Source organism: Aquarana catesbeiana, linkage group LG02 (assembly GCF_042186555.1).
Source record: "Aquarana catesbeiana isolate 2022-GZ linkage group LG02, ASM4218655v1, whole genome shotgun sequence".
Taxonomy (NCBI): Eukaryota; Metazoa; Chordata; class Amphibia; order Anura; family Ranidae; genus Aquarana; species Aquarana catesbeiana.
Window position 1 is genome coordinate 391518444 of NC_133325.1, and position 52202 is coordinate 391570645.

At 42.2% G+C, this 52202-nt stretch overlaps 1 protein-coding gene across 1 annotated transcript; it reads left to right on the plus strand.

Annotated features, from left to right (window-relative positions):
* The first annotated feature begins 252 nt into the window (after window positions 1–252).
* TMEM120A (transmembrane protein 120A) lies at window positions 253–51040 on the plus strand. Its single transcript, XM_073615208.1, has 12 exons — window positions 253–483; window positions 19548–19666; window positions 22500–22613; window positions 24410–24469; window positions 27998–28093; window positions 30645–30734; window positions 31798–31863; window positions 35150–35211; window positions 35358–35450; window positions 37678–37742; window positions 38794–38862; window positions 50127–51040. The coding sequence occupies exons 1-12, from the start codon at window positions 412–414 to the stop codon at window positions 50238–50240; spliced, it is 1020 nt and encodes a 339-aa protein (XP_073471309.1). The 5' UTR covers window positions 253–411; the 3' UTR covers window positions 50241–51040.
* Window positions 51041–52202: the final 1162 nt, after the last annotated feature.

Below are 52202 nucleotides of genomic sequence, written 5' to 3' on the forward strand. Positions count from 1 at the left end.
CAGTTCTGTACACAGTTATCCTGCCTTGATATCTCCAACGTATGTTATCTTGCATTCTGTGCTGTATAAAGTAATAACATAAACAATAAATGATCATAAATGTCAGGAGCAATAGAAATGTCAGCCCTGCCCAGTATGATAGGCTATCGATCCCCCTGATGTGATAACACATCGCTGTGTGCAATGCATTGTGTACACACAGCCCCGCCTCCACTGACAAGAGGGGGAGGGGGAGGAGACCTTTGAACTTCCTCACAGCACGTGACCTCACCGGCCTCCTTCGCTGGGCGCTGCGATTAGCTGCCGGTGAAGGGGGGGCGTGTCGGCTGGCCGCAATTGGTGGGGGGGGGAGAGTAATCAGGAAGTGGTGCTGGGTTGCACACAAGTGAGCTGTTCCCCGCTCGGGGTGAGATGACGTCCTCAGGGCTCCGCGATTGTTTGCGAGAATGGGAAGAGCTGCAGAAGCATTACAATGAGAGCCAGGTGAGTGATCGCCTGTCATCTACGGATGATGTACACTACGTGTGACTCTGGCTCCGCCCCCGCTTTTTAGTGATTGGCGGAGCCGACTATGCCGTATGGCGAGAAAGGGTCAGAGGAGGAAGTCGCCATGGCAACTGTGGCGTGCAGATAAGTGTGTCATTATACAGGGGCAGATTCATTATCTCTACACGTATGTAGGCTTTCATGGGTCGCATTGATCTCTATGTGATTCTGTTCAAGTGTATTTCAAGAGAAAAATCCTATATAGTACATTTCTACAATCTATGTTCGTATCCTTGCAAGCAGGGGCAAATACCTGTTTATGCCCCCCCCCCCCCCAAAAAAAAAATCTATTCCACTGATAAAACCTGTGGGTGGGCTTCACTGAAATGTAATCAGGAAGGTGTCAGCCCTGCCTGGTTGTCTTTTGCTGGACTGCAGAATACCCCTCTCTCTTCACCACAACCTGGGGGAAAGTGTTTTGTAGTTCAAGAAAGCATGCTAGAAAAGGTTATAAGACTGAAGACTGCACAGGACAGTTCTGGATTTCTGGCAGGATCCATAGATTTTTTATTTTTATTTTGCATGTATAAAATAGATATAACAGAATATTTTCAATACTATATTTAAAGGGGTAGTTCCTCTTTACAGCAAAATAAAAAGTTGGACTAACCGTGTACACCCTCCCAGCCCCCCTGGTCTGGAGTTGCCGAGCAGTCAGCCTCCACGCACCCATTTCAGCGGTCTAGGGATTTGAGATCCCCGCAAATCTCTTTCTTCTCTGTGCCGCACATCCAGGACAGATCAGATTGATTCTGACTGGCCAGCACCGTCATCCCCCACCCATGGCAATTATATTTTCAAATTAAAACCTTTCCATTTTCATTAACCACTTGCTAACTACCAACAGTACATTTACTGCTGGCAGACAGGTCCCCCTAGGCACTGTGACATATCCGTACCTCTTGGTGCTCATGCACACTGTGCCACTCCCTTGGGGCACGCTCTGCAACCTGGGCGCAGCGGATTTTGGTATCGGTCCATTGTGAATGGCCCAGATACCATGTGATCACAAAACACATCGTAAACAATTAGCAATGGGCTCAGGCATGACCGGATCGAGCCCGCCAGGAAGCTGACACTGCACACCGCCAATCATAGGCAGCGTGTGTATGTGCAGCTGCCGGTCGGGAAATACCTTGGCGGTGTGCAGTGATGGCTTCCTGGCAGGCTCGATCCGAACACGCCCGAGCCCGTCACTACAAACAATAGTCAAGAATAGAATCCATTCATGATGTTAGAGCTGCACGATTCTGGCCAAAATGAGAATCACAATTTTTTTTTGCTTAGAATAAAAAGATCATATTTCTTTCACGATTCTCGCAACATAATTTTTTTTTTTTTTTTTTGGTAGAGAGATATTGGTAGAGATAGAGAGAGAATAAAAAACATTTGCTGATTCTTAAAAAAAAAAAAAAAAAAAAAAAAAAAAAAAAAAAAGAAGCAGTATAGCAAGCAGCTCACATTTCACCAGTGCCACTTAGTGCTGCAGTCACGCTTGTGATGGTGCGCTGTCCCCGAGACCTCTGGGAAGAAGAAACATACTGACCAATCACATTCTTTGCTGACGTCAGTTCCGGAATCCCCTGCTATTAGCATTTCACGCTGGCTCCGACGGCTTCCCTTCCGCTCCGTAACAGGTAACCTCACGCCACAGCCACAATAGTGATGCCAGCTTCCCGGCGACACCATCGATTACGGCGCACGCTTTTCAGCTGACAATACTGACAATTTATTTAATGGTCAGAATCCGGGGTTGCGATCGTGGCTGGCGGAGAATCGCGATAACGATTCTCGGCGATTAATCGTGCAGCTCTACATGACGTCATTGTTTACCACTGTGGGTTTGATCTATAATTGGTCACCAGTGATCACAAGGTACCTGGGGCAATCACAGCACCATGTGATAGCTGTGGGACAATCACAGCATTCACAGTAGTAAACAGTGAGCGATGAATGAAAGCCGTTCATGACCGTTCATAAAAATTGTTGTTACAGTGATGATCACTGCAAGCAATTAGTGTAAAAAAAAAATACTAAACTACTCTTGATAGCAGTATGTAAAAAATAAAAAAAAAATTGAACAAAAATGATTTTGTTTAGTGTTGTGTTTTTTTGTTTTTTTTTTCTACATACTGTCACCAGTCAGTGTCCCTGATCACCGCTACACCAGTCATATGATGATGCTGTACTGCACTGGCGACAGCATGTAAAAAATAAAATTTATTTCAATTCTTATTTGTCCAAAAAAGTGTGACAAAAAATTACAACTTCAAAAAACTTGCAATGCATCTTACTAAATACCTTGGCCTGCCTACTTTCCAAAAAGGGGTCATTTGGGGGGGGGATATTTGTGCCGTACTGGCATTTTCGGGCCTCAAGATATGAAATTGGTCATCGGTACATCAGGATTGATTTTTAGATATACATATGTATACCATAGTTTGTGGACTCTATACTTTCACACAGACTAATATACACTGATTTATTTTGTTTTGTTTTTTTTCTCCGGAGAAACGTAGCAGAATACATCTTGGCCTAAATTTATAAAGAAAGATTGATTTGTTTGCAAAATTGTATAACAGAAGTTAAGAATTTTTTTTTTTCCAAAATATTCTGTATCTTGTAAAAATGCTTAATTTGTGTACAGTATTGCATGACTGAGCAAGTTAAAGTAGCACAGTGCTACTTTCAGAAGTCAAGTGGTTAAATACCATATTTTAGATCTAGGAACTCCCTGGGTCTCTGTTTCTCAATGTAGTGTAGGTGGATCATGTCTGTACACAGCTTCCTGAAAACATCCCACCACTCTGCCTAAGTACCATTCCCATGAGATCATTTTGATCTATCAACTTGATACATTCAGCCTGCCCATACACGGTTTGAATCACTTCGAACTGTGTATGGCCTGCCTTGGTCTTTAAGCAGAGAGCTGGTTCTTGGGAGGATTTATGGAAATACCACAATGGCTTGATGGTTGGATATCAGTCTGGAGGATTGGGTGGGCAGACCACCCTAGGGTAACATCTACATAGTTACATAGTAGGTGAGGTTGAAAAAAGACACAAGTCCATCAAGTCCAACCTATGTGTGTGATTATGTGTCAGTATTACATTACATATCCCTGTATATTGCGGTCATTCAGGTGATTATCTAATAGTTTCTTGAAGCTATCAATGCTCCTCGCTGAGACCACCACCTGTGAAGGGAATTCCACATCCTTGCCGCTCTTACAGTAAAGAACCCTCTACGTAGTTTAAGGTTAAACCTCTTTTCTTCTAATTGTAATGAGTGGCCACGAGTCTTATTAAACTCTCTTCTGCGAAAAGGTGTGGTGCTGAACCTCCATGATTGAAAGAACTGAAATCCAATGAATAAAAGGGAGGTGGAGGAAAAGGCTAGATGGTGCTGGATGTCCTCCAGCCCAGAAATTATGTGACCATTATGGGGAGATTTACTAAAACTGGTGGACACAGAATCTGGTGCAGCTCTGCATAGAAACCAATCGGCTTCTAGGTTTTATTGTCAAAGCTAAGGCTGGCCATAGGGCAGTTTCAATCTCAGCTGGTTCAGGAGGAACTGGCCGAGATTCGAACCATGTATGGGCAGGCTGAAAGTACCCAAGTCGATAAATTGATCCTCAAAAGAGCCTCAAAGTAGATATAAAACCTAACTGAATGACATCTCGCTTGAGAAAGCACCGTGTATCATATACAATTGCCCCTTTTTTTTTTTTTTTTTTTTTTTTTTAACATGCTCTTTTTTTGTCCTTTGTTGCCTCTTATTGCTGCTGATTTTCTGCAGCATCTTACTGCTTACATATGCTCCAGTGGTGGCTGCATAGCATTTCTCAGGGTGGACCGATGGCCACTTGTGGTCTGAAACTCAAACTCTGCTCTGTACCGGCTCCACCCACATCAGGTTCCACCATTATAGCACGTGCACAGATAGCCTTCGGGTCCTGGCAGAGCCCTTCAGCACGCACACGCTGGTGTTTTCTGATGCATGTGCAAAGAAGGTGAAGTCTTCTGGTTCTCCTAATAGGCACCTTTGCATGTGCATGGAAGTGCTTCAAGGCTTGCTCAGGACCAAAAGCTCTGCGACACATCTGCGCACACACAGGAGTTTGGAGGTAAAAACGCAATTCTTGCCTAGGTGAGAAATGAGGAACTGCTGCCTTGCTGCACAAATAAACGTCACCAGTTAAAAAAAAACATTTATGCCCAAGAGGGGGAGGAGGCAGGGCAACATGATTTGGGCTACATTCACACCAGTGATTAGAGCCGGTGCAAGAAGTAGCGGCAGGAATCATAAATTCATGCTGTGGCTAGGTGTGGCCTCTGGCCCTGTTCACTGGAACGACAGGTCGCTGGCCGTCACAGCCATATATATATAGTCTTCTACATGTTTTTGGTATTAAAAAAAAAAAAAAAAAATCGCAATAGGCGTATATTGACTGGTTTGCATAAAAGTTTTTGCGTCTACAAAATAGGGGATAGATTTAGGATATATATATATATATATATATATATATATATATATATATATATATATATATATATATATTGTGTTTTTTCTTGTACAAAAGTTTTTATTGAACATAAAGCGTATTAATAGTTCACAGGGGGTAACATATAACTGAACATAATGCGAATACGTGTTTACATAGTCTTAATATAAAAATAAAGAAAATGAAAACTAGAATCTTATTACATGACCATGAAATAATACATAAAGCACTAAGGAGGCAAAATATGTTCGTATACCATTGTCAGCCTGTATATTATCTCCGTCAGGCGTAAATCTGCGGATTTAAAAAAAAAAAATTATGAAAAGTAGCCGAATATAAGGGTGGAAAAAGGGAGTACTAAGAAACTGACTTAATAATTAAGAAGACAAAAGAGAAATAGAGAAGAAGGAATGGGGTGAGAGGAGAGATGAGGGGGGGGGGGGAGAGGTCCGCGGGATGGGGAGCCTATGAATTCATTACATAGAGAGTAGTGTTTTTAATTGTTTTTTAGCGGGACTGTGACATTGCGACGGACAAGTCTGACCCCAAATGACACTTTTTGGGGACCAGTGACATTATTACATTGATCAGTGCTAAAAAAAAATGTAAAAATGACACTGACAGGAAAGGGGTTAACACTAGGGGGCGATCAAGGGATTAAGTGTGTTCCCTGGGTGTGTTCTAACTGTAGGGGGGATGGGCTACCAGGGACATGATAGAGATCACTGTTCCCTATCACTTGGGACAATAGATCTGACATGTCACTAGGCAAAACAGGGAAATGCCTTGTTTACATAGGCAGTTCCCCGTTCTGCCTGTGTACAAGGCAATCGCGGGTTGCCGGCAGAGATGCAGTCCGCCAACCCGCTGGCACGCTCCCGCATCGTGCAGCAGGAGCAAGTGCCCGCCCACAACAATGCCTGCGCGAGCCGCCATACAGCTACGGCAATTCACGCAGGAGTGCCATTCTGTGGCCATATAACGACAGTGGTCGGGAAGAGGTTAATATGTCTTCGGTTTTAAAGGGATGAGGTGGCAACCCTATGCTGATCACATGTAAGCAGACTTGCCGAGTGGTGATAACTGGCAAGGCTGTCGGCACACTTTTTACACTGATAATCAGGGCAGCTTATCTGTGCTACCCATCAGTGGCTATCAGTGTAGTCTAATCAGAACCCATTAGTGCAGCCTCATCAGCGCACATCAGTGAGAAGAAATATTACTTATTTGCAAAATCTTATATCTAGGGCTGAAACAACTAATCGATTAATCGACAACTAATCGATTATGAAACTAATCGATTACTATTTTCATAATCGATTAATCGGCCAGTAACCTAATGGGGTTAAAAAAAACTAAAACGAGCCCTTTATAGTACAAAAAGAGCAAATAATCGCTACTGTAGATGTTACTTTCACAGTTCTACAGTAATAAAATGAACCCCTTACAGTAGTGATTATCTGCTTTTTTTTTTTTTTGTACTATAAAGGGCTAATTTTAGTTTTTTTAACCCCATTATGTTACCAAACGTCTTAGACCTGGTTCACATCTATGTGTTTTTTTGGTGCTTTTTTGCAGAAGCGCACTACAGTTCATTTACATGGTTTCCTATGGGACACGTTCACATCCTATGCTTTTTTCAGCCGCTGCGTATTTGGAAAGGGTCAGGGACTTTTTTTTTTTTTAATGCAAAAACTGTGCTTTTTTGGTTCAATATACTTCAATGGAGAAGCTGCAGAAAAGCATTTAATGCGTTTTTGCAGCAATTTGTGTTTTTTAATGTGCCCAACAAAATATTGGCTAAAAAAAAATGCAAAAACGCAAATCGCAGCAAAATCACGTGCGCAAAAATCAAAACGCACTGCAGAAACAGATCAAAAGAAAACTGCCTAGGTGTGTAGCGAGCCTTATTCTGGCCACACGGATCAATTTTCAGATGAGAATATTCAGACGAAAAATCTTTGTACATTCGCTGAATTAAAGAATGTTGTTTGAAATTTTCACTTGTTTTTAACATTCTGTTTTTCAAATGAATGTAATTTCTGAATGAAAACCACATATACTGAAAACTCCTTTGACCAAGAAGTTTTCTATTTCCAAATTTTCCCGTCACTGTGGTTGAAAATGAATGTCGACTTGACCCCACTAACGATTAGAAAATCGAACGAACGTTCTTAAAATGAATTTTTTTTTTTTTTTTTTGAAGGAAGACATTTGATCTGTGAGTCTGATAATATTTATCAGATTCACCCTTTAATAGTATGTACAGTATATCTCTTCTCTAATAGTATATACAGTATATCTCTTCTGTCTGTTATGCTCAGGTGGATTAGATATTTTGCTCCCTAACCATATAGTTGGTTATTTATATTTACCACTACATAGAGATATTTAAGAATAAATTGCCTTTTTTTAGAACTTTACATATTAACTAAATTATACGCCACACTTTTTTTTTGTTTTTTTAAGGTTATTAACCGATTAATCGATTATGAAAATAATCGTTAGTTGCAGCCCTACTTATATCAGAAACTTTACCCGCCCCCTGCTTAGCAAGCAGCTTTATATAGTGTGTTTTACAGTGCGCTTTAAAGAGAACAAATTAAAAAAAATAATAAAATGCATGAAAACTGCATGCAAAACGCAAAAACACGCTGGTTTCATAATGCACTGAAAAACTTCCCTGAAAAACGCATCAAACGCAGCCGCATAGATGTGAACCTAGACTGAAAGCGCCACAAAACGGGTCTTTTTTCTTTTTGGGTCAAAATCACCCCGCTAGCTCCCGAAAAGTGTCACAAAAGCCCTGCTAAAACGCTGCTAAAGAACAGGGGCTGCATGCTATTTTACCATCGCAAAATCTGGCAACTTGCCATGAACAAAACCAATGGGGCGGTTAAGTCATTCCATGAGCTAAAGAGGAATTTGGAGTACCCATATGTTTTTCTGGTACCTCCAACTCCGGCACACTCTCTCAATGCTCAGTTCCATGACTCCATCCCTAACCTGGAACCTCTCCATTTTGTGGAGATAATTACCAGGCAAGATTCTAAGAAACTTATCTCGTTTTATTTTATAACCATCTCCTTCTGCCCACTGCAACCGAATTAGCCTACCAACTGAAGTCTTGCTGGTCGGTGGATGATGACGGATGAGGAGTGGGATCGGATCTTGAGAATGTGCAAATCTGTTTCCCCTAAACTAATAGATATATCTCTATCTATCTCCCTATCTCTCTATCTCTCCAATTCGTCTCAAGTATAGACCAGGCTACAACCCGGCATGTCCTAAGTGTGGTAACCCCAAGGGCACCTTTTATCATTTTACTATGGTCCTGCCCTTCAGGGATATTAGGCACAGGTGGTCATATTTCTCCACGACCAAAAGGGTTCCCTCTTGTCACTATACCCAAGACAGTGTATACTGGGCCTCCTCTCTACCTCCGAGGAGGACAAATATCTGAATACCTTCTTGCAGGAAACACTTTTTACAGCTGGACAGCAGGTTGCCAAGACCTGGATTGGGGAGTCCCCTCCTACCCTCAATCAATGAATCAGGGCTGTTAACATCACTCTTTTACCTACAAAAAAGGTGCTATACATGCATATGGGTTGTCCTAATAAATACAACAAAATATGGAACAGATGGCTGGAGGAGGCCTCTACCTGTGTTGATGCATAAAGAATCTATATTAAGCAACACTGCACCCTAAGGTTGTGGGATGCGTACACTTTGATTGTGTTCCCAGCCTAACATTTCATTCAAATATGTGTACACTTGGTCACATATACTAGCAGATGTGGAGTGCTTCATTTTTCTATTTTCTTTCTTTTTTTGCATTTTTTTAGAACTTTCTTATGCCTTGTTAATCTCATAAGGTACATGTCAATCACTTGAAATGCATACCGGTTTAGGCTCGATTCACATCTATGCATGTTGCTTTTAAGCGTTTCTGCAGTGCTGTTTGCGGTGTTTTTACAGCGTTTTTGCCGCGTTTTGCTCCTTTTTTTTTTTTTTTTTTTTTTTTTTTTTTTTTTTATACTGTAAATTCCCATGCATTTCTGCAAAATGCATCAAAAAACGCATTAGTGTGAATGGAGCCTTACACTGGTCTTATGTTACTCGTTTCTTTATGATTACAGTGCATGTTGCACTTACTGTTTGCACGAATTTTTATGCACAAGCTCAATAAAACTATGCTTTCTTGATCAAAAAAAAAGACTGGTGCTGTTTTAGTGGCGTTTCAGTGTGAAAGGGGTCTAAATATAATTTGACACCAACGATGGGGCACTATTCCCCCAATACCAATGACAGGACACTATTCTCAACTGACCAAAAAGTGCTATGTCCTTCCCTTTTTTTTTTTTTTTCACTGACCACCAAGTCATCAGATGCATGGTTTACTCCTGCGGACTCTGGGCATTTTCTACTCCCGGGGAACCACAGTTCATACCCCCTGATGCCTGAAGGACAATAATTTGGCCTTTTGTTTATAATCTTTGGAGACCCCTGGTCTAGTACAACACTTAGGCCTCTTTCACACTGGGGCGGTAGGGGGCGTCGGCGGTAAAACAGCGCTATTTTTAGCGCTGTTTTACCGCGGTATTCGACCGCTAGCGGTGCGGCCGAAAAAGGGTTAAAACCACTCGTATAGCGCGGCTATAGCCGCGGTATTGCCGCGGTATAGCCGCGCTGTCCCATTGATTTCAATGGGCAGGAGCGGTTTAGGAGCGGTGAATACACCGCTCCAAAGATGCGGCTGACAGGAGATTTTTTTCTTCTCCTGCCAGCGCACCGCTTCAGTGTGAAAGCCCTCGGGCTTTCACATTAAACAAACAGCGGAGGCTGTTTTGGGGCGGTTTGCAGGCGGTATTTTTAGCGCAATAACACCTGCAAACCGCCCCAGTGTGAAAGGGGCCTAAATGTGTACAAATCTAGAACTAAAATGGATTAAGTAACCATTACTCTCTAATTCAGTGATTCTCAACCAGGGTTCCTCCAGAGGTTGCTAGGGGTTCCTTCAGCATTGGGCAATTTCTGCCTCTCAGATAAGTTCCCACTGACACCATTGATCTTTTTAACTATCTGTAAGAATGTAATTCTTCCCAATGACCACAAGTGTAAGGACCATTCTTCCCACTGACCATCACACTAATGTATCATGAGTTGTAGATTTCTAATTTTTAGCAGGGGTTCTTCGAGACCGCAGAACTATTTCAAGGGTTCTTCTGTGTTGAAAAGGTTGAGAAAGGCTGCTCTAATTGATAGGATTTAGGCCCCTTACACATGGGGCGGGCTCCATTGGAGTCTGCCTGCTCAACGGGGAATCTGTCCACTAATCCCCGCTGAGCAGGCGGATGTCTGGTCCATGTCCGCTCTGCTTATGCAGAGCGGACATAAACATAGCCCACTCTGCTCTATGGGTGGTCAGATGTAAACAGACCATCTGTCTGGCCACACCTGTCTTCCATCTGATCTGATCCACCAGACGGATGGGGAACCGATCCCCATCCGTCCGCTTTTAGCGGACAGGATCAGATCGGATGTCTGGAGACACATGTCCGTTGACACCTGCCGCTCCATAGAGGACACTGGAGGGTCTGATTGGGTCCACCTGAAGCACTGACAGGTGGACCCAATCTGGACCTGATCGGTCCGCCAGTATGAAAGGACCCTAACTGCACTTTTGTATTGTTGGACTAGTAAAACTGTAAAAAAGTCCTAACTTAGAAATACAAAGAATAAAAGATATGCTGTTGATCTCTGCCCATGGAATGTGGATAGTGCCCCATCATTGGTGTCAGTGGGAGGAATAGTGCCCCATCATTGGTGTCAGTGGGAGGAATAGTGCCCCATCATTGGTGTCAGTGGGAGGAATAGTGCCCTGTCATTGGTGTCAGTGGGAGGAATAGTGCCCCGTCATTGGTGTCAGTGGGAGGAATAGTGCCCCGTCAGTGGGAGGAATAGTGCCCCGTCATTGGTGTCAGTGGGAGGAATAGTGCCCCGTCATTGGTGTCAGTGGGAGGAATAGTGCCCCGTTATTGGTGTCAGTGGGAGTAGTAGTGCCCCGTCATTGGTGTCAGTGGGAGTAGTAGTGCCCCGTCATTGGTGTCAGTGGGAGGAATAGTGCCCAGTCATTGGTGTCAGTGGGAGGAATAGTGCCCCGTCATTGGTGTCAGTGGGAGGAATAGTGCCCCGTCATTGGTGTCAGTGGGAGGAATAGTGCCCCGTCATTGGTGTCAGTGGGAGGAATAGTGCCCCGTCATTGGTGTCAGTGGGAGGAATAGTGCCCCGTCATTGGTGTCAGTGGGAGGAATAGTGCCCCGTCATTGGTGTCAGTGGGAGGAATAGTGCCCTGTCATTGGTGTCAGTGGAAGTAGTAGTGCCCCATCATTGGTGTCAGTGGGAGGAATAGTGCCCCACTGTTGCTGACAATGGGGGGGAAATAATGCCCCAATGGCCGGATAAAAGCAAACAAGTGTCCACATCCAGCCCCCAGAGCACAGTTTGAAGACCACCGCTCTAGACCTTAGCATAATATGTCTGCATTATACAAACATGGATGATTAAAACCCATTCAAACATACTTTAGTCCTGTAAAAAAGATCTTCTGGAAAAGTGATAACAGACTGTGCATATGTCATGTCTTGTACGTCTCCCACTGAATGAGACCTGAGTGCTTCTCATATTAGGATTCGTTACTGGCATAAAGGTCACTCTTTCAGCAAGCACCCATTGCGCCACGATTTGCCAAACTATATTGTTCAGTCTAGTCATCCGTTTAACGAAACAAGTCGTTTTAAATATTAACAATAATTTTAGAATGTATTCTACGTCTAATGGGATCAGCGCTATATTTCCCACAATTCAAATGCTGTAACCTTTGCACTTTTTGCAAGAACATAATCTTTTGCTTTTCTAATTCTTATCTTCAACAGAAAAGGCAAAAATGAACTACTGCACTGTCTGTAAAGTTCTAGCTGATTGGTGAGCCAATTATCCTTGGAAGACGGAGGTCACTTAGTGATACAGCCAGGCACTGACATACATGTCTGCCACACATGCACTTTGGCCTCAATATTCCTCTCTTATGCCGTTGCACAAGGACATGGCAATAATATCTTCACAAAGGGCACCAGGGCTGTGAGAATGCCATCTACTAATCTCTGCTGCAGCCATTGGGCAGAAGTATTCCGCTCTTGTGATGGGGCTCGTCTTACACCTCGCCTTTATATAGCACAGTGCTAGTATTTAGAATGCCATTTAAATATATTCTCTTCAAGGGTCACTTTGCAAGATCGTGTACAGAGCTTTTTTTTTTTTTTCTGTGCTCAATTTAAACATATACAAGATTGCTATTCTCTATACCTTGCAAAGTAGTAAAATGTACATTAACCACATCAGCTCCAGGAAGGTTTTACCCCACCTTCCTGACCAGGCCATTTTTTGCAATACGGCACAGCTGTGCTTTAACTGACAATAGCGCGGTCATGCAACGCTGTACCCAAAAAAAAAATTGATGTCCTTTTTTTTTCCCCCACAAATAGAGCTTTCTTTTGGTGGTATTTGATCACCTCTACGGTTTTTATTTTTTGCGCTATAAACTTAAAAAAAACCCGACAATTTTGGGAAAAAAAACAAACAATTTTTACTTTCTGCTATAAAACCCATCCAATAAAAAAAATTTATTTCTTCATCAGCTTAAGCCAATTTGTATTCTGCTACATATCTTTGGTAAAAAAATTCCAAAAAGCGTATATTGATTGGTTTGCGCAAAACTTATAGCGTCTACAAATTTATGGGATAGATTTATTAACTTTTTATTGTTTTTATTAGTAATGTTGGCGATCTGATTTTTTTTTTTTTTTTTTTTTTTTTCTTTTGTGGGACTGCGACATTGCGGCGGACAAAGGGGTTAACATCAGGGGTGATCAAAGGTTTAAGTGTGCTCCTAGGGAGTGCTTTCTAACTGTGTGGGGGGGTGGACTGACTGGAGGAAGAGACAGATCTGTGTTCCTGATTAGCAGGAAGCTGAGATCTCTCTCTAAGGCTGGGGTCACACTGGTCCGACAACCGCTCCGACATTGGGAGCTCATGTCACATGACGTGTGAAATTCAGTGTTTCCCTATGGGAGCCGTCCTAACTGGTCCGGCACAAGTCATTCCGACTTTAGAAATGCTCTCTGTACTACTTTGGTCCAACTTTGATCCTACTTCAGCCCATTGACTATCATTGAAGTCGGATCAAAGTCGGACCGCCGTCTTGCATGATCCGACTTCGGCATGCGACTTGTGCTCAGATGATCTTGAGGGGGTACTCCGCGCCAAATTTTAAATAAAAAACCGGGATGGGTTCCCCCTCCATGAGCATACCAAGCCCTTGGGTCTGGTATGGACCTTAAGGGGGACCCCCTACGCCGAAAAAATGGCGTGGGGGTCCCCCTCAAATTCATACCAGACCCTTATCCGAGCACGCAGCCCGGCCGGTCAGGAATGGGGGTGGGGACGAGCGAGCGCCCCCCCTCCTAAACCGTACCAGGCCGCATGCCCTCAACATGGGGGTGGGTGCCCTGCGGGCCCCCCCACCCCAAAGCACCTTGTCCCCATGTTGATGAGGACAAGGGCCTCTTCCCGACAAACCTGGCCGTTGGTTGTCGGGGTCTGCGGGCGGAGGGCTTATCGGAATCCGGGAGCCCCCTCTAATAAGAAGGCCCCCAGATCCCGGCCCCCACCCTATGTGAATGAGTATGGGGTACATGGTACCCCTACCCATTCACCTAGGGAAAAAGTGTCAAAAAAAAACAACACACTACACAGGTTTTTGAAGTCATTTATTAGACAGCTCCAGGGGTCTTCTTCCGGCTTCGGGGGTCATCTCCAGGCTTTGGGGGTCTTCTTCCGACTTCGAGGGTCTCTCCGGTTCTTCTCCGCGCTCTCCGGGTCTTCTACCGGGCTCCTCCGCTATCTTCTGCTCTTTTGCTATAGCGGTGGCCCGGACTTCTGCCTTCTTGTCTTCTTCTGATGTTGACACGACGCTCTCTCCAGCTGGAATGCTCTCTGAGCGCTCAGCAATGGACTTATATAGGCGGTAACCCCGTCCCCTTATGAGATCGCTGTCCCAGAGCATGCTGGGACTGTCGTCATAAGGGGGCGTGGTCAACATCACCTGGTGACCACGCCCCCTAAAACATCACAGTCCCTGGGCATGCTGGGACTGTGACGTTTTGGGGACGTGGTCACCGCCTATATAAGTCACATCGGAGCGCTCAGAGAGCATTCCAGCCAGAGAGAGCGTCGTGTCAACATCGGAAGAAGACAAGAAGGCAGAAGACCGGGCCACCGCTATAGCAAAAGAGCGCAAAAGAGTAGAAGATAGCAGAGGAGCCCGGCAGAAGACCCGGAGAGCGCGGAGAAGAACCGGAGAGACCCCCGAGGTCGGAAGAAGACACCCGAAGCCTGGAGAACACCCCCGAAGCCGGAAGAAGACCCCTGGAGCTGTCTAATAAATGACTTCAAAAACCTGTGTAGTGTGTTTGTTTTTTTTTTTGTTTTTTTTTGTTTTTTGACACTTTTTCCGTAGGTGAATGGGTAGGGGTACCATGTACCCCATACTCATTCACATAGGGTGGGGGCCCGGGATCTGGGGGCCTTCTTATTAAAGGGGGCTCCCGAATTCCGATAAGACCTCTGCCCGCAGACCCCGACAACCAAAGGCCAGGGTTGTTGGGAAGAGGCCCTTGTCCTCATCAACATGGGGACAAGGTGCTTTGGGGTGGGGGGGCCCGCAGGGTGCCCCCCTGCCCTAAAGCACCCACCCCCATGTTGAGGGCATGCGGCCTGGTACGGTTCAGGGGGGGCGCTCGCTCGTCCCCACCCCCATTCCTGACCGGCCGGGCTGCGTGCTCGGATAAGGGTCCGGTATGGATTTGGGGGGGACCCCCATGCCGTTTTTTCGGCGTAGAGGGTTCCCCTTAAGGTCCATACCAGACCCAAGGGCCTGGTATGCTCCTGGAGGGGGAACCCATGCCGTTTTTTTTATTTAAAATTTGGCGCGGAGTTCCCCCTCAAGATTCATACCAAACACAGTGCCTGACATTGGCGGGGATCCAAGTCGGATCCCTGTTCATTGAAAGTCGGACGCATGCTGGCTTCATGTCACAGGGCAAAGTCGGATCCAAAGTAGGACGGCTGTCATGTCGCACCAGTGTGAACCCAGCCTAAAGCCCCATACACACTATTAGATTTTCTGCAGATTTTTGTCTTCAGATTTACCAAAACCATATAATATGAGGTCAAACCTTAGGAGTTACAATTTGTATGCAATCAGGCAGGGCCTTGCACTACATGGTTTTGGTAAATCTGAAGACAAAAATCTGCAGAAAATCTAATAGTGTGTATGGGGCTTTACTCTGTGACAGAACGACAGTCTGCCTTGTTTACATAGGCAGAGCGCCGTTCTGGCTCTCCTGTAAACGGTCACGGGTGGCCGCCGGACCCGCTTATTGATTCCCGATGTGTCCAACCACAGCGGGAGTGGGGATCCGGCGGCGTGCACCCCCCAGAGCCGTTCTGAGGAATCATGTACAGGTACTCGATTTTGCGCTTAAGAGCTGCCCTGCCACGGTATATGTACGTGGGGTGGTTCTTAAGTGGTTAAAAAAATGTACTTAAAAGATGCTGAACTGAGGTGGACACATTGTGAGATCAGTTACTACTGATGTTATTAGCACACAATGAAGTTGTGTAGACCTAAAACACATTTCTATGAGCTGCTAGACTAATGGCTATTTGTCCAGCTCAAGAAATGGGTCTACTTTTTTTTTCCATTTGTTTAGAAGTCAAACAATGGAATATTCTAATTGAAATCATGTTTTTGAACTTCTAAAACATGAGCTATCATAAAATACGCAATGTACTGGCATGATATTCTGTAAATCAAAATCTATTCTGATTACAGTCAGAAGGGGTGGAAACTCTTTTGGTCTTTCAAACAAATTGTTCTGTATGTGAATGATTTAAGAATCCTAGTATCCAGTGAGCGGCAGTTGTGTGGACGAAAATACCCAGAGGTCAGAGGAGAATGGGCAGACTGATTCAAGATGATAGAAAGGTAACAGTAACTCAAATAACCACTCGTTACAAACAAGGTATGCAGAACACCATCTCTGAATGCACAATACATTGAACCTTGAAGCAGATGAACTACAACAGCAGAAGACCACACCTTTCCTGTCAGATAAGAACAGGAAACTGAGGCTACAATTCGCACAGACTCGCCAAATTCGGACAATAGAAGATTGGAAAAATGTTGCCTGGTCTGAGGAGTCTCGATTTCAGCTGTGACATTCGGTTGGTAAAGTCAGAATTTGGTGTAAACATGAAAGCATGGATCCATCCTGCTTTATATCAACAGTTCAGGCTGGTGGTAGTGGTGTAATGGAGTGGTGGATATTTTCATGGCACACTTTGGGCCCCTTACTACCAATTGTGCATCGTTTTAACTGCCCACCTGAGTATTGTTGCTGACCATGTCCATCTCTTTATGACTACAGTGTACCCATCTTCTGATTATTCAGCAGGATAATGCACCATGTCACAAAGCTCAAATGATCTCAAACTAGTTTCCTGAACATGATTATGAGATCACTGTACTCCAATGGCCTCCACAGTCACCACATCTCAATCCAATAGAGCAGCTTTGAGATGTGGTGGAACGGGAGATTCACATCATGGATGTGCAACCAACAAATCTACAGCAACTGCATGATGCTATCATGTCAATATGGACAAAAATCTCTGAGGAATGTTTCCAACACCTTGTTGCATCTAAAGGCCAGAAGAATTAAGGCAGTTCTGAAGGTGAAAGGGGGTCCAACCCGGGACTAGCAAGGTGTACCCAATAAAGTGGCCGGTGAGCGTATAAAGTGCTGTGTAAATGTATATGTATGTGTGTGTGTTCTTAAAGTGTTTCGCAAGGTCAAATTTTTTTGTGCCCTTCCACCCCCGAGCCACTTTCACACCGAGGCTTTTTACAGGCATTTTTGCTTTTTGCTCTAAAAATAGCGCCTGTAAACTGCCTCCCCTGCAGCCCCGGTGTAAAAGCTTAAGTGCTTTCACACTGGAGCAGTGTGCTTGCAGGACGGGAAAAGTACAAATACAGTTTGACCTAAATTTATGAAGAAAGATTATTTATTTGCTAAATTTTATAACCGAAACAAAGAGAAACCATTTTTAATTTTTTTTCAAAATGTTGCACTGTTTCTTCCACTGACACCAAAGATGGGGTGCTACTACTTCCACTGACACCAATGGTTGGGCACTTCTTACCAATACCAATGATGGGGCAATCATCCCTCTTCCTACTAACAACATGTGCGTTGTAATTTTTTGAACTCCTACTGACCACCAAGCCTGAGGAGTTGTTTACTTCTGCTGACGTTGGGGCATTTTCTACTTCCAGTGGCCCCCCTAATGTCTGAAGGACAGTAAACTGGCCCTTTTCTTAGAAAGTTTGAACACCCCTGGCCTAGATGATTAAAGCTTGTTGGAGGAATTGACATCACAGGTGCACAGGTCTTTGGTTTTTGCATGGTGTTAATACTGAATAGGAATAGGCTACTGTGACCAGCACCCCTCATGCCCACAGTGGAGGGAAATCATTGGCGTTTGGGGGCAGTGTGGCTACTAGCCATCTTCAAATTATAACCTACATTTAATTTATTTGGCTAAACCCCTAGTGCCCAACGTGGAGGCACTAGGGGTTTGAGAGAGAGAAATATATCTGTGATTTCTAGCAGTCTCATGCAATGTTTCTTCTGTCTATCTCCATCTCCTGAAGCATATACCCAGTGGAGGTATGACAGGTTTGTTATTACAAAAAAACAAAAACAAAACCTTTTTAATGTCACTTTAGAAATCTCCATAGGCGACGCTTTAAAAAAAAAAAAAAAAAAAAAAAAACATTTACAGGTTGCATGCTTAGAGTTAGAGGAGGTCTAGTGCTAGAATTGTTGCTCTCGCTCTAACGCGAGTGATACCTCACGTGTGGTTTGAATGGTGTTTACATATGTGGGCGGAAACTATGTGTGCGTTCGCTTCTGTGCACGGGGGCTCTTCTCCCTTCTCCCTTCTCCCTTCTCCCTTCTCCCTTCTCCCTTCTCCCTTCTCCCTTCTCCCTTCTCCCTTCTCCCTTCTCCCTTCTCCCTTCTCCCTTCTCCCTTCTCCCTTCTCCCTTCTCCCTTCTCCCTTCTCCCTTCTCCCTTCTCCCTTCTCCCTTCTCCCTTCTCCCTTCTCCCTTCTCCCTTCTCCCTTCTTCTTCCTCCTTCTTCCTCCTTTCCTATTACAAGAAATGTAAACATCCCTTGTAATAGGACTGGTGCTTGACAGGCCCTCTTTATGGAGAGATGTGGGGTCTATAAGGCATCTCTCCTCCAGGCTGGAAAGCATCAGATCAAAAAAAAAAAAAAAAAAAAGCTTTCCAGTAAATGTAAACCCGATTCATGAAATCTGAGCTGGGCACATGTATCTGCAGTGTTTTTTGCTCTCTCTCTTCAAAGCACTATGTCCTGTAGCTGTCTCCTGCTCCATTTTTCTGTTATCAGCCTGATAACTCCTGACAAGTTCTCCATCACATATCATAAAAGCAGCCAGAGTTTTGTGTTGGGGAGAATGCTGTAACTAGATTAGCAGAGCCCTAAACTATTCAAGGGACAGAGCTGAAAGTCTCTACCTATGAGGAGAGGGGGTGTGTGTCTTTCCTCCAATCAGCTGTCTTGGCTGTATGCCCAGACTTTATTGCAGTCTTTACCAGGAAGAGAAAATCTGCTAACACAATGTGCACTTTCTAAAGGATATAGACAGTTGAAGACAGCGGATATACATGTAAAACTTATGTAGGGAGATTTTTCATCTGTGTATCATCTGAGGCTGTTTACTTCACTGGGTATATATGAGGGTTTACATCCACTTTAAAGTGTATGCTAACGCTAACAACACATTTTTCTTCGTTTTAGTTCTGATATAATAAAATGCTGTTAATTGTATATTTATCTGTTCAACCTGCAGTTCATCTAGTCAGAAATCTTGTGAGCTGATGCTGTACTTTCCTGTAATTTCTGCCTCTGGACTGTTGTCAGTTAGTATTGTTTCCTGCTATTGCCGTGGTCTACAAAATACCTCCCCCGCTGTGGAGAAGAGAAGAAGGTGTTCTAGTCCTTACATAGCGTTATGTTAAAGTCAGGTTTCTATGGGGGCTGTCGTAATGTTTTGGTTTGCAAGTGTCCCAACCTCCTGTAGATGGCAACATAGCCTGCCTGTTTAGGAATTCCTATGTTCTCCTCCTCTCTCTCAATGGACTTCAAGAAAAAAAAAAAAATGTAAGTCCAAAAAATGTTATTTTCCTAGACGGTGACACTTTTCATGTCGGCTCAGCTTTTTACGTTGGCTTGCTTTAGGGTCTTTGTTAAATGTGTCCCTTTTTTGTTTTATCTGCCAGGAGACCCATCGCTCATACAAGCAGAAGTTGGAGGAATTAACCAAGCTGCAGACACTGTGTTCCAGTTCTATTACACGTCAGAAGAAGAAGCTAAAAGACCTATCGCTAGAATTAAAAAAGTATGTGATGCCTTTGTCTAATGGGAATTAAATGGCAGATGCGATTGTTGTTCATTTTAGACAATGACGTTGTAATTGCTAAGCTAATCTTGCATATATATCCTCTGAGTATACAGTGATATTCAAATTTGTGCCTGCACCAGATGTTGGGATCAGTAACATTGCTTTAAATATATTTACATATAAATTTAGGCTTTGATGATCTAAAATGCTATGAAAAACAGGAATTATTAAAAATGATAAAAAGCTGGGATGAATTAAATTGAAAAAATGCTTTGTTAAAACCACATGACAAAATGGTCAGTAGGTCTACAGTTGCAGTATAGGAGACTTAAAGCATAACTACGTGAACATTTTTTTTCCTCCCACGGAGTGGCGCTACGTCCGGCGGTGGGCTGTTCCTGCTGTCCTCACATCCAGATCCGGACTATTGGTGTGATGACATCAAGAACAGTCCATTCACAAGACCACTAGTGTGCTGGGGGGGGGGTCGCAAGAGTCTGGTGGATCAGTCTTGCGCTCGGAGGATCGGTGGATTAGGCAAGTATATCTCCGCTGTGAAATCCCCTAGACAAAAACGAGCAGTTAATCCATGTAATTCTGAGACAGCCCCACTGCTTTGGGAGAAAAAAGTTTTTTTTCCCTGAGTTCTTCTTTAAGTTGTATGAAGATTTCAACCTTTTGCATAGAGGTTAAAGAATTAATGCACATTCAGGCAAAGTGCAAGTATTCTTTTTGCCCCTTTGCCCTGAACTAATCTAACCAAGTGTCCATCTCCACAGATGATTACTTACCAAGCTCTGATGCCTGCTGCCTCAGTTGTTTACATCTAGTGGTTTCCTCTCCTGGCTGTGCCTGCACAGTACAGCCCTATAGACTTCTATGGGGCTTGTCTACCACCATCTCTTTTCCGGGAGGCGGCCCCACAGAAGTCTAGCTGTTGCCGCAGTTGGGGGAGGTAGAGCTTACAGCTAATGCAAAGCTTTTTAACAAGTAATTGTGCTCCCTCCTGTAATGCTGAGGATGAGCACCAAATGTCTGACATGCCCAGAAAACTAGTCAAGAACAGGGAATATAAACTGCATAGGAGTATTTTGGCTAGTCTTCAGGGGGACCAAAACGGTCCTACAGGTATGGCAATTACAATAAATAATAATTTGAATAATAGCACACTGCATTTTTCCTTTCTGAAGCTCCTTTGTCAGTATAGGCCATGTTATGCAAAAGGTGAACTTCACCTTTAGGCAAATAGTGTTTTGTAAATATGTTGGAAAGATTCTTATCTGGAGATTCTGCCAATAAAAGTACTTCCTGTTAAAGGCTGCAAAATACTAAGCCACTGTCTCTCAATTAACAGTGTTTTCAGCTTGCCTTCAAAGCTTTTTCAGGGGGCCGTGGGCTGCCCATCAGGTCGATCAGATTGGCTGTCCACAACTAAAAGTGTGCACAGGCTGACCACTCTTCTGCTAATTGCAGTGACTTACCTGAAACCGGAAGGAAGAGTTATTACTGGCAAGGTCTCCAGAGAAGAAACTTTACAACAGAATCACTAAAACAATTCACTTAAAACTGAACAGTGTGCCGTGCTGCCAAACATACTGAAAATTTAATTTGGAGTTTTTATACTATTCTATGCTGTTTGAGTTCAACTAAAAATCTCGCAAAGGTGGCCAAATTTCTTGTAGTAACTTAATAAATGAGTTGCCCTAATGCCAGAGCCAGGTAACAATTCCAGGCCCAAGAAGTAATTTGCCTGAATGACTGACAGCCCATTGTTGTAGGCTTAACTTCACATGCACAGGGCTTTAACTTTTTTTAGTCGATGGCTTATCTAGCCCTTACCTCTTACAGTGCTGAATCATTGCTGCCTGTATTAAAGTGATTGTAAACCCTCACCTTGTAAAACGACCCATTCAGTTTAAAATAGAAATGAAAGGCAAAACTTTTGTGTATAGATATAAAAAAACATTAAAAAAAAAAAAGTATAAGTGATTAATATGATCTCTGTTCTCAGCTGTATAAGAGCTGGGAGAGGAGAAGCAGCAGCACACTGATCTTCCCAGTGAAAGGGGGGGGGGCATGTCAGGACAGGTCTGATCATTAGAGGAGAGTAGGCTGAGTTCCCAGAATAGCTATAGAACTAACCACGCTGTGCTCTCATGCCTTGTGTGATCAGTTTTTAAAAGGCAAAGCAGAGGGACTGGCAGGATACCCAGGGATTTCACACAAAGGAAGCAATACAAGGATAACAGGGTGCTTTTTAATACAAGTACATGGTACAGCAGGCACATATCAGGAGTTTGAAATGTTGGGTTTACATATTATTTAACAGCCTTACCTCCTTTTACAAGGTACATGGCATAACTACTGCATAGAGCCTCTAAGATGACCCATTCCAGTAGGTACAAGATGGTTTGCTTCTGATTATCTCTCTGCCTTTCTGAGTACAATCTTTTAAGCCTGGTCAAGTTGAGGGTATGAGTATGTTAAGATTAGGAGTGCTGTGTACCTACTGGAGTGGGTCATGTTGGAAAGACTGACCTGTGCCCACCCTGCCTGCACTATTCCCAGGGCGTACCCTAAGTAGCTACAGCAATCTGCAGTGCACAACTGAGGCTTTGTATGGTATTTTCTCGTTATAGTAGAAAGCTTTCAAAGCTTTAAAGTTAATTTCTCTGACAATAATCTATCCAAACTGTGCTGTTTTCTGTGTCTCAGTAAGTGTATGATGAACACCTTTTTTTTTTTTTTTTTTTTTTTTTTTTTTTTTTTTTTTTATATATTGAAGTAATATGCTAGGGATTGGGTCCTGACATCTTTTACATGTATGCAGGGTTAAAGGCAGCCAAGAAAATGAGGACGCCCAAATTAAAGACATACAAGAAAACATTAAGTTGCGGGAGAGAACATTCTCTGAGATGGAATCCTTTCTACCCAAGAAAAACGGGTAAGGGATATGTTCGAGGGGACATGATTATTCCAGTGAAAAAAATATATTGATAATATGTCTGTAAAAATCAATATATATATATTCAACAACCATAAAGGTGGCTCTAGGTACTAAGGTAGTTGCTAACAATTAAAAAAATGTACAATTGTTTATAAAAAAAATATATTATAGACAAAGGTACAGATGTACATATAGGTGGGTTTTTTTATGAAAAATTTGCTGTTTGAATGTCCTAAAGGCTGGAGGTGAAAAAAAAACCCTTCAGTATGCAGCCCCCCCAATACTTATGAGCCCAATCTCGATGTGCATGAGAGTGGCTGCTCTCTTGGGTCTCTGCCTTCTGATTGGCTGAGAGACAGTAGCAGTAGCCATTGGCTCCCACTGCTTTCAATGACAGCTCGCAGGGGTGGGGCCGAGCCCCGTTCTGTGTGTCTTCTGGACACACAGAGCAGGGTTTGGGAGGGAGCACTCATGAGTGCTCATATAGCAAGCAGCTTGCTATGGAGTCACTCGGAGAAGAGGAGGGGCCAGGAGTACTGGCAGGGGACCCTAGAAGAGGAGGATCAGGGCTGCTCTGTGCAAAACCACTGCACAAAGCAGGCAAGTATAACATGTTTGTTATTTTTAAAAAGGGCCTTTAATATCACTTTAAGCATTGGTACAGCCATCATGAATAATCACTGTATTGTGTATATGTTTTTATCCCATGATCGTCCGCTCCATTTAGTGGGAATATTGCAGTATTTCCCCCTATTTAGTTAAGTCACAGAGCCGGTCCAGGCTCAGGAAAGATTGCGACCATATGGCCGAGATCTGCCCACACGCCTGAACCAACACCACTGAGCAAGCCGCTGAGAGCCTGAGCTGGCCAACCCGGCCCCCTCCACAGCCAAGCACTTCAGTGAGCGAGGGGCTGGGGGGGGGGGGGCAGAGGGGCGGTGACTGATAGTCACCAGCTCTCTGCTCAGGGAGCTCTAAGAACCGAGTGATCAATGATGTTTGATCGCTCAGTTCCCAGCCTTACAGCCGGCGGGGGGGGGGGGGATGCAGCCTCCACCTAGGAAAGTATGATTAAAAAAAACATTCCCATATTTCTCTTTTCAACCATCTTCTGTTCTGTAATAATTTTATAAAATGTTAAGGGCCCATTCACACTGCTGTTCTTGTGCGTTGTGTTAAGGCAGCCTAATCGTTCCTTGCATGTGCATTAGAGCTGCTTTGTCTTAGTACATTGCATAGTGATTCATAGTGTGCACAGTTTATTAATAGGTGTTACCACAAATGCATTGTATTGCAAAAGTGTGTATTGGTCCAAAATGAAGAGTTCCCTCTTGAAAACAAAAGTTCCCCTCCAAATGCTATAGTCCTTGGAGAAGTTTTTCAATTGATTAATATAACTTTCTTTTCTATGCCTAACCATGTTTTTAATGCTGAGATGAGGCTCCGCCAGTTGAAGCTTGAAGGACAGTAGAAGTTTGTGAGGATTTGAACTGTGATCTCATTATGTTGTGATAGCTGCCAAACACACATGGGATAAGGCCTGTAAATGTGTTCCATATGGATGCAAAGTGGAAAGACCATAGCAACCAGTCACAATCCATTATGCATTGGTCTGACTGTAGCAAGATAAATGCTTATTGGTGGTTCTAACTTGTTGCTCTTTGTACTTGGTGGTTCTGCTGTTTTCCTTGTACACTGAATAAAGCTTTAATGCGTGAATGAAAAAGAGGTTGAAAACTAGAAGTGCTTCTCAAACCGCAAATGTATCCTAACTAATTGGTGCTTTTTTTCAGATTATACTTGAGTCTGGTATTGGGGAATGTGAATGTCACTCTTTTAAGCAAGCAGTCTAAGTAAGTATAAGGCACTTTAGGGGACCTTTTTCAGTATCTTTACAACTCTGCTTTATTAAATTCCTGCTATGTCACAATGTATGACAACAGTATAATTTTTCAGAAAATGTGTACTTTTTAATAATTAAAAAGCAGTATCTTTGTCTGTTGCTGGCACAAGGAAGCATTTCTTTAATCGCCTCTCCCCCAGCAATTCGACTTTGCATAAAGATTTGTAGTAATCATGGGTGTGCCTGGGCACACCCTAATCTCTATGTGCAGTGCTAATTCCCCCTACTGGCCGGGCTTCCCCCTTGTTGGCCATGCAGTTCTGCTGGCTTCCCTCCTCTCCCCCCAGCTGCTGTGGGGAATGTTTCAGGGTGGGGAATTTACCAGTGCCTTCCTTTTCTAAATAAACACCCTCACTCACTGTATCCATTCATAACTAAAGCATAGTAAACTGCGTTTACTATGCTTCAATTTGTGAATAAACAGGAAGCTACTCAGCACAGAACACGTCCCATTAATTCACTGCCCCGTACAGCTGAGGCTGCATTGAAAGGCATGTGTGTTTGAGCTTTGGGGTGCACAACCTAATTTAATAGTTTGCACACACCTATGGTAGCAATTTAAAGACTGAGAGGCTGTAGTAGGGACTGATCTGTGTCAGACATTTGTGAACACAGCCAAGAACTGCACAGGCACCAGAATTTCATAATTGTGTCATCTCTGAGCCACCATTTTTTAATCTAGGAAGCAGTTGCTAAAGCTGGATGAACTAAGAGGATTCCTTTTGGGGAGAAAGGCAGGAAAGTAAGATCAAAATATTCTGAGATGTAGTAAATGCAAGTGTTGCACTTACACTTTTTTTTTTGCATAGTTCCCTTGATCCAGCTTGGACCAATATAAATATGTATGTATCATACCTGTGGGATCCAAGCCAGACCAATGTAACTCATGAAAAAAATTGCCATACCTAAACTTCAGCTTTAACTGCTTACCGGCTGTCATATGACGGCCAGGCGGCGCGGCTCTTGTTCTGAGCGGGCATCATAGGACGTCCGTCCATTTAAACAGGGCATGTGCGCGATCGTGTGCACGCAGCCCTCTACCTTCAGTGGCGGCGTGTCACAGGGGCACTGCTCACCACCGAGGGTGGTGAACAACCATTGGGCATGGCTGTTTATCACGTGATCGGCCGTGATGAAGTCACGGCCTATCACAGATGGTACCGCCCTACTTTGCATGGCGCCTGCGCGTCGGCAGCGTGTTCCCAGGAACACTGCTCATCACCGATGCTGGTAAGCAGCCACTGGCCGACGGCTGTTTACTACGTGATCAGCTGTGATCCTTTCACAGCCGATCACTAAATGTAAACATAGAGCGGTAACGAGATGTTACCGGGTTCTCCACCTCACACACCAATCGTGTGAGAGAAGGAGATTGCGGTAACACCTCCTTACCGTACAGTGTACACTAACACACACTGATTGCTCCCCCAATAAAGAGGACCTGTCACCAGTCCATCCGAGTACCTGTCACCGCCCTTCAGAGTACCCGAATACCAGTCCCCAGCCCATCAGAGTACCTGAGTACCTATCTGTAGCCCATCAGAGTACCTATCTGCAGCCCATGCCTCATAGAATATATGTTGGGGTGTTTGCTTTCCAAAATGGGGTCATTTTGTGGGTAATTCCACTGTTCTGGTGCTCAAGGACCTTCAAAAGTGTGATGGGTAGGAATGAAATGAGATGTGTAATTTATGCTCCTAGAACGCCTGAAGGTACTACTTCAATGTTGGGCCTCTGTATGTGGCCAGGCTGTGTAAAAGTCTCACACATGTGGTATCGCCATACTTGGAAAGAGTAGCAGTATGTATTTTGGGGTGTAATTTTTGCTATGTATTTGCAATATCTTATAAATTGACAACTTTGTGTAAAAAAAAAAAAAAAAAAAAAGTAATGTAATAGGTGGTTGAGAAATAAGATGTGTCATTTATGCTCGTAGAACGCCTGAAGGTGCTACTTCAATGTTAGTCCTTTGTATGTGGCCTGGCTGTGTAAAAGTCTCACACATGTGATATCGCCATACTTAGGAAGAGTAGCAGAATGTACCGTATTTATCGGCGTATAACACGCACTGGCGTATAACACGCACCTCAATTTAGGAGGGAATTTTAAGAAAAAAAAACTTTTAGGAGGGAACTTGAAGGGAAAAAAACTTACATTTAAATGCCCATCAGTGCAGCCTTGTCAGTGCAGCCTTGTCAGTGCAGCCTTGCCAGTGCAGCCTTGCCAGTGCAGCCTTGCCAGTGCAGCCATGTCAGTGCAGCCATGTCAGTGCAGCCTTCCCCAGTGTCCAGTGCAGCCTTGCCCCAGTCCAGCATTGCCCCAGTCCAGCCTTGCCCCAGTGCAGTCTTGCTGAAGCCTCTGAGCTTCAAAATCGCCGACCGCGATTTGAAAATGGCGCCGCCGGCGCCGAAATACACAGAGCCGGTCCTCGGCTCTTCTCGGCGGCTCTCGTTCACTTTCGGCTCCACTCGGACGGTGAGCGGAGCTATCCGAAACTAGCCGAGTATACTCGGCTAGGTTCGGGCGGCGCTCGAGTGAAACCGAAAGCGGCCGAGAAGAGCCGAGGACCGGCACTGTGTATTTCGGCGCCGGCGGCGCCATTTTCAAATCGCGGTCAGCGATTTTTTTCGTTCTGACAGGTCAGGATCACAGGGGATCGGCGTATAACACGCACCCGCAATTTTCCCCTGATTTTAAGGGGAAAAAAGTGCGTGTTATACGCCGATAAATACGGTATTTTGGGGTGTAATTTGTTGTATGCATATGCTGTGTGTGAGAAATAACCTGATAATATGACAATTTTGTAAAAAAAAAAAAATATTCATTTTGCAAAGAATTGTGGGGAAAAATTACAACTTAAAAAAACTCACCATGCTACTTACTTAATACCTTGGAATGTCTACTATCTAAAAAAAAAAAAAAGGTAATTTGGGAGGTATTTGTACTTTCCTGACTTGTTAGTGTCTCAACAAATGAGATTCGCCTGATGCACTGAAGGCATGATCGGATGTGATCAATTTTCCGTGATTGACACCATAGATTGTAGACTCTATAACTTTCACAAAGACCAAATAATATACACTAATTTGGGTTATTTTTACCAAAGATATGTAGCAGTATAAATTTTGTCCAAAATTTATGAAGGAAAAATTACTAATTAGCAAAATTTTATGACAAAGAAAAAGGCATTTTTTTTCCACAATATTTACGGTCTTTTTTTATTTATAGCGCAAAAAAATAAAAAAAACCACTAGTGATTTATTAAATACCACCAAAAGAAAGCGCTATTTGTGTGAAAAAAAGGACGCAAATTTCATATGGGTACAGTGTTGCATGACTGAGTAATTGTCTTTCAAAGTGAGAACGCTGAAAACTGGTCTGGGCAGGAAGGGGGTGTAAGTGCACTGTATTGAGGTGGTTAAGCTTTATCCTTTTTGACCATAGTCATATTTGCATTCAAATGTCTTTATTTTATCAGGTTTGCTTACAAAGATGAGTATGAAAAATTCAAACTATACCTAACCATGATCCTTCTGGTCTTGTCCTTTCTATGTCGCTTTATGCTGAATTCCAGGTGAGCTTAATATATTTTAATTTAATAAATGTCAAAATAACTAGTACTAGTGAGGATATTATTACCTGCAAATTGATCCTAATCAATTACTTGTATTGCTAGATCTGTTGCTTGATGTGTCACACGTGCTAAAAGTTACGGTCCATTTGGGTCAGCTTGCCCAAAATATTTCAATGTATGGTTGTTTCTGGTAGGCTGAGCCAAATACAACCATCTCCTTATTGATATCTCCACATTTGTTCTTGCATATGCCCTCATCCTGCTATCATAAGGGACTTCATTTTCTTTTTTTCTTTTTCTTTTTTTAATACACACACTAAACTAAAAACTACTAAAACTTCAGGTAAGGGTGGAGGGAGGAATATAAGAAGACCAAGATGATTTTAAGCTTGTTTAGGTCCGCTTGTGACTAAACCTCAGTTCCAATGGACTAATCCTTAAAGAGTAACTCCACTTTTGTTGAGAAAAAAACATTCCCCTCTGGGTGATCTATGTAAATTACAAGGATTTTAACAAACTTTGTTGCAGATTGTTTGGCTGTGTCTGTATGGAAAATTAATCTAGTGGGAGTGGTTTCATAGTTATCAATCAGCTGCTGCACCTGCAGAGCTCTAATAAGGAAAATTGCAAGGTCTGCAATTGTTTTCGAGGAACACTTTTTATTTATTACTATCAATGGTTGTCTCTGATCACCAGAAACTGTAAGGTTTGAAATGAGGTCTCATCATGAGTAACATCATCAGACGCCATCAAGATCTGTTTAAAAGGGGGGTGGCTGTACATGTTACATATAGTTACATAGTAGGTGAGGTTGAAAAAGACACAAGTCCATCAAGTCCAACCTATGTGTGTGATTATGTGTCAGTATTACATTGTATATCCCTGTATGTTACGGTCATTCAGGTGCTTATCTAATAGTTTCTTGATGGATGCTCCCCGCTGAGACCACCGCCTGTGGAAGGGAATTCCACATCCTTGCTGCTCTTACAGTAAAGAACCCTCTACGTAGTTTAAGGTTAAACCTCTTTTCTTCTAATTTTAATGAGTGGCTGCGAGTCTTGTTAAACTCTCTTCTGCAAAAAAGTTTTATTTCTATTGTAGGGTCACCTGTACGGCATTTGTATATCGAAATCATATCCCCTCTCAAGCGTCTCTTCTCCAGAGAGAATAAGTTCAGTGCTTGCAACCTTTCCTCATAACTAAGATCCTCCAAACCCTTTATTAGCTTTGTTGCCCTTCTTTGTACTCGCTCCATTTCCAGTACATCCTTCCTGGGGACTGGTGCCCAGAACTGGACAGCATACTCCAGGTGCGACCGGATCAGAGTCTTGTAGAATGGGAGAATTATCATTTTATCTCTGGAGGTGATCCCCTTTTTAATGCATGCCAATATTCTGTTTGCTTTGTTAGCAGCAGCTTGGCATTGCATGCCACTGCTGAGCCTATCATCTACTAGGACCCCCAGGTCCTTTTCCATTCTAGATTCCCCCAGAGGTTCTCCCCCCAGTGTATAGATTGCATTCATATTTTTGCCACCCAAATGCATTATTTTACATTTTTCTACATTGAACCTCATTTGCCATGTAGTCGCCCACCCCATTAATTTGTTCAGATCTTTTTGCAAGGTTTCCACATCCTGCGGAGAAGTTATTGCCCTGCTTAGCTTAGTATCGTTTGAAAATACCGAAATTGAACTGTTTATCCCATCCTCCAGGTCGTTTATGAACAAATTAAATAGGATTGGTCCCAGCACAGAACCCTGGGGGACCCCACTACCCACCCCTGACCATTCCGAGTACTCCCCATTTATCACCACCCTCTGAACTCGCCCTTGTAGCCAGTTTTCAATCCATGTACTCACCCTATGGTCCATGCCAATGGACCTTATTTTGTACAGTAAACGTTTATGGGGAACTGTGTCAAATGCTTTTGCAAAATCCAGATACACCACGTCTACGGGCCTTCCTTTATCTAGATGGCAACTCACCTCCTCATAGAAGGTTAATAGGTTGGTTTGGCAAGAACGATTCTTCATGAATCCATGCTGATTACTGCTAATGATACCGTTCTTATTACTAAAATCTTGTATATAGTCCCTTATCATCCCCTCCAAGAGTTTACATACTATTGATGTTAGGCTAACTGGTTTGTAATTCCCAGGGATGTATTTTGGGCCCTTTTTAAATATTGGTGCTACATTGGCTTTTCTCCAATCAGCTGGTACCATTCCAGTCAGTAGACTGTCTGTAAAAATTAGGAACAACGGTCTGGCAATCACTTGACTGAGTTCCCTAAGTACCCTCGGATGCAAGCTATCTGGTCCCGGTGATTTATTAATGTTACGTTTCTCAAGTCTAATCTTAATTCTGTCCTCTGTTAACCATGTGATTTTTTTTTTTTTTTTTCTTTTTCTTTCTTAATTGAAAATCGCTAGTTATTTAACAAATATGTTAGTCTGATTCTGATACTGCTGAGTACAAGCAATGTAGTGTGATGACCATAAGCAATGACCCCCTTGCTGCAATATGCATGTATTTGTTTTGTTTTTCAGGGTGGGTGATGCTGTATTTAACTTTTTATTGGTTTGGTATTACTGCACACTTACAATCCGTGAAAGCATTTTAATCAATAATGGTTCCAGGTTAGTGAAAATGGCCATTGTTTTCTTAAATATGTGTTTGTTTGCTTGTTTGTTTTTTTACCTGGATGCAGTGCAGCAGCCATACCACTTATTTTTAAAAAAGCCCCCTAATCTAGAACGATTCCTGTAAATCATCCAACCATTTTGACTGATATTCGGTGATGGCTCACCCTGATACTTGTCGTTTTGGCAACTGTTATGGGGGTAATGTGCAAGTTACCTTTTTTGATGACAGCGTAGTTATCCCCAAGTGTCTGCTTTTTGGGGCAAAAGAGGACATTTTCTAATTTAACTTTTGTCAGCAGGTTAACCTCTTGCCAGCTGCGTAACGAATATATGCGGTGGCAAGAAAGATGGGCTTTAATGCCCAGCCACCGCACATATGCAGCATGAGATCTTTGTTGTAAGATGCCTGACGAAGGGGTCCTGTGCGGCTCCGAAATGTTGCACTGGTCTGTGTTGTAATCATGCAATAAAATCCGTTTGGACGCTACCTTGTTGATCCATGGTGTGCTGGCAAATATCTACTTTGTGGTAAGAGGACGCTCACTGCATGCCCCCTCAGTACACTGGCCGAACTGTCACCGATAGTGCTCAGTCAGGCCTTCTGATAGGAAACCAGCAGGATGGGCTCCTAATCATGTGACAGCTGTAAGAACCATTCACAACGCCCACATGATACAGAAGCTGCACCACCTCCCAGGCGTTCTTTAAGTGGGCTTTAATGCCTGGGAGGTTTACATTTTAGGACCTGACGATAATTGTACATTTTATGATAGTTGGTTGCTGACAGACTGGCTTTTGGTTTCTCTTGGAGACTACAGTAAATGCTGTAAACAGCAGCCTTACAGTGCACTTGACATATGTCAAAATTGCATTATTAAAAAATCAAAAACACTCTGGTCATGAAAAGATACGTCAAAGGGGTCTGCATGTTAGAAGTCCAGTTTATACATGATGGACCTATGCCATCCTGCTGAGTGGAGGGTAGCAGAGCTTTGCGCTTCATTAGATATGTGAAGGCTTTATGTAAATTAATGTTCTACTATGTTTGTTTCTACAGAATTAAAGGCTGGTGGGTCCTAAACCATTATATATCCACCTTCCTCTCAGGTGTCATGTTAACCTGGTAAGTTCACATATCGCAGCCCTCTGGTAAACTGGATTTTGCCTTACACTTCAGAATGAAAAGCCAACCACTAGTATGTGCTTTAGGGATCATGCCTCAATATTTGAGTACACATGCAGTGATAGTTTACTCTAGGCTATGAGATTGATTTAATAAGGGCAAATATGCTGTGTACTGCAAGTGTAGTTGCTTTAAATCTGAGGGGGAGGCTCTGAAATGAGGGAAAGCTCTGCTGATTTCTATCATTCAATCGTGTACAAACAAAAATGCTGTTGTGTTTTGTTTTTTTTTTTTGTTTTTTTTTTTTTTCAGGTGAGTAGCCTTCCTGACAGTAATCCCGAGTGTGGCTCGGGGTTAAATTTCAGTCCCATTAGCGGTAACCCCAGAGCCACACTCGAGATTGCATTGCAGGATCCTGGTGCAGGTTACTTGCCTTATCTCCAGGATCCTGCGATGTCCCCCCACTGTGTCTGCAGGCTCTGTCTCCTCCGAAGCCTTTCTGTGCCGGGCTCCGTTCCCTGCGAGCGGCACGACGCACGGGGGTGGAGCCTGGCGGCAAATTCAATAAAATGTAAAAATCATAACACAGTACTGTAATCTTACAGATTACAGTATTGTATGAAATTATTTCACATCCCTTTTGTCCCCAGTGCTTTGGCCCATGCCGTGCATGCAGTTTTATATGATATATACTGTTCTTTCTGCCTGGAAACTGGAGATTGTCCATAGCAACCAAAAAGTGTCCCTTTAAATCAAAAGTGGCTTTAGATCAGCTAGAAAACAGCGATAGTAAATTAGAACACTTGCAGAATTGAGCGATAGTGAATCGTGGGGAAATTTATTTTATTATTATTATATTATTATTTTTTGTAATTATTTATTATATTATAATTTATGTTTTTGTGTTTCAAACTTCATCATACCCAGGATGTCTACTAGACTCTTGGTGGACAGATATAAGTGTGTTATTGTTAAGAATTACAGGCCTACAATATAAAACGCCATATTTCCATGCAAAATAATTGTACCGCTTTCAGCACCTAAAATCCGAAATAATCATACCGCCAGGGAGGTTAAGTATTCTTTGCAAAGTGAAGCTTCACCTCATTTACTAAACTCTGGAGCAACTGCGCTTGCAGTACCCAGTATATTTGCCTTTAGTAAATCAACCCCCATGCCTACTTCGTAGGCTGGTAGTCTGGATAGTTCTCCTTAGCAGACTTCCTCAAATGCCTGTTCTAACAGCTAGATAGATCATAAAAGTGTAGATTTCCTTTTAAATCCAAATAGCCCTATTCACACTATAAGGGTTTTAATGGCAGAAATGCCTGAGCTGCCATTGCTTACCTTTTCTAGAAATTGTTCGGTCTCTGTTCGCCTTATCTTTTGGCTTCACTAGTTAGCAAGGTTTTCACCCAGAACAAGTGTGCAGATTGAATATTGCAATTTCAATGGTTGCATACTTGTTTCTCCCGAAATGCCAGGCTAAGATTTTCTCAAATACTTTTTGCCATTCACTGCAAAATATAAGTCCGTTTATATTTTGGCATGGTGTTTTCAGGTTTGTCAAAAATGAAATGGCTCTGGAATATTAGTAGCAGCACTTTTTTACCAGTGCAAAAAAAAAAATTGAATTCTGTATAAAGCACGGAAATAGGTTTATAAGCATATGTGCTGAATTAAGAGCTCCAGTGTTGTTGGGTGAAGTGTTCTTGTGTACAAGTGCCACTGCACATCAAGAAAATTCTCCACTTTGCTTTCCAAATTCCTAGACTTTAGGGTCCTGGCACACTTGAGGTGACATTGAAAGGTGTCTGCATTTTATTAATAGTACTTTGACATTTTCTGCCAAAAGCCCTGCCTGCTAGCCGTTTTTGGCTTCCTGACTTAAGTTCTGCTTTAAAGCTAGGCTCACATCAATGCAGGTCGTGGTTGATGCATTTTTCTAGCACTTTTTTCGTTTTTGACATGTGTAGATGGATTTTGCTTATTTTTTTTTTTTTAATAAAAATATTCTAATAAGACAGTATGACAGTTCTGTTCAAAGTCGCATTTTAGGGTTAGAGCAGTAACTACCAGTGTCGCAACAGTCGCACTTGCGACCTGGCCCTGGCATTCCGCCACTGTCGGGGTGGGCGCCCCAGCAGGGTTGCTAGTCGCAGGGCTCTGACCTGAGAGCGTCTCTCTCATACAGCTCAGAGCTGGTGTTCTATCGAATACTGCCTCCCGTCCTCCCTCCCCCCCTCCATCCTCTCTCGCACCGGATGAGAGAGAAGACATCCGGTCTGCTCATTCTCCCCCTGACTCTCTCTCCTCCTATGTGTGCTCTGCGGGAAGTGTGAACTCCTTGGCTTCACACTTGACTTCCCGCAGAACGGGCGGCACTGATGATCAGGGTAAGAAAGGAAATGTGGGAGGAAAGGGCTGCCAATAACCAGCAAGTCTGTTTACATGTGATCAACTGATCACATGGTGAAGAGCTGCTGTGATTGTGCTGGATGCATTTCCCAGGAGACACGTGGGAGGCAGGATTCTGGAAGGATGTCCATCATGGATGCTCTCCCAAAATTGGAAACCTGGGGGCTTGGATGGTGATTATGGTTTGTTGCACCGGGGCCCTGAGGGTTCTAGTTGTGCGGCAGGGTTGGCAGTAATTACTAGGGTTAGAATGCTGACCCTAACCATTACCGCTAACCCAAACCTAACAATTACTGCTAACCCTAACTCTAACATGACTTTGGGCACATAAAGGTTCCTGCACTACTTTGATGGGACTTTGATGCTACTTGAGTGCCAGAGAGTGTAAAGTTCCATCAAAGTCATACTCCATGAACAGAACTGTCCTACTTTCCTATTAGCAAAAAAACCCCCCACAAAATGCACCAAAAATGCAACACTTGCGTTTTTGGTGTAGGTCCATTGAAGACTAGTACACGCAAAATGCAATCTGCTGCAGGAAGAAAAGTCCCTGACACTTTCCAAAAATTGCATCAGCTCAAAATGCACAGATGTGAACTAGATCCACAGGAAACCATGTTAAATGGACTGCAGTGCGTTTCTGCAAAAAACATTAAAACACATAGGTGTGAACCAAGGGTAATGGGTAGACATAGGCTGTTTTTGAAGTTCCCCAAATCTAACTGGCTTCCCACCCTTGTGATAAAATGGCAGTTCCTTTCAATAAATATGACTTAAAATACGAGGCAAATGAGGTAAAGATTTAAAATCTGTTTAAAATCTGTTAGATATTGTCAGTTTAAAAAAAAATGCTTTTGTTTTCTTTTAGGCCAGATGGATTAATGTACCAGATTTTCAGAAACCAATTCCTTTCATTTTCTATGTATCAAAGTAGGTATGATATTGGGTGTGTGTGTGTGTGTGTGTGTGTGTGTGTGTGTGTGTGTGTGTGTGTGTGTGTGTCTTTGTTTTGTCTGATTTGTTAAGTCTGTGTCAATATTTTTTTTTTTTTCTCTGAGCTGTTTTTGCTCCTGCAGGTTTTGTTCAGTTCTTGCAATACTACTACCAAAGTGGCTGTTTGTACAGACTACGGGCTCTTGGAGAGAGGCATAACATGGATCTTACTGTGGGTAGGTGGAAGAAACTACTGTGTTAACCAAATAACTTGGATCAATGTTGGTGGACAAGTAGACTTAAACTCAGAAAGTGAAGATTTGCTTTGGTATAGAGAACATCGGGCTGGAGTGGATGCAAGTTGGCACAACAGCACAGTTTTCAGTCTCTACATTTTTATTAAACAGTCTGTATAAAATGGTTACAGTTTGTTTTGTATGTCTGAAGTCTTGATAACCAGGCAGTCAGTCCATGTAAAATCAGAGAAGACAGGATTTAAACAGCCTTTTTACACAATGCAGAGGATAAACCCCTTAGGTTTCGCAGTGAGTATAACAAGCACCCTTTACTGCATATACATATTGATTTTACTGTTGGTTTAGTAACACTTTAAGGGAAAATCTTCCCCTGTGATAAAGCCCCCTAAAATTACAATAGTAACTCATTCAGTTTAAACGCTTGCGGAACGCCCCACGTACATTTACTGCGGCAGGGCAGCCACTCTGTGCCAGATCAGGCACCTAGTAAGTGGTCTGACACTTCTGGGTCTGGGGTGCACGCTGCCGGAGACACCCCCCTCGCTGTGATTGAGCCCAGCGGCGCGTACCGCGGACTCGATGTCCGCCGATTACCCAGTACAGAGGCAGAACGACAATGCTTATGTAAACAAGGCAGATTGTCATTCTGTCAGAGGGGGAGGTACTGATCTTTTGTTTCTGCTAAGCAGGAACACAGACCTTTGCCATCCACTAGTCAAAGCACCTCCTCCACAGATAGTAAGCTTAACTTAGGCACACATTTAACCCTTTGACTGCCCCTGAGGTTAACCCCTTCCCTGCCAGTGTCATTAGTACAGTGACCGTGCATATTTTTAGCCCTGATCACTGTATTAGTGTCACTAGTCCCCAGAAAGTGTCAGGTGTCCAATTTGTCCGCAATCCCGCTATAAGTCGCTGATTGCTGCCATTACTAGTAGAAAAAAAAATATCCCATAGTTTGTAAACGCTCTAACTTTTGCACAAACCAAACCATAAACGAAAATATGTAGAATACATATTGCCGTAAATTGATGAAGAAATTCGATATTTTTTTTTTTTTTTTTAATTGGGTATCTTTTACAGTGGTAAATATATAGCAGTAAATTATAAAAAAAAAATGTTTGCATAAAAACTGCAGAGGTGATCAAATACCACCAAAAGAAAGCTCTATTTGTGGGAGAAAAAGGCCAAAAATTTTATTTGGGTACAGTGTCGCACGATTGTGAAGTTGTCAGTTTAAACTAACGCAGTGCCATATCGCAAAAAATGGCCTGGTCATGAAGGGGGATAAACCTTCTAGAGCTGAAGTGATTAAAATAGAAATGAATGGCAAAACCATTTGTGTATAGATAGAAAAACATTGTGTGTGTATGTATGTATGTATGTGTGTGTATATATGTATATGTGACCACATGACCTCTTCTCTCAGCTGCATAAGGGGCTTAGTGAGGTGGGGGAGAAGAATGCAGTGGTCATGTCAGCAGAAGTCAGAGAAACAGCAGTGCACAGATCTTCCCAGTGATGAGTTGTGCAGTGGGGTGTGTCAGCACAAGTCTGACCAATGGAGTACAGGCAGACTGTGCTCCCAAGTAGAATGCAAAGAAGAAAACCGACCACACTGGGATAGATGTGCTTACGTGGCCTGGTGTGGTTGATATAGGAAAGTATGGGACTGGCAGGATCACCAGTATTTCACACAAAGGAAGCAATGCAAAGAGTAGAGGACACTTTTTGATACAAGTACATGTTGACATGAATATAAAATGTTGGGGTAACATACACTGTGTTGGAGCTCATTCACACCAATGAGCCACACGGCAGCAAGCTAATTGCATGGCATTTGTGTGTGCTGAGACAATGCTGATGAACAAGTATCGGCGCTTCCTACTGATTTACTTTTTTCCACATAACTTTATTTAAATGTTACTGTATTCAATACAGTTCTATTCACCGCAGTGGCGTTGCAACCTGCTGTGCCAAGATGAAGTACTTCAGCACACACTACAGCAAATCTGTGATGGGGACTGACACCATTAGAAACGAGGCATGTTGTCTTGTCTATGCTTTGGGGCTGCACGTGAAATAGCTGCCTACTTGGCTCTAACGCATTTGGTGTGAACAAGCCCATTGTTTAGTTCAGTGATAGATTGACATTATGCTAAAGAAGGTTTCTGCTGTATTTCTGATGTACTGACTATGTTTCCAGAGGGCTTTCAGTCCTGGATGTGGAGAGGATTGACCTTCCTTCTGCCATTTCTTTTCTTTGGTCAGGTATGTATAGCAATGGACTGTGCATTTTTTGGCTCCATCTAATGCAGTGGTTCTCAACCCCTCTAGTGCCGTAACCCCTCGATAAAATTTGCCAAGTTGTGGGGCCCCCCTAATAGTAAAATTATTTTCGTAGCGTGGGTTGTCAGCACCCAAGGTAAGACAAGTAATTTGTGCCCCTAACCCACGGATATTTAACGCTCCCTGAGTCCCTTCCATTCGTACAATAAAACCCCTTATGGTACATTTTAGAATGTACCACTCTTTCTCTTTGTTCTCCTTTCTTTCCTCTTTATCTCTCTCTATCCTAATTTCGTTTTTTTTCCCCACATCCCTCTCTCTAGCCATCTTTCTTGTTCTTTCTCTTTTTCTTTCTCTCCCTTTTTCTTTGTTCCTCCCCCTCTTTTCCTCCCCCTTCCATGTATTCTCTATTTTTATTCCTTCTCTTACTCCTTGGTGGGGGGGGGAATGGAATGAGTGGCAGTGCTGGCTGGAAGTTGGGATGATTGGCAGTGCTGGGGGGAGTTCTGATCATCTAACTTCAGCCTTGATCGAGGTCATCTGCTAATCTGAGAACTGCAGTGGGGACTTTAAATGGCAACTATAATCACAGGTAGTGTTACTCACTGTGTCTCCGGCTTCGCTGTGTCTCCGACTTTGTGGTGTCTCGTAGCAGTGACACCGATGCCGAAATCAGAAGATAGGGTCTCCTCCAGCCCCTCCCACTTCACATTCCTCACCAGTCAGCTGACCTCTAGTCTCTGGCCCCCCAGCCATGCCGTGAACTGAATAGGTGGCTGCGAAGGGGCTGAGTGAGCGGCCACGGGCACCAGGAACAACCCAGCTGGGTGGCCGTGAAAAGGCTGGGACAGCAGTGTGGGCTTCAAGAACAGCCCAGGATTCGGTGACCCCTGGCAAATCGTCATTCGACCCCTGAGGGGGTCCCGACCCCAGGTTGAGAACCACTGATCTAATCTGTAATATTGAACACAGCAGCGCAAACTTTGTGAGTTTAGTCTGAGCTGTTGTAAAAGTGTTATTTTTTGTATTTTAGTTCTGGCAGCTCTATAATGCCATCACGCTCTTCCAACTAGCCAGGCATCCAGAGTGCAAGGAATGGCAGGTAATGTACAATATATTGGCTTTTTTGTACCCAAAGGTTTTAAAATTGCATGTTCTGTATATCTCTGTCCCCACTTTTATTAATGTAATATTGTGTTACAAAATGAAATACAGCGATAATGCCCCACAAAGGGCATCATCTGGTACTCAAAATTGCTTGCAAAAAACTACCAAAGACTCAAAACTACATTATGCTGTATAGTAAATAACTTGTATAATACAAACCGTTGAGGTACGTAAATGCAAAAATCACACGTTAATACTGAAACCTAAAAAAAACTTCTACCTATAAGTACCCTGGGGAATATAAACTTGATCAAGATCTCACATAAGTGCAACAACCATTGATTTCCTCATTAAAAAATCAGTATAGGTACAGTATCATAAATTCATACTTTGTATCCACTCTCTTATGAATCTGAGACTTACAAAGCAACGGGTAATAGAAGTTACCGAACCACAATTTGGAAAATTAAGCCATGTACAGTGGGTATAAAATCACATTTTGTTGCTCTGCAGCCCGAAATGAAGACACAGTTTTTTTGTTTTATCCAGCTGTATAAATGCAATGTATAACATCCAAGTGAAGGATATATAACGCCAACATGTCAGAAAAAAACAAACACAAAACAGAATCAAAGTTGGGAAAAGGATCACCCCCCCTCCTAAAAATGACTTGTAAACTCAATCAGATGTAGCTAATCACATTCTCAATAGCACACAAAGCCATGTGAGTTTCAACTGTGATCAGCTGTGGTCATTTTGATTAGCTCAGCATGAAAAGAGCTTTCCTGGAGCATTTCAGTTCCTGGTAGTGCAACTGAAGCAAACAATCAACTATGGGTGGCAAGGCACTCTCCAAAGATCTTTTGGGACAAAGTTGTGGACAGGCACAAGTCAGGAGATGGATACAAAAAAAAAAAAATCAAAGGCTTTATTAGTGCCTAGAAGCACCGTGAAGTGTATTAAGAAGTGGAAGGTATTTTGTACAACACATGCCCTCCCTGGATCAGGACATTCCTCCAAACTGGATGAAAGAGCCAGGAGGAAACTGGTCAGAGAGGCTACCAAGAGGCCTACGGCAACTCTGAAGAAGTTGCAGGAATTTATGACAAAGTGGTCATTGTGTGCATGTGACAACAATATAACAAATTGTCCACAAATGTGGCTTGTATGGGAGGGTTAGAAAGATAAGGATATGCAGCGCTGACAAATCTAATTAAAATCAAATGAAGGCAAACTGCAAGCTGACACTCAAGGTCTAACTCAAACAAAATACCTCAAATACACATTTAAAATAGAACAGTGCTGCGCAATTCATAAAAGTAATGCTATATAAAATTGCTACATAGAAAATATATCTGAGAGTCCCAAAATGCGTGCAAGTGACAACAGCACAAATCTCAAATACGTGCGCTGAGAAACACACACTGAAATGATTCATGAGTCCAGCGAAAGTAATCCTTCCACCACAGGAAACAGATGGCCTCTCACCTCATCAATTCGACCTGAAACAGGTCACATAGCAATAAACAGATCACAAGGCAGAGAAGGTTCCCACTCTGAATAGCGTCCTCAGGTCCTCAAATCCACACTCAATAGATTCAACCATATAAATGAAGAAGAGGAGAATGATCTAGTGCTCACTGTTTAAAATCATTTATTGTTAAAGTGAAGAAACACACTTACATTCGGCCGCACTCAGACCCGAGTGCCGGCGCAGAAACGAAAGATGTAAACAAAACCAAGAAGATGGCCGCGGGTGTCATCATACATGACTCCTGACCCCTGTACGCGTTACGTCCGTGGGTGGGACTTCATCAGCACGAGGTAGGATACAAGTAGACGGCCGGCTTAGTGTATATGTAGTCACGGTAACCACCAATTAGCGAATCAGGCTGGAGAATACAGCGGCTGAATCACAGCTAATATTACATAAAGAATACTTTATTAAAACCCGTAGAGCCGCTAAATGGAACAGACAAAGATATATATATATATATATATATATATATATATATATATATATATATATATATATATATATAAAGTGCATAACATCCCATAAATTTTATCAATGAGGTTGGTGCGCATTTCAGAATTACATATAGGGAACTAATAGATCCTCATATATTCATAAAAGGAAAAAAATTTAAAAATCGCCCCATCACTATTCTTATAGAAAAGAAAAATAAAATTAAAGGAGCACTCTACTGAAAATATTACATAAAAAATGAATTAAAAAAATGACATCAGTCCACGACCATCTTGTTGTTTCCACAATTGAACAGTAACCATATTATAAAATGTAATCATAAAATACACATATTACACAATAGTAAATAATAATAAAATACACAGAATAAATTCTTATCTATTGGAAATTAAAATAATTCAGATCAAAATCCGCATTCATCCCTGCAGGCGACATTACCTTAGTCTCAAAAATCCAGAAGGATTCTCTGCGACTAAGCTGGTGGATATAATGACCACCTCTCCAGTGTCTAGGGACCTTCTCGATACCCCAGAACTTCAGACATCTAGGGTCCCTTTGGTGACACATTCTTAAATGCCTGGCTACACTATGGGTTTTTACTGCCCTTTTAATATTACTAATATGTTGTACAATATGTTGTACGTGTAGTGCTCTTGAGGTGCGACCAACATACTGTAAACCGCAGTCACACTCAAGCATATACACCACACCAACTGATGCACATGTAATCAGGCTTTTAACCTGATATTGCTTGTGTGTAACGGTGGAGATAACATCAAAAAACGAAAGGATTTTATTACTGGCATTCTTATGCCCCATACACACGGTCGGACATTGATCGGACATTCCGACAACAATCCTAGGATTTTTTCCAACAGATGTTGGCTCAAACTTGTCTTGCATACACACGGTCACACAAAGTTGTCGGAAAATCCGATCATTCTGAACGCGGTGACATAAAACACGTACGTCGGGACTATAAACGGGGCAGTAGCCAATAGCTTTCATCTCTTTCTTTATTCTGAGCATGTGTGGCACTTTGTGTGTCGGATTTGTGTACACACGATCAGAAATTCTGACAACGGATTTTGTTGTCGGAAAATTTTATAGCCTGCTCTCAAACTTTGTGTGTCGGAAAATGTGTGATGGAGCCTACACACGGTCGGAATTTCCGACAACAAGGTCCTATCACACATTTTCCGTTGGAAAATCTGACCGTGTGTACAGGGCATTACAGGTGGCACACATGCATAAAAGCCAGACAAAAAGCTTAACAGACTATTAGCTGTTATTTTGGGCAGATCTATAACTCCAGGTGCCAAACGATCGCGAGGTGAAGGTGCTTTGCAGAAAATAAACTCAGGTCGACTCGGAAGTACTGTACCAAGAATCCGGTCATACTTCAGAATCGGCCAATGCTTGGCTATAATTTTTTTCTAATCCTGCAGTACCATCCAGGGCATCAGGACTCACAGTCCTATCAGCCACTATAGTACTTCTATCAATGAGCCTCACTCTCTCAATTTCTGAATTGATTGAAGACTGTGTATATCCTTTCTGCCTAAAACGAGTTGCTAAAAACTCATCCTCCGACGTACAGTTACGTCGGAGCCGGATGAATTGTCCTCTAGGGATATTACATAACCACGACCTATGATGACAACTGTTTAGAGGAATGTATGCATTACGATCAGTTACTTTAAAATGGTTTCTAGTTTGAAAACAGTCATCACTCTTAAAAATTTCCAAATCTAAAAACGTAACGTGCTGTTGATTGATATTCCAGGTGAACTTAATATTTTTGGTGTTATTAAGTTTATTCATAAATGACTGTAAACTAAGCATATCGCCTTCCCAGACCATCACTGAATCATCTATATACCTCTTGTAGCAAGACAATTGAGATGGACGATCATGAAATACAACTTATTCCTCCCAGTGGGCCAAAAAAAGATTGGCCACACTGGGAGCAAAACGTGCGCCCATTGCTACACCGCGTATCTGTAAATAATACTCCCTATTAAACCAGAAATAGTTATTCAATAAACAAAACTTAAGACTTTTTAACAGGAATTGAACATGATCTCCAGAAAGATCTCTTGCTGCTAGAGCCCATTCTACCGAAGATAATGCTTCCTCATGATTAATTATAGTATACAATGACCCTATATCTGCAATTATCAAAAAGCTAGTCGGAGTACACGGAAGGGTATCTAGAATTTGGATGATCTGCTTGGTATCTCGCAAATAAGCATTCCTTTTAATAACAAGAGGCTGAAGAAAAAAATCCAAATATTGACCTAACCGTGAGGTCACGGAGTCTATTCCATTCACAATTGGACGTCCGGGGGGTTGTTCTGGATTTTTATGCATTTTGGGTAAAAAGTAAATGATTGGAGTCCTACAGTAAAAAGGAACAGTCATTTATGAATAAACTTAATAATAACACCAAAAATATTAAGCTCACCTTCAATATCGATCAACAGCAGAATACGTTTTTAGATTTGGAAATTTTTAAAAGTGATGACTGTTTTCAGACTAGAAACCATTTTAAAGCAACTGATCGTAATGCATGCATTCCTCTAAACAGTGGTCATCATGTGTCGTGGTTATGTAATATCCCTAGAGGACAATTCATCCGGCTCCGACGTAACTATCGCCCCCATCCGACGTAAGGATGAGTTTTTATCTCAGTCTCAGGTTTTAGCAACTCGTTTTAGGCAGAAAGGATATGCACAGTCTTCGATCAATTCAAAAATTGAGAGAGTCAGGCTCATTGATAGAAGTACTATAGTGGTTGATAAGACTGTGAGTCCTGATGTCCAGGATGGTACAGCAGGATTCAAAATTGTGATAGATTATAGTATCCAGTACAAGAAGTTCGAAGAAATTATAGCCAAGCATTGGCCGATTTCTGAAGTATGACCGGATTCTCGGTACAGTACTTCCGAGTCGACCTGAGTTTATTTACCGCAAAGCACCTTCATTTCGCAATCATTTGGCACCTGGAGTTATAGATCCGCCCAAAATAACAGCTAATCGTCTGTTCAGCTTTTTGTCTGGCTTTTATGCATGTGGCAGGTGTGCCACCTGTAAGAATGCCAGTAATAAAATCCTTTCGTTTTTTGATATTATCTCCACCGTTACAAACAAGCAATATCAGGTTAAAAACCTCATTACATGTGCATCAGTTGGTGTGGTGTATATGCTTGAGTGTGACTGCGGTTTACAGTATGTTGGTCGCACCTCAAGAGCACTACACGTACGGGTGGGTGAACATATTAGTAATATTAAAAGGGGAGTAAAAACCCATAGTGTATCCAGACATTTTAGAATGTGTCACCAAAGGGACCCTAAATGTCTGAAGTTCTGGGGTATTGAGAAGGTCCCTAGACACTGGAGAGGTGGTCATTATATCCGCCAGCATTGTCGCAGAGAATCCTTCTGGATTTTTGAGACTAAGGTAATGTCGCCTGCAGGGATGAATGCGGATTTTGATCTGAATTGTTTTATCTCCAATAGATAAGAATTTTATTCTGTGTATTTTATTATTATTTACTATTTTGTAATATGTGTATTTTATGATTATTTTATGATTACATTTTATAATATGGTTACTGTTCAACTGTGGAAACAACAAGATGGTCGTGGACTGATATCATTTTTTAATTCATTTTTTATGTAATATTTTCAGTAGAGTGCTCCTTTAATTTTATTTTTCTTTTCTATAAGAATAGTGATGGGGGCAATTTTTTTTTTTTCCTTTTATGAATATATGAGGATCTATTAGTTCCCTATATGTAATTCTGAAATTAACGCCAACCTCATTGATAAAATTTATGGGATGTTATGCACTTTATATATATCTTTGTCCGTTCCATTTAGCGGCTCTACAGGTTTTAATAAAGTATTCTTTATGTAATATTAGCTGTGATTCGGCCGCTGTATTCTCCAGCCTGATTCGCTAATTGGTGGTTACCATGACTACATATACACTAAGCGGGCCGTCTACTTGTATCCTACCTCGCGCTGATGAAGTCCCGCCCACGGACGTAACTTGTACAGGGGTCAGGAGTCACGTATGATGTCACCCGCGGCCATATTGTTGGTTTTGTTTCTGCGCCGGCACTCGGGTCTGAGTGCGGCCGAATGTAAGTGTGTTTCTTTACTTTAACAATAAATGATTTTAAACAGTGAGCACTAGATCATTCTCCTCTGCTTAATTTATATGGTTGAATCTATTGAGTGTGGATTTGAGGACCCGAGGACGCTATTCAGAGTGGGAACCTTCTCTGCCTTGTGATCTGTTTATTGCTATGTGACCTGTTTCAGGTCGAATTGATGAGGTGAGAGGCCATCTGTTTCCTGTGGTGGAAGGATTACTTTCGCTGGACTCATCATTTCAGTGTGTGTTTCTCGGCGCACGTATTTGAGATTTGTGCTGTTGTCACTTGCATGCATTTTGGGACTCTCAGATATATTTTCTATGTAGCAATTTTATATAGCATTACTTTTATGAATTGCGCAGCACTGTTCTATTTTAAATGTGTATTTGAGGTATTTTGTTTGAGTTAGACCTTGAGTGTCAGCTTGCAGTTTGCCTTCATTTGATTTTAATTATATTTGTCAGCGCTGCATATCCTTATCTTTCTAACCCTCCCATACAAGCCACATTTGTGGACAATTTGTTATATTGTTGTCACATGCACACAATGACCACTTTGTCATAAATTCCTGCAACTTCTTCAGAGTTGCCGTAGGCCTCTTGGTAGCCTCTCTGACCAGTTTCCTCCTGGCTCTTTCATCCAGTTTGGAGGAATGTCCTGATCCAGGGAGGGCATGTGTTGTACAAAATACCTTCCACTTCTTAATACACTTCACGGTGCTTCTAGGCACTAATAAAGCCTTTTGATTTTTTTTTTTTTGCATCCATCTCCTGACTTGTGCCTGTCCACAACTTTGTTCCAAAAGATCTTTGGACAGTGCCTTGCCACCCATAGTTGATTGCTTCAGTTGCACTACCAGGAACTGAAATGCTCTTTTCATGCTGAGCTAATCAAAATGACCACAGCTGATCACAGTTGAAACTCACATGGCTTTGTGTGCTATTGAGAATGTGATTAGCTACATTTGATTGAGTTTACAAGTCATTTTTAGGAGGGGGGGTGATCCTTTTCCCAACTTTGATTCTGTTTTGTTTTTGTTTTTTTTCTGACATGTTGGCGTTATATATCCTTCACTTGGATGTTATACATTGCATTTATACAGCTGAATAAAACAAAAAAACTGTCTTCATTTCGGGCTGCAGAGCAACAAAATGTGATTTTATACCCACTGTACATGGCTTATTTTTCCAAATTGTGGTTCGGTAACTTCTATTACCCGTTGCTTTGTAAGTCTCAGATTCATAAGAGAGTGGATACAAAGTATGAATTTATGATACTGTACCTATACTGTTTCCTGTGGTGGAGGGATTACTGTCACTGCACTCATGATTTCAGTGTGTGTTTCTCACTGCACCTATTTGAGATTTGTGCTGTTGTCACTTGCACGCATTTTGGGACTCTCAGATATATTTTCTATGTAGCAATTTTATATAGCATTACTTTTATGATTTGCACAGCATTGTATGGGAGGGTTGCAAGAAAAAAGCCACTCAAGAAAGGCCACATGCAGTCATGACTGAGCTTTGTTAAAACTCACCTTGAACATTGTGAGGCCACATGGAAAAAGGTGTTATGGTCAGGTGAGACTAAAATGGTATTATTTGGCCTCAACACCAAACGATATGTCTGGGTGGAAATCCAATACAGCTCACCATCCAAATAACACCATTTCTACAGTAGGAGGTGGTAATATCCTGGTATGAGGGTGTTTCTCTGCAGCAGGGACTGGAGTGCTTGTTGGGATAGAAGGAAAAATGGATGGGGCAAAATACTGTCAAATTCTTGAGGAAAATCTGCTGCCCTCTGCCAGAAAGTTGTCAATGGGAAGAAGGTTTACCTTCCAACATGACAATGACCCAAAGCACACAGCAAAAATGACAACACAGTGGTTGAAGGAGAAAAAAAGGTGAATGTCCTGGCATGGCCTAGTCAGAGCCCATTGAAAATGTGTGGAATGACTTGACTTGAAGACTGCAGTCCACAAGCAGTCACCATCAAATTTAACTGAACTTGAGCAGTTCTGCAAAGAAGAGTGGGCAAATATTGCAATGTCCTAGATGCGCAAAGGTATTCGAGACCTACCTCAAGAGACTAAAGGCTGTAATTAAAGTAAAAGGTGGTTCAACAAATTACTAACACAAGGGAGTTATCCTTTTTTCCAACTTGGTGATTCTGTTTCCGAATTTTGTTTATTTTTTTCTGATTTATTTTGTTGTTATATCTTTCACTTGGATGTTTATAAGTTGCACTGAATAAATACAGCTGGATAAAACAAAAAACTGCATCTGTCTTCATTCCAGGCTGAAAAGCAACAAAATGTAATTATTTTAAAGGAGGGTGATTCTTTTCTATACCCATTGTGTTATACAGTCTGACTCAATTGAAATTTCATTTGGAGCAGCCTTCATTGTTTCTATGTTCTACAGTTCCTTTTTTTAGCCCAGTCCAGTCACTTGATCCTGCAGCGCTAGCTCCCCCATGTAAGGGAGTGCTCAACAACATGTGTGAATTACGAGGACTATGAAGTCACTTATAGAATCCTATGGTCCAGCCATTGTCAGCACTCCCTCCTCTCCTGCAGCAGCTGCTCACTGACACAGGGGAGTTGGAGCTGCAGGATCGCCTGACTGCACCAGAGTGGACTAAAAATAGGTATGGGGGATAGGTAGGAGGAAGGGAAGAATATTTTTAAGAATATAGTCTTAGGCTTTTCTGCTTTAAACCCTAAGTTCTATGTTTAGCTAAAACTGAAAAATCTGCACAAGGGATATAATTTACAGTTAGTGTGATGTGTCCCTTGTCCTGACTTTTCCGCTTTTAGTATAAATCTTCATCTGTCCTACTTAACCCCCAGTAAAATAGGGGTTAATACGGTTAAGGGGCTGCCAGGGGCTCTCATCAAGAGGCCCCAACAATGCCTGTCCTTTCTTGCCATATCTGCTGTGTATAGAAACAGTAATACATCTTCTATGAATGACACAGGATCTCTGAATGGGGAGGGCAGATGATTGATAGCTCTGCCCCCCCCCCATTCATAGATCCTGTGCCATTCAAAGAAGATGTAGTAAGTTAGGACAGATGAAGATTTCTACTGAAAGCAGAAAAGTAAGAACAAGGGACACGTCATACTAACTGTAAGCTATATCCCTTGTGTTGATTTTCTGTTTTTAGTTTTGGGCTTTAGGTTGAATGCAGTTAAGTCCGTAATAAACGCACTTACCATTGGGGGCGATAGTTGAACAATGGGTTAGTAGCTGCATTATGGTTTGGTCAATTTTCCACCTGGCTCAGTCGTTTTTTAAATTGACTTTTGTCAACTTGCAGGGCCACCTATGGCTTGTATTTCCACCTATATAGCTGGAATTGCAAAGATGTTGAGTTATGGCCAGCCTTTGACTGTCTGTATTCGCGAACATTAGGACATTCAGAGCAGGAAATCTCTTGATTGTTGGAGATTGCTTTATATTTGCCACACGTGGCTGTGCTGAACATGCAGGCTTATTTCAACGAAGAGAAATGACATGTGATTTATGAATGGAGGGGGCAGACCTTTTAATCATACACCATACACCTCCATTCATAAATCTCTGTTTCATTCATAGAAGCTGAATGGGTAAATATTTACCTTTCCAATTACCAAATGTTGCTCCAATGTGTATCCCATTACCTGCAAGTAGCTGTTTGTTAAAAATTAATCCTGCAATTACTCCTTCACAGCTGCCGAATAGTGTCCAGGCTTTCTTCTGCTGTGAAGGTTAATTGCAGCCGCTGCTATTGAAAAAAAAATTGTGCCCGCCCCCTTCTGCCCTCTCTGCCATTCACAGGACTCCTACTATTATTTTCCAGTAAAACAATGCGTTCTTTGAATGGAGGAAGAGCAGTTGGATGACAGGGTCTCCTCCACACATTGTGGGAGTATAGCAATATCAGCAATATGAATACCAGTGAGGACAGAAGGGAGCAGGCGAGCGGCGCTACTTTTCTTGGTAGCAGTGGCTGCTGTTAAACTTTACAATGCTGGAAGACAGCCAATCAGGACAATATCCATTGACTACGAAGGAGATGCTGCTGGGGTGATTTTTTACCAGAAGCAGCAGCTTGCAGGTAATGGGATTCACAACAATACACATTACTAATGTGTTTGGTGCTGTATCAGAAAACCATATATAATAGACTTCTGCTTTAAGCACAAAAACAAGGGGGGAAGAATTGGCACAAGGATGCAAGTACTAATGAGCCTGGGGTTCTCAAATTAGAATCAATCATGATCAAATAAAAAAAAAGTCCAAAGTGTTCATCTACAGTTCATACATAGGCTTGCTTGAGTGGCAGCTCGGTAAAAAGCAGCTTAGGGAGTGACTGAGGAGAAAGCACAAGCACCAGCCTAAGTGTAGTATGTGTGGATGTTTAATAAAATTAGAAAAACTAGTACTCAAAGGTAAATCAAAAAGGGCATTGAGCACTTGGGTGTATCAACCTCATCAGAGCGGGGTGTCAGGGTGGCCTCTGCTGTTGATGTACTCTGGAGCAGTGTTTCTCAACTCCAGTCCTCAAGGCGCCCCAACAGGTCATGTGTTCAGGCTTTTCATTTTTTCGCACAGGCGATTAGATCAGTTTCACTGCCTTAGTAATTACCACAGCCGTTTCACCTGAGGGAAATCCTGAAATTATGACCTGTTGGCGCGCCTTGAGTTGAGAAACCTTGCTCTGGAGGATGGTGCCGGTGGATTTCCGACGCTTCCTGGAGCTATCGGAATCCACCGGCGCCATCCATCAGAGTTTTTCTAATTATATTAAACATTCATACATACTTAGATTGGTGCTTGTGCTTTCTCCTCAGTCGCTTTCTGCTTTAAGCAGACTGTGTTTGCTATTACCGGGACCTTGTTAAATAACAGTCATTTTTGGAAGTATTCATACAGTGATCCATCTGATCCAAACAGTTCACAAGTTTTATTTGGGGGGGGGGGGTTCCCCTTTCAACTGTAATCCTTGCCTCACTAAAATTAAAACCCAGTTTGAGATTTTTGTGACATATTATTATATTGTTTTTTCCTTTTTTTTTTTTTTCTTCAAAATAAATCATTTGTTTTTTCTTTGTAGGTAATAATGTGTGGTCTCCCTTTTCTTGTACATTTCTTGGGAAATTTCTTCACAACTCTGCGAGTCGTCCACCAGAAATTTCAGAAACAAACTGAAGAGCATAAGGACAAGTGAATTAGCTGCATGTCACTTATGATGTTTAGTTGTACTGTTATTTGGGAAATTGTATGATGACTGACGGCCTGAAATTTTTCCCTTTTTAAACCCAACACTTCACTTTTTTTTTTTACGTAAAGGGTAAACTGTATAAAAGACTTTGAGAGGTGCAGATTCTAAAGTGGCTCTGTTGCTACATTGCTAAAAAGACCAGCCCGCAAAAAAAAGCATTGGTATCTTGTCTGCACCACCAAGCTCTGCTCTCTTTAAATTGCTGAAAAATGTTCTACATTCGCAACTTCTGTGTGTGTCAGATACCACACCCCCATTCATGCCGTACGTTCCTTTAGCTGGCCCTATGTCACAGCTGTATCCTGTAGTGACGTAGGTGGTTTGGTAGATGTGCATAAAAACTGCAGGGGACCAGGAATCCCACACTCCAGAAGTATTCCAGATGCTGAAGACAGCAGAATTCAGTGGTGGAGTTCAAGGGAGGGTTAGGTATTAGATATTGTTAGATGTTGTCATTTCCAGGGTTTGCTCAGAACTCATGTATATATGACCAATAACTATGCCCTGTAGGCACATGGATATAAAAACAAACCCGTACATCACAGAGAACTCAATAGTATTGTATTTGTATGTAAAGAGCTTGCAGTTTTTTTAGTCTCATAACTCTGAACTCTCCTTATGAACATTTGGTGGTCTGCCCTGATCACTGACCTGTTGTTCATCTGCCGTCCTTGTGGAAATTATCTCATTGTTTTACAATCGTTTCTTTGTATAAATCCAAAGTATAATAAACTTTCAACAAAGGATTTACTGTGTCCTTTTTTTTTTTTTTTTTTTTTTATTATTATGTTAAATGTTGCAATGTCAAAAAAATAAAAATGCAACATTTTTAGACTCCATTTTATATTTTTTTCTGTGTTCTAGGTAGCTTTGCTGTACTTTGCACCTTAACTTTACTGCACAACAGGAAGCATGAACTATATTAAATGTTGTAGTGCACATCCCCCTACAGTTAATGAAAGATTTTGATGGACAGCAATGGTCATATTTATGAGGGGTGTTCAAATCAAACCGGGATTTTTAATTTTACAGGTATAAAAAGTGATGCTAGTGGCAATACTACACACAGTAGTAAGTGGCAAGTGTGTCCTATTACTGATAGGCGGCACACGTGTCTCCGACCAGTCCAGAGACCGTTAAGCAAGATGGTAGACAACAGTTTTGGTGCCTGCATAGGACAGTGTGTGGTGGTGATGATGATGATGATGATGATGATGGTCTTGTGAATAAAGGCGTAAAACCTGCGGAGGTCTACAGAAGACTTCAAGCACAGTACAGTGATGAGATGCTCAGCCGCAGTAAGACATTTGAATGGTGTAAATGTTTCAAAGATACATCCGTCAGTGCATTGCACCACTGATGATGAAGTAAAGCAGGCTGTCCCAGGACAGTTCAGGTGTACTGACAAATCTTTCTATGCCAAAGCTTTCCAGACATTAGTTAAATGCTAGGATAAGTGTATCAATGTAGCAGGGGAGTATGTGGAAAAATAAATGCAGTTTCCACTCCCTGAAATTTATTCTTTTATTATATAAACTCAAAAGTCCTCCTGGTTTGACTTGACTGCCCCATCGTATAAAGCAGTGGTTTTGACACCATACATTTATGGCATGTATCTTCTATGTGCATGTGCCTGAAATTACAGTGATTGATTCACCACCAGTTAATATTTGTTAAAAGTCAGTTTCACTGCTTTATAATTATGCCCCTAAAGAAAGTTTAACACATTGAGGCAGATTTACTAAAGGAGGTGAAAATCTTCACTCCCTAAATTTTATGAATATTTGGAAAGCAAATTCCTGTTCATTTTGAATACCCAATCATGTGCAGATGAAAGTAAACAGGAATTTGTTTTTTAAATGGTTGGATAATTAACCACTGATTGTGCTGGTCACTATAAAGCAGCTA

Bases quoted from the DNA above. Each gene is read 5' to 3' on its own strand.
- TMEM120A (XM_073615208.1), top strand. From the start codon at position 412: ATGACGTCCTCAGGGCTCCGCGATTGTTTGCGAGAATGGGAAGAGCTG. The intron at 31,864-35,149 runs GTAAGTTCACAT...GTTTTCTTTTAG, and splicing joins TCAGGTGTCATGTTAACCTG to GCCAGATGGATTAATGTACC. The intron at 38,863-50,126 runs GTAATGTACAAT...TTTTCTTTGTAG, and splicing joins CAGAGTGCAAGGAATGGCAG to GTAATAATGTGTGGTCTCCC.